This window comes from Danio aesculapii, chromosome 18 (assembly GCF_903798145.1).
Source record: "Danio aesculapii chromosome 18, fDanAes4.1, whole genome shotgun sequence".
Lineage (NCBI taxonomy): Eukaryota > Metazoa > Chordata > Actinopteri > Cypriniformes > Danionidae > Danio > Danio aesculapii.
This window is the reverse complement of record NC_079452.1, coordinates 1,878,400-1,950,488: the sequence shown is the minus strand read 5'-3', so window position 1 is coordinate 1,950,488 and position 72,089 is coordinate 1,878,400. Positions and strand designations below refer to the sequence as shown.

The window sequence follows — 72,089 nt, the reverse complement described above, 5'->3', positions numbered from 1 at the left end:
GAAAAGTTCGGCAAAATTTGGATGAGAAACACAGGAGAAACCATTTTTGCGGCATAAAAGTATATTTTATTATACTATTTTAGCAAAAAAAAATAAATAAATCTGTGAAAGTATGTAAGTAAAATCTTATATTCTTGTGATTATCGTCTTCTAGGCTAAAAGATGGAACCATTTTAAAAGATGTAAAACACATAGCGACTGCTTGCCAGTTTTGAGGAAAACAGGACACAGTGGGGTTAGTTGTAACAAGGTGTTACAAATAAGCTATTGGACACCAATTAAACTAACAAAATTGTTGTATTTTGAGTGTAATGTTGGGACCTTTTTAAATAATGTTTTCTTAATAGAGAATATTTTTATTGAAAAAAATAATTGTATGGCTAATAATGCAAATAAATGCATTGCATAATAATGCAAATAAATCCAAATGTGTTTATCCAATAGATAAATAAGTAAACATGCTGTGCTATGTAGAATTAAAAAAACTGAGTTAAGTACTGAGGAAATATACTAATCAAAGTAAACTAAATTTAAATTACGCCACTGGAAGTGACACCAACTCCTGTGTTTGTTGTTGACGCCTTTCTGACTTGACTGATTCCCCGATTCACACGGGGCTTTAGCATCAAGGTGGCTGAATTTGAGGTGGACGCGATCGTCAGCGTCAGCCAATGATATTAGTCCACATGGCTACTGTCTGATCCACAATTCAGTTCAGCAACGCTTGAATTAATTTATTGAAAGAGTGATGTCAAGCCATGCCCAGCTGAATTGTGGATAGCTTTGCTAGCTGCAGAAATTGGGAATTTCTTAAATTAAGCAGCAACGGAAGCATTGGCCAATTATGTCGCTTTATGCAAATACTCCAGCTCAGACAGTAGCCGATTGCGGACTAATTTCATTGGCTGACACTGCTGTGATTATGGCATCAGCCCTAACTCCAGACACGCCCTCCGTCAAGTGTTGACGCTGAAGCCCCGTGTAAATCAGCGTATAAGGATTCACTGCAGCGCCACATGGGCGGAGCTAGCCTCCAGCTATGCCAATTTGGCTCTGCAGCAGCAACCTCTGAAGCGAGCGGGAAATTAAAAAATAATCAAAGTGCCAAAGTGGTCAAAATATAAAAAAAGTTACAGAAAGGAGTGGGAAAGTAATTCTGATCTCAAACAATGGATAACACCATCCAAATTCAGCAATATGGACATAAGGGCTGACTTAAAGACAACCTAGGTTAGCCCTTTTTTCAGATTTAATATAAGTCTTTTGTGTCCCCAGAATGTGTCTGTAAAGTTTCAGCTTAAAACAACCATCAGAGTATTTGTTATAGCTATCTGAAGTGTCTGTATTATAGGCGGTAAAACTTAGTTGCTGATTTTTTGTACTGGGCCTTTAAGGCTAGTCCTCGTTCCCTCGTTCCCACGTGCCTGTCAACAACATGCCTCAGTCGCCGCCCTCGGCTGCCTCAGGAAGTAGATCTCACGTCGTGTTTGTGAGAAATACTACAGTAAGAACTTTACCAATCAGTATTTGATGCAACCATGAGTCACAAACAAAGTCGTTACAAAGTTCACGCGCACACACAGCGAGGACACGCGCAAACACACCAATAGCGCAGACACCCACACACACACAGAGAGAGAGAGAGCGCGCGTTTAGCGTCGCACTCTGTTTGCATACATATGTGACAGGATACAGGTTAATCCTCACTGCTGTATGAATATCTGTTATGTTAATGTACAAAATAAACCTGATTTAACATCTATTTAACAATTAATGATTTAACAAACTGGGATTGAAGTGTCTTCTTTTATAATTGTTCTGACACGCGGCTGTGCTGATGAAGTAAAGCTAAGCTAAATCGCTGTAATTCATTACACACATGCACTGTTTTAAAACATTTTAAACTTACTCTTGATCACATTTGATGATGATTGATGATCCTAGCGAACTGAACAGACCTTTTATTCCCGGTTGCTTTGCGCACAACTTATCTTGTTGATATGATTATACACGTGAGTACCGGGACATGTTAACACACACAGGTGTCAATCAATTCGGTGGGCGGGGGCACCACACTCCTACATAAGGTTGCGGTCGATCTGAAAACCGCTCCAATTGGTCCACCATTTTTATGTTGTTAAATTTGAAAAAAAAAAAAATACATCTACACTATATCTAAACACATGTCTGTGCAAACAGCTTTAAAAGTAGATTTTTCACCATAGGTGCCCTTTAAACGCGCTGTTTTTGTAATGGCATTCAGTTCACTGGAAGCACTTAACCCAGGTTACTGACAAATTAAAATCCTTTAGCATACTTCTGCATATACCCTATTGTTAAAATGGTCTTCTAGTGAATCAGATAGTCACATTGCTTTGTCTATAATGAATAACCTGTGCTGTAAATTGAGCAGTTTTAGGTTTACTGTCAAATAAACTGCAAATAGCTGTAGCTACAGTATCAAATTAAGGCCCTAAAAGGAATTTAAAAGTCTTAATCACATTTTTACGAGGTCTAAAATTTTATTTAAACGTTGTCCAAAGTGTTTGACTCCAAAAAGGCATAAATATGCAGTTGAAGTCAGAATTATTTGCCCCCCTTAGAATTTTTTTTCTTTTTTAAGTATTTCCCAAATTATGTTTAACAGAGCAAAGAAATTTTCACAGTATGTTTGATAATATTTGTTCTTCTGGAGAAAGTCTTGTTTGTTTTATTTCAGCTAGAATAAAAGCAGTTTTTACTTTTTTAAGACCAATTTAGGGTCAAAATTATTAGCCCCTTTAAGCCATTTTTTTTTTCGCAGACAGTCTACAGAACAAACCATTGTTATACAATAAATTGCCTAATTACCCTAACCTGCCTAGTTAACCTAGTTAAGCTTTTAAATGTCACTTTAAGCTGTATATAAGTGTCTTGAAAAATATCTAGTCAAATATTATTTACTGTCATCATGGCAAAGATAAAATAAATCAGTTATTAGAAATTAGTTATTAAAACTATTAAGTTTACAGATGTGTTGAAAAAAATCTCTCCGTTAAACAGAAATTGGGGGAAAAAAAACGGGGGCTAATAATTCAGAGGGCTAATAATTCTGACTTCAAGTGTATGTATTTTCCTTCTAATATTAACATCGGCGTGCTTGATCCACACAATTGGTTCGGGCTGGGGCGCGTCCAGCCAAGCTCCTTCAGCTGGTGATGTCACATAATTTGTGAAAAATGCGGGAGAGTGATGTGATGCTTTCCACATGTAGAGAAACCATAGAGTTAAACAGATGGCAACATTTGAATGTGTAAGTTTACATACTCCTGGTTGGAGAAAGACGAGTTTAAACAGTGACTGAAGTATGGAGACAGAATAGACGCAAAAGAAATTCATGCAAAAGACACAATGTACACATGCGTAGCCAAATTCACGTGCATAAAACCAAATTCATGTGCGTAAAATATTTATACATATTCATAGAAACAATTCACGTGCACAAAATAAAATACATATTCATAAAATATGTTTCACAAATGCAAAACACCATTTGCAAATGTATGAGTGTAGAAAAACATTTTGAATGTTTAAAACTTGCGAGTTCATCTTGATTGAGAATGTGTAAATCCTCTTTCACATACAGATAGTGTGTGTGTGTGTATTTTTGAAACTGTTCTGGCAGAAGCAGGCAACTCGTACCTTTCAGCCAATCAGGTGAGAGCTGTTTTCGATGTCACCGACTCTGCGCTCCTTTTGCGCAGACTGTTCCTCTCCAGCATGACGAACGGAGAAAAACATGCACAGGCTTCAAGCCAGAACTACTAAGTTCCTAGACTTTCACTGACTAAAAACGTAATTTGCATTAAATCTAAAGAATTGAAACAGGCTGTTGTTGTGCTTTAGTTGCCTAATATATAAAATATACCCTATCATTCGGTAATAAATATAAAAATATACTTTTTAATTATTCTTATGAGTTTATATTTTCTTTATTACACTAGAAACTAAAGAATTGACAATGAAAATATGACAACATAAACTAAGTGTTTATTTGTTTATCACAGGCTGTAGTAAACTTATTTCTCTCCTTTTCCCAGAAGTTGAAAATCGGGCTAAAACCCTTGTAGTCTGAGCTGTAGGCTTTATTTGACTGTATTTGATTGACTGAGACAGCGACTCTGAACAAAAAACTAAAGTGCTGTCCAGCTAAATATTCTGATTTGCTGGTGGTCAAGGACATTATAGCCTAAGTAATAAAATAAATTAGTAGGCTAATGTGAAAGCAGTATGATATGTTAATCTGGTTGATCATTTTTCAGAATTAAATGCAATGTTTTATTGCCTCTGGCCATGCCCCTTTGCGGCGCAGGGTGTGTCCGTGTGACAAATGTGTGTAACCAGACGCCCTTGTGATCTAACTAGCCCAGATGTATTTTTTTGTAGTCCCTAAACTTCATTAACTGTAGGCTTTGCTAAGCTAAAAAAAAACCCTAGTGTCTTACAATCAGAGATGAACTTTGAGTGTCTTACATTCAGAGATGTTATTTATGTTCACACAGCTACATTACACATCAACTAAAGTTTACAATATTATATCATAGTGGACCACCCCTTTAAAGAATATCTGCTTGTGTGTTACAGATGCTGTGAGAAAGAACCATGTCTCCCATGCCGCCACTAATGATTTATCTATTCATTCATTTTCTTTTCGGCTTAGTTCCTTTATTAATCCGGGGTCACCACAGCGGAATGAACTGCCAACTTATCCAGCACATGTTTTACGCAGCGGATGCCCTTTCAGCTGCAACCCATCACTGGGAAACATCCATACAAACTCATACACTACGGACAATTTAGCTTATTCAATTTACCTGTAATGCATGTCTTTGGACTGTGGGGGAAACCAGAGCAGCCGGAGTGAGGTGATAGCACTACCTACTGCGTTGCCGCCACAAATGATGTCATTGTTTAACCTGTGATACGATGGTTCAACCTGGCAGCTGACAGGGAAAGCTCAAGGAGTTGGCCCACTGTCAGTACCTTGACTCAACAGTGAACTCTTTGAAATTGTCATTTAAAATAGTAACATTCTGTTCAGCAAAGTCTATAATTAATTCTGTTTTTAATCTCCTTTTACTCTTTTTCATGTAATATAATGCTTTTATGAATTAAAACAAAGTTAATGGTACAATTTTTTCATTGTGTTTTATTTGTTCTGGTCAGTGTATATATAATACAACTTTGAAAATAGGTAATTACTGACATATTTACCCTATTTAATTAACTATTTTTATCTATTAACTGTTTTTTGTGATTGACTTAAAGGATTTATTTAGATTTAGAAGTTTTGAGTGATTAAGGCAGATATTTTAAATATGCAAGCTTTTATTGTGTAATGTTCTGTAGATTTTAGATATTTCTTTAGGTAGTTTTGCCCAGATTAGTTTTGAATTAGGAAACTCAAGGTATCATGAAGGATAAGCATTTTATTAAGCTTTGTTAGTAAGTACGTAGTAAATATAGACATGAAGGCTTTTGCTTTAAAGAGTTAACTGCTATATTATGAGCACAAAGTATAGAGAGATGTTACCGGATGCTAGCGCATCCTGTTTTTGGGTGGGGGTGATGGAGAGTGACAAGATGTATAAGCTGTGTGTACGTGCTCTGAAACATCTGCCTTAAAAGGTAAACTGTTAAGAGAAGATGCATAGATACTAGGAAGAGGAATATCTGGTTGCTGAATGGTCAAACTCTCAAGACAACACCATATAAGGTTAGAGAGTGTGTGAGAGACAGTATAAAAAGCATGAAGCACAGTATCATGGGCAGAGGCTGATACAAAAGTACATCTCTCCTGCGCAGAAATTGTATTCTCTAACTTCTTGCATTCAAAATAAAACTTCTTAATTTTCAACTCAGATCTCTGTCAATTTTTGAACATGCAATGGACCATTTGAGTCCTACAATCAGCACCAAATTATGTGCTAATGAATGGGTCTGGATCGGATTTGGATAAGCTACTTCATCAATGGGTCAGGGTCCAGATCGGATCCGGGCCGGATAAGCTAGTCTATCAGCGGGTCTGGATTGGATCCTAGCCGGATGAGCTATTCTATCAGCGGATCCGGATAATAATAAGTATTGTAGGAACTCAGCCATATTCTAAGGGAAGTTAAAACCAGCAGTCATGGAAACCTCATTGCGCTCCCTTCGTATCCTTCTTAATTAAGTATCGCCCAGAGCCTAATTCCAATACACACTCTTCTTCCACCTTTTTAAGACAAAGGATGTGTTGTAACCACGTGTTAATAAGTAATGGCCCATCGGGAAAATCCAGCCATTTAGCCCCTCACATGACTACGTTAATTAACTTACACCCAAAGGAAGAAAGACACATGTTTTCTCCATTCCTGTATTTAATATGTTTGCAGAGTTTAATTTTTTCTATTCTTTTTGACGAGTTGTCATTTGGAAATATTCCTTTAATGTAGGCTTTTTTAAACCAGTAGGAATTTTAATGTCATGGCCATGGCATGATTTATGCACTTGATATATGCAATAGTATTATATTAATGTTAATTTATATTTAAATCACATTTAGACATTTAAATCAGTCCCAGAAATAATCTGCATGTGCATTAGGCTACTCTTAACCGCACTGAGAAAAACCAAAAGTAAAACTAAACCTTATATAAAAAGTGCAGTACTTTAAATGTCCAGTAGGTGACAGGCCAGAACCACAAGTGACTATATGCGACTGCACTGTAATGATAGTGATTTAGAAATATATGTTTTGGGGGCCCGAATCTTATTATATTTGTCACCAGTTGCGGCCTGGTGGGAGAAGGGGGGGCGGGGGGCTTAAATGGCCCATGGGCCAACATTTGAGACCCCTGTTCTCTTTACAGATAAGTGGGACATTTTTCTGTAGCTTCTTGCTTAATGTAAACAGGAACTGTCTTATTGGTGAATGGAAGTTTGCTTTGGCCACAGAGACCTATGCAGGGCAGAAGTTCCAGATTTATGTGCACATTTATAGCAGCTTATGATGTTAAACTCTTTTCCATTATTTTTAATGACAATTGAGAATTGTTTCCAGATGTCAGCCACTTTATTGTTTATCCTCAACTTCATGTATTCACTCCATTTCAATTGTATTTCAAATCCCAACGGTCCCCGCAAAATGTTTCTGACAGCAAAGATAGAAAGGCCCCTTCCTATTATATAAAATAATCTTAGTGTAAGGTGTGAAAAAAAATTGTGAGAAAAATATTTTTGTTGAGACTTGTGTATTGTTATTAATAATATCTGCTAATACTAATATAGTTGTTTTTGAATCACAGATGCAAACTGATAGATAATGAGCAGTATAATGGAGATGGACAGATAAGCAGTGGAGTGGACAGATGAGATAATCCCTATGACAAAAACATCAGCCATGATGTATGTCACACGTACTGTATGGCTACAGTTGAACAGAATCTTGGCACAAAAGTATGTGATTGTTTAGATACTTGTGAGCTTTGACACAATAATTTATATTGTGGACTAAGTTGTAAATAAATTAAATACAAATAAAGAAACTCATGTTCTAGGTCTCCACTTTTACTCCGTCACACATATGGCCCATTAGAGGCCCTTTTTTTTGTCTTTAAAAGTTCAAGAATGACAATCAATATTCATGACAAAGGTCCACCTATGCATACTGTCTTTCTAACAAAAAAAGTGTCTTATCAAATGTAAATCCAATATATTGTTTAATTTGAATAAGTAAACGGAGTGATGGCGACGCAGTGGCGCAGTAGGTAGTGCTGTCGCCTTACAGCAAGAAGGTCACTGGTTCGAGCCTCGGCTGGGTCAGTTGGCGTTTCTGTGTGGGGTTTGCATGTGTTCTCCCTGTGTTCACGTGGGTTTCCTCCGGGTGCTCTGGTTTCCCCCACAGTCCAAAGACATGTGGTACAGGTGAATTGGAAAGGCTAAATTGTCCGTAGTGTATGTGTGTGAATGAGTGTGTGTGGATGTTTCCCAGAGATGGGATGCGGCTGGAAGGGCATCTGCTGCGTACAACAAATGCTGGATAAGTTGGCAGTTCATTCCCCTGTGGCGACCCCAGATTAATAAAGGGACTAAGCCGACAAGAAAATGAATGAAAACGGAGTGATTTTCAGATCATTTTGTTTCTAAAGCCTGGGGTTCAGGAATGGGCAATTTCGGTCCTCGAGGACCACTGTCCTGCAGAGTTTATCTTCAACCCAAATCAAACACACCTGACTGCAGCTTTCGAGTGATCTTGAAGACACTGATTAACTTGTTCAGGTCTGTTTGATAAATGTTGGAGCAAAATTCTGCAGGACATCGGCTCTGCTGTCAACAAACCGGAATTGCCCATCCTTGACATATATGATAAATTTCGAAGCTTTAATGGGCTGTAGTGAAGAGTGTGAGGAGCAAGCAATATCTCCAGGTACTCCTTTGAATACCAGACCAAAAAAGTGCACCTCAACTCATGGTTTTAGAATGGAATGGTTTTAGACTAAAATAATTGTTTTGGTTTCAAATCCAAATTTGTGATTACCACAGTCAACCATGGTAAGCACAAAGTATTCATGGTTTTGCTACATTAACCATAGTTTGACCAGTTATAGTTGTGATTATACACATCTGAGGTCTGAGGTTGAGTTGATGAGGAGTAGCAGCTAAATATAGCTGTTGGGACAGAGCAGCAAGTCAGAAATTATGGCAGGCTGACAACAGACCAAGACAAAGCCGGAAGTATGAGGTATCCTGGCAGTGCTGTTGGGATGACAGGCAACAGTGGTGATAAAGCAGGAATGAGCCAACATGGAGCAGATAAATTGGAGAGCTGAGGTGTGAGTGTACAGGCAGGAGGCGGAGATAAAGAGACCACACAACCGGAAGGTGCTTGTGATAGGGAGTCCCACATAATGACATGGGCTGAGGGTGAGCATGGGACAACAGTAACAGGGGACTAAGAATGGCTGCAGAGATGGAAGGAACAGACACCCAAAGCACCTGCACAGACAGCTCAGGAACTGGCTGGTACATGTATGTGCAGCAGAGTAGGGAATGGGTGTTTAATGATGAGGTACTGCATGATATAGACAAGTGGTTGGACAGAACCAATGGGAGCACATGGGAGTAACTGATTGACAGGACCTGCAGGGAATGTGACAGTCCATAAATCTCATAGTTGAAATGGTCTCAGAAGGTGGAGGTTCTATTAAGTCCCTCCTAATCCCCTTAATGGTGCTGTGTGTAAGGTTTTGACTCTTTTAAAGCATAAAAATACCATAATATGTTTGCATATATTTAAGAAACATGCTATGTGAACATTCTTGTTAATCTGAAAAACTGTTGCCGGAACGGCTGTCTTTGTTTTGGTCATTTTAACCTGCCCCGTGCCAGTTTAGCCAATAATGTTTCAGCACCCCTGGTTACCTTGGTAGAAAACTGCTTATTTCATTCATGCTTATTTATTTCATTCATGCCTTCCCCACCACATACCCCCACCTCCCATCTCAGGCCGGGCAGCCGTCCAGCCTGCAGCTCCCCCCCTTCCCCAACCCGGGAGAGGAAGTCCGCTACAACCACCTGCATGTCCGGCCTGTTGGTATCCTTCATGTGGGGGAGATACTAGAGGGTGGCATGATCCAAACAGAGGACGAATTCTCTGCCCACAAGATAATAGTAGAGAGTGAGAATTGCCCACCTAATTCCCAAACACACTTTTTCTATGGTTCTGTACTTAGCCTCCCTGTTGGAGAGTTTGCGGCTAATGTACAGCACTGGCCTTTCCTCACCCTTCACCTCCTGGGCAAGAACTGCCCCCAGACCACGATCGGAAGCATCCGTCTGCAAAATAGATGGGAGAGCAAAATTAGGAGCGTGTAATAGCGGCCCCCCTGCAAAGTGCAGCTTTAACCTTGGTGAAGGCCTGTTGGCACTGCTCCGAACACTTAACAGTATCTGGTTCCCCCTTTTTAGTGAGATCAGTTAGGGGACTGACAGGGGCCGAATATTTAGGAACAAATCGTCTATAATATCCCGCCAGCCCTAAAAACTGTCTCACCTCCTTTTTGGTCTTGGGCCTTGGGCAGGTTGCGATAGCTGCAGTTTTATCAACTTGGGGCTGCACCTGCCCATGACCCAAGATACCAGATACCTCTCCTCCACTCGCCCAATTGAGCACTTTCTCGGGTTGGCCATGAGCCCGGCCCACCTCAGCACCGAAAATACTGCCCGCAAATGCTGCAACTGCCAATCATTACTAAAGACAATGATATCGTCTAAGTAAGCAGTGGCATATGCCGAGTGCCAGGCGAGTATTTTATCCATTAGGTACTGAAACGTGGCCGGAGCCCCAAACAACTCGAACAGAAGCGTCACGAATTGGTGTAATCCAAACGGCATCATGAAGGCCGTTTTCTCTCGGGATATTGGAGTTAAGGGGATCTGCCAATATCCCTTTGTTAAATCCAATGTCGAGTAATAGCGAGCAGCACCTAACTGGTTGAGCAACTTGTCATTCAGCGGCATTGGATTCGCATCAAATTTTGATACAGCATTTAGTTTGCGATAATCTACACAGAACCGGACCGTGCCGTCTGTCTTAAAAAAACCAAGACGATCGGGCTGGCCCAGTCACTGTGTGATTCTTTTACTACCCCCATCTCCAGCATTTTTCTCAATTCATCCTGAATCACTTTTTTTGTGTTCAGGTAGGCGGTACAGGCGGGTCCTAACGACCACGCCCGGTTCGATCTCGATATGGTGCTGAATCATATTAGTACGACCGGGCAGGGGTAAGAACACATCTGCATATTCCTGTTGTAGAAGACGGACATCAGCAAGTTGGGCGGCCAATTCTGGGCACCGCTCTGTGGTCCCAGATCATCCTGGGCTCTTGCCACTTGGCGAGTTATTTAGAGCTGGAAGAAGGCAGCAGTACAAGTACTTTATCTCCCGGTGTAAATGTTCATAGCTTAGTTCCCTTGTCATCGCGCCAGCGTTGTTCACTATGGGCCTATATCCCAATTTTTCGTGTCTTCGTGAACAAATTTACGAATAATTGCTTTAAGTGTGCGATTAAACCGTTCCACCAGTTCATCTGTTTGTGGGTTATAGACACTGGTGCTAATCGATTTAATGCCCAACAATTTATATCCCTACTGAAAAAACAGCTTAAACCAGCCTAGGCTGGTTTGCTGGTTTTAGCTGGTCGACCAACCTGTTTTTGAGGGTTTTTGGCCATTTCCAGGCTGGTTTCCAGTCATTTCCAGCCTGGCCTTAGCTGGTCAGGCTGGAAAATGACCAGCTAAAACCAGCATGATTGGCCTAGCCAGGCTGGGAGCCCAGCCAAAACCAGCTATGTCCAGCTTAAACCAGGCTGGTCAACCTGGTTTTAGCTGGATTTAGCTGGTCATTTTCCAGCCTGACCAGCTAAGACCAGGCCTAGGCTGGTTTAAGCTGGATTTTTCAGCAGGGATAATTAACAAGGTGCCTTGGTCAATAAGGATTTCTTTGGAAATCCACACCTGGGAGATTAGGCGGAAAAGAGCCTCCGCGACACTTTGCTGAGATGTTGCGGAGAGCTACAGCTTCCGGGTACCGGGTTGCATAATCCACTAGAACCAATGCAAACCGGTGCCTGCGTGGGAATCGCTTTAATGGTCCAATGAGATCCATACCAATTCTCTCGAAGGAATCTCCATTTTGGGTGGGCGCAATGGCGCTTTTGGACAGGCCGGTCGATTTACCAGCTCACATTCAGGGCATGCAGCGCACCATCTGCTGTCCCCGTGAATGCCCAGCCAAAAAAACTAATCGGACCATGAGGCGATATAGTGTGGCCACTTGACCTAAATGTCCTGCCATAGAGTTAGCATGAGCTGCCTGGAAAAGCATTTCCCGACGGCTTTTAGGAACCAATTATTGGGTAGTATCTTCTTTTGATTAAGTGTCTTGGATCACTCGATGCATCTTGTTTTAAATGATCGCAAAATAAAGATAGCTGAGATGTCGCTGTCACCCTTAAATAATATTTCACAGTTTTAAAAAAATGATAACCGACAGAAAACTGATAAACAGTTTAAAATTGAAACTACAATTACAGTTCCCTCGTTATTGTAATTTTTTGAGGAGAAACAATAAAAACTCGACGTTTCGAACAATGCGTGTGTGCATGCACGTAAATTCAAACAATATACATGAGTGGCGATGGCAAAAAGAAAATAATCCTGAGGAACATCGAAAGTTTCAAAATGAGTGAGCAGAAACATTTGTTTTTATTGAAAGCTCTGGTGCTCTGCTCTCTGATTTGAACAAAACGCATTTCCTCACAGAAGTTAACCCTTGCTTTTGGGCATCCCTCTTCCGACCTCTTTATGCAGCCCAAAGGACTGAGCAGTCCCGGGAGACACCTGCAAAAACCCAGAGTTGGACCATGGGCCATATGGCCATTTAACGCCGGCACAGACCTGGACAGTCTCGTCCAGCCTGGCACCTCTTTGTGTTGAAAAAGGGATCATTTGTCCCGATGGGCTTTCAACCAAGGCTGAACCTGGATGCTGGTGTCCCACGCGACACTTTTAACACAGGAGACAGGGATCATTTGTCCCAATTGGGACTTAGCCAAGGCTGAACCTGGACACGGCCGTCCCACGCGACACTTTTAACACAGGAGATAGGGATCATTTGTCCCGATTGAAGCTATTTTTTACCGCACAGATAGAGGAATAATAAAGACACTGAACACCATATGACCTTTATTGTTTAATATTTATTCAGGAAGATTCAGAGTCTTCTGTTGCTTCGAGGGGGCGTTTCCCCTTTGAAGGCGGCCATGGCAGCGTCCTCCTGCTAGTTCCCTCCTGAAAAAGAGAAAAGGCCAGTTAGCTAACACCACACGTCCCTCTATTGAGGTCCATGCCAAAAAAGAACTGATTTACCAGGGGTGACCCGGAACTCTGTCCTCTTGCGCCCCTTCCTTGAGTGGCGTTCTCTGCCCGCTGCCTCCTCCTTCTCCTCCTCCACCAAGGCCCTCTCGAAGAGTCTGTGGCGCTCACGTGCTTGGAGAGGGCCGAGGTGAAGCGCGTAGAACTTATCTGAGGTTGAGGTGTCGTGGCGCCAACTTCCTGCGATCCTCGGAAGAATGTGAATTCTTTGCCTGCGTCAGAGACAGACAGACAGAGACTTTTTGGGGTCAAAGCCGCTGGCAGTCATGGGGGTCAGCGGGGGGGCACTGGCATAGATACTCACGTGGGATGCAATGGCAGTTCAGAAGTCAGTGAAGGTGGGCTTGCCGGGAAGCCCCATGCTGGTCCACGCAGATTAAAAATATTTGTTCAGGGTTCGACAGGGACTGGGTCTGGAAGTAGTAAAAAAAAGGAGGCCTGGCTCCCCCCGGGGAGGCTAGCCCGCAGCTGCAAGAACCTCAGGAACCAGCTGTATTCTTCCTTGTTGAGAGGCAACTGGGCCGCGCCGAAGGCTCGGTTTGTCTTATGCGTGGTGATCTGGGAAAAACAGAGAGAAGATGAGTGAGCGCCTACCACTGGTGGCCCCCACCCGCAAAGTTACACTGACGTTAATGACACAGGCGGACTCGTCCGGGCTCCTGGAGGCCTTTTCGACCTCCTGGATGGTCAGGTTCTGGAAGACCCCACAGCGATGGCCCGTGATGCAGGTCAGGTAGCCGGTCAGAAAACCATAGAAACGCCACTGCTGCCTGGTGTCTGGGCTGGACTCAAGGCCGTCTGACGGAAGGAAGTTAGGGGTTAGACTTTTCCAACAAACCTTGTTACACCACCAACGGTTTAAACTTAGCGATAGCCACTGGTGCCCCAAGGCAAAACGATAATCTCTGCTCCGGGGCGCCAGCAGCTCTCGGTCAAACGCTCTCTGCTCCGGGGCGCCAACGGCTCTCGGTCAAACGAGCCACGTCAGCATACCCCCCCCCTTAACCCCCGACACGTCAGCGTACCCCCCCCCTTAACCCCATTCGGGGGTTAAGGGGGGGTACGCTGACGTGGCTCATTTGACCGAGAGCCGCTGGTGCCCCGGAGCAGAAGGGGGAGGAACAGAGAGAAGGTCAGCATTTCCACCAGTGGTGGTGGAAACGCAGACCGGCGGGACCTAACACTCACCTAGAAGGGCATGTACTTTTCTCCCAGCTGTCAGGTGACAGCGTAGCAGGGTGGCTTTAAAGATGAGTCTGATCTCTTTCGTCTGCTTGGTTCTTACCTCGTGTACCACGACGCGGCGGCGTATGCCGCGAATGAGAGCTCGAAGCTCCCTGCGAACCAGAACCAGGGTGGTGCTGGAGAGGCGGCAGGAGGCCGGCGGGGTTTCGGAGAGATAATCTAGGACGTTCTTCAGGTAGTGCTGCCTCGTGGGCTCAGCCATGCCCGTTTGGCCTAGCAGGGCAGACCAGGCTCGGATGCGGGCCGGTTGGTTGAGGAAGGACAAGGTTTCTGGGTCCGCGTGGCCTTTCGCCATGAAGCCTAGGAAGGCCTTGACCCTCGCCAGTTTGGAGGCGACGTTGTTCCGCAGATGGGCGGTGGGCTCGCTCCCCAATTGGAAACCCTCAAACTCTTCCAAAAGCAAGTCTGCAGAACAGGGGCGAAAGTCAAAAGTCAGCCTAGATGACATACCCCCACCACCAGCCCAACAGAAAAGTGCCATAACCATACTCAATTCAAGGCGCGGGCGTGGTCCTGGTATGGGTACTTTGTTGGATCGTAGGCTACCACAGGTCCGGAGGCCGTCCGGAGGCCGTCCGGAGACCTCGGGCCGCTCCTCGCCCAGGGGCGGGGTCGGGGTCTGGGGATGGTGCTGGCGGGGCAGGACACGACCTTGCCCGTCTGCTCTTCCTCCCCTCTTCCCCCCTCCTCAACTCTCGATAGTGGCGGGTGAATTCGAGCTGAGTGGACCTCACCTTGTCCACCTGCTTGCGGAACTTTGAGAGCTGGGCCTGTATGCGCTCCGTTGCGATCCTGCAGCGGGGGTCCACGCACGGACGCTCGGCTTTCGGGCCGTCTGGTTCCCGTTCCTCCCGTTCGTCTGGTTCCCAGCCGAGTCACCACGGGTACCGTCGGTTGAGTGGACTGCAACCACCGAAACTCTCGAGCCACATTCCGATGCTTCGCACATTCATGCTGCTTCAGGTGTCTGTCTAGGCGGGCCGGCGTCCTCCGACAGCCGGGCACGCCGTCTTCCGCCTGTCCACTTGGCCAGCGCCAGCAAAAGCTTCTTCTCGTCCGCGTTTGACATCTTGTGGACCGCGGACAGGTGCGGCGAGAGGCGGCTGTACACATTTAAGCATAGCGCACATTCGGCCATGACCATCCAAGACCAAGGCTGGAGGGAGAGAGACCCACACGCCGCATGGAGCGGTTTAAAAGATAGCGGATGAGGCGTTCACTTCCGCGGCATTGACGCTAGTCACCTCTCCCCCTCTTAAAGGGGAAGGCCGATACCTACGAGATCTCTTTAGTCCAAGGTATATTTGGAAGCAGTTGTTACGACTTTTGGTGGATTTTTGTCTCGAGAACAACGCACCGTTTCAGGCAGCCTTACCTTGCCAGCAGCAGGGACTTTTTGATTATTCCCTTTTCCCACACAAAGGGATGGGCATGAGCCCCGCCGAACACACACCGTTTTGGGCAGCTTGGACTGCGCCAGCCGCAGGGGCTTTTTGCATAAGCTTTTTATAGTTCCCTTCTCTACCCCCACAAAGGGATGGCATGAGCCCCGCCAAACACGCATCGTTTTGGGCAGCTTAGACTGCGCCAGCCACGGGGGCTTTATACACGGCTTTTTCCCACTTTCAAAGTGGTTTCGTAGAACCCCATCGAACACGCACGTTTTCTGGGGCTCACCGCATCATGAACTGCAACAATCAAAAAGGGGGGGCCAGACCGTAAGCCCGGACACCACTGACCCCGGCTTGTTTCACCTCGCCAGAGACTACTAGTGGCCACTCTCCACCACCACCACCCACCCCCACACACCTCCGGGGGGGGGGGGGGGGATGGGGGGTAGGGGGCTGGTGGGGCAGGGGGGACCACAGAGGGCCAGCAAGGATAAACCCGAAGGAGTGGGCGGGCTTGCGGACGGGCGGGAGACGCAGCACGCACACACAGGGGCTGGAGCCGGCACCAGCCCGTATCCCACGCGGCCCCTGGGCTCGATTCACCACGCTGGAGACTCTACTGAGCCCACCAACCACCCCCAGCCCTTGTCCAGGGCGAGGGGGGCGCGGACTGAGAATCAGCAGGGGGGGGACAAAGAGGGTCAGGCGGGCTGGCGGGCAGAGCGGCGGACATGCTCTTGGTCAAAACCAGACGGGCCATTTGAGTTTTTTCGCCCACACATAGAGGCGGGAAAGGGGGGGTTGTGTGCGGAGGGACACCCCCCCACGCCTCCCTCAAAGCACGCCCGAGGCAGGGAGGAACCAACCACACCCATAGGGGCCGACCCACCAATGTTGGGGGGGGGGGTGCTGGGCGGGGGCCTAACCCATGGGACGTCAAACAAGCTCCTATCGATCAGCGTACTCGGTCCAGGTGCGAAACGGTCAAAACCTAAGTCCACATTTCTTTGCCTTCCCTGAATTCTTGATAGGAGGTCAGAGACAATCAGCGCCGGACACGCACCTCCAGGCGTGGGACATCCCGGAAAAGGGGTCTCCCATCGGGCATGACTTGGCGGGCTGGGGCCTGGGTCTAATCAACTACACTACATCCCAAATGCTGATGCTGACCTCCAGGGCCACCACTGCCACCCCCTGTCCCCGAGGGCCCACACCCTGCCCCGGGGGCAGGTGCCCACGTTAGAGGGGCTGGAGCCCCTAACTTCCAGGGTCACCACTGCCACCCGAGGGCCCACACCCTGTCCCGGGGGCAGGCACCCACGTTAGAGGAGCTGGAGCCCTTAACTTTCAGGGCCACCACTGCCACCCCCTGTCTCCGAGGGCCCACACCCTGTCCCGGGGGCAGGTGCCTACGTTAGAGGGGCTGGAGCCCCTATATTCCAGGGCCCCCACTGCCACCTCCTGTCCCCGAGGGCCCACACCCTGTCCCGGGGGCAGGCGCCCACGTTAGAGGGGCTGGAGCCCCTAACTTCCAGGGCCACCACTGCCACTTCCTGTCCCGAGGGCCCACACCCTGTCCCGGGGGCAGGCGCCCACGTTAGAGGGGCTGGAGCCCCTAACTTCCAGGGCCACCACTGCCACCTCCTGTCCCAGAGGGCCCACACCCTGTCCCGGGGGCAGGCGCCCACGTTAGAGGGGCTGGAGCTCCTGACATCCAGGGCCACCACTGCCACCTCCTTTCCCCGAGGGCCCACACTCTGTCCCGGGGGCAGGCGCCCACGTTAGAGGGGCTGGAGCCCCTGACATCCAGGGCCACCACTGCCACCCCCTGTCCCCGAGGGCCCACACCCTGTCCGGGGGGTAGGCGCCCACGTTAAAGGGGCTGGAGCCCCTGACATCCAGGGCCACCACTGCCACCCCCTGTCCCCGAGGGCCCACACCCTTTCCGGGGCAAGCACCAGGCCCAAAGGGTCTTCTAGTTTGACACCTGCTCACCAGCAGTTCCCGGGCACCCCACACTTTAGCCAGGAGCATTGATTTAGTTAGTGGCAATCGCTAGGCAGACGTGCCGTTGGTGACCCCCTTTCCTGTGGGGCACGACACTGTCGTACTGTGGTACAGATATCTCGGGTGCACCAGCCACTCGGGGCAGTGCTCAATTTGTTGAGGTGGCTGGAGTGCACCAGCGGCACATAGTTCTAGGGGCATTCAACATGGGGGTTCTGTGTTTGACTTCCTTCAGTACCGGAGACCGCCAAAACCTAAGTCCACATTTCTTCGCCTTCCCCGAATTCTTGTTGGCAGGTCAGAGACAATCAGCTCCGGACACGCACCTCCAGGCGCGGGACGTCCCGGAAAAGAGGTTTCCCGTCGGGCATGGCTTGGCGGGCTGGGGCCTGGGTCTAATCAAGTACACCGGTGAGCGTCGACACCACCAGCCACGCTAATTCTCACTTACCCAACTGTGGCACTGGTGCCCCTGGGACCCCCACGACCCCAATGCCAACGGTGCTGGCCGGGATCAGGGCACTGTCTTTGGGCAAGCCTTCAATGTCTGAACCGCTTGGTTGAGGCGCGACCCCCACCCCCCAAGGCCAACAGCGCTGGCCTGGATCGGGGCACTGTCTTTGGGCAAGCCTTCAATGTCTGAACCGCTTGGTTGAGGCGGGACCCCCACCCCCCAAGGCCAACAGCGCTGGCCTGGATCGGGGCACTGTCTTTGGGCAAGCCTTTTATGACTGAACCGCTTGGTTGAGGCGGGACCCCCAGGCCACAGCTCGCCTGGGATCGGGGCACTATCTCGGGGCAAGCCTTTAATGACTGAAGCGCTTGGCGCAGAGGCAGAACAGGAGTTTGGACAGGGGCATCTTGGAGTTTGAATGCTGCGAGCTCTGCTTGCCTCACTTGAGAGGAAACCTTTCACAGATGGTGAATAAGTCTTGTATGTTAAGCATGGCAAATGTACTGTTCGTGGCAGTGCTTAATTTGAGCTGGATCTTGCTCCAGGAATTTTTGTTTAGCATTTCGATATTTATTTTAATTGATCCAGCATTAACCGGCATAGTGCCTGTTGAATACCTGCATGTTTGTGTGTGTATGTGAGAGAGAGAGAATGTGAATGAGTCCGAGTGAAAAACAGCAACCAAAGCTGTGTTGAGTGTGTGTGTGTGCGCACACACATAAAGGTAGTCACTTTTGACCAATCAGCTTTCTTACATTTACAATCACTCTCATTGGTTGGTGATTATTGTTTCGCACGCAGTGAGCAGAGAAAATAAATATCATAGTGGCCTACCTAAATAACTGTGTTTTCAAAATGCCAGAGGCAGTCAAGCATATATATATTTTAAAGAGCCCATATTATACATGAAATAGGGTCATATTTAGGTTTTAAGGGTCTCCAACAACAGTCTAATATGCATGCAAGGTCAAAAAACACTTTGATGGTCTTATAATCTGCATTTATTTTTACCTAATTATCCCAGCGACTCCCATATGAATCGTTCAGCGATTCATTTGTACCCAAACCCATCCTCAGTGCGAAGCTAATCTGCGCTGATTGGACCGATGACAGGCTGTTGTGATTGGTCGAAACTGACAGCCTTCAGCGCGAGACAGAGTGAAATGCCCAGCAGCTAATCAACAATATAAAAGTAGTCACAGTGCATACACGCTTCATAGTGTAAGGTGTGGATTTTGGCTGCCAGTGGGTGAATGTAAATACAGACGATGGACTTAAAAAAACAGACGACAAACTATTTTATTGAGCAAAAACTCCAAGAACTGGCGAGGAGCCCTTCACCTGCTCTTTTTTACACAGACACACACACACGCACACACACACACACACACACACACACACGCAAACACCTCCTCCTCCTCCTTAGAAGACACAACACCAATAGAGAGGGAGACGTCCGCGACACCTCCCTCACCACCCGCGTCCTCGGTTATATCTGCGACACCCCCCGGTCCTCACGTTGCTAACGGGTCACTTTCGTTTTCACTTTCGGGTTGAGGGGAGCGTGATCGTCCTTAACCTAGAGCACAACACACACACTCACCGTTCGCCTAGACTAGAGCGCCAGTTCAGCTTGCTGGGTGCAATTTAGACAGCTCCCTTGAATCTGAGCTGAACTATTTTGAAACTTGACCTTTGCATATGTGTAGGAATAGCTGGCGATCCGTAAACAAATCGGCACGCGTCGCGTTTTCAACGTGGCTTTACATGCGATTTGAGAAAATAAAGAGTTAACCTGATACAGTACACGCGGTAACAAGTAACAAAACACAACTAAATACATAATTTGCAAGCTAGAGTAAACGAGGCAACAGTTTTAATCGCACGTACTTACACTTGTGAAATGGGGGAAGAAACTGATCCATGATGCACTGATCCACATTCTGACAGTCTTTACTGATCCTTCCTTTAACAAACCGATGAAGTCTTCTTTTTAAGCATGTAATTTCCAGAAGCACTCGGTCTGCTCAAGGCTGGGCTATATTGCTGAGGTTTCATCTTTAATTAGACTGTCAATAATATCCATCTGCACAGCGTGACTTCATTCGACCAGTGTCTTTGTGTGTCTCTGTGTGTGTGTGTGTGTGTGTGGGGGGGGGCTTTTTTTTGTTAGTGGGCGGGGCCGCAGGTTTCAAATCTCCCGGGTTTGCTTGTGTTTCGTAGTCACGTCATCACAAAACACCTAATGACTCGTTATCAAGACAACTCGTTTGAAGCACTATGAGTCGACTCTTTTATAGATGAATCAATAGTTTTAAACACTGTACACTTTCAGATTTAAGCCTTAGCTGGATATTTCACTTCACTTAGAGCTATGTTACACACTACATGGAAGGGCATTTTCAAAAACCCATAATATGGGCTCTTTAAACACGAGTAAATCTGATTATGAGCCTGATCAAAAGAAGATGAAACTGTGTGAATGGATCAGGAGACAGAAGCAAAGCGATCTCAAGTAATCCTGAAAATGATGGAAGAGGTAACTGTGGGCTCATCTTGAAGATTAGACAGAGTGAGTCATTTTCGCTTGGCACATAATACTATTATGATAATAGTGAAATGAATTTAATGTCGGTAGTGTTGGTAAACTGAATAGTGATATTTCATGTTTTTTTTTTTACTGTAATCGCTAAGTAACATCATGTACCGGTGACCTGACAATTTATCCTACCCATCAGATAATGCTACCAACATATATATATATATATATATATATATATATATATATATATATATATATATATATATATATATATATATATATATATATAGATATGTCACGTGGCTTTTTTAAGAAAACGCATTTGCCAAAAAAACAGAAATCACTCTTTGCTGAAAAAAGGTTTCTGACCCTAGTCTTAGCGTGTCATCACGCGACTGCTCTAGAGGGAAGTCTTTACACCGGAAGATTTCCAGCCCTCCCTCTGAGTCAGCATGTGACTATATCGCCAGGGATTCCCCCAGCTGAGCGGTCACCCCCTAGCCGTCGATCCTTTTTTTCAAGAAGCACCCACTGTCAAAACTCCTAATAGTTTATTAAAATCAGGCCAATTGGTTCCCAAAATTAGTGGGTGCTTGAGGTGCGGGTTAACCGCTACCTCCATGCAGTTTTTTTCCCCAAAATTGGATTTCTACAGCCTTTGGCGAGTAGTGAATTACAAACTCGTGCACACACCTCACCCTAACTGTGCGAAATTTATCCAATGCCGTGTCTTGCACCAGGCATTGGTGGATTTAGGTTTGGTTACTTCCTGAATCCACCAAGGTCTGATATTTATCCCCCTTTATACTCACCGGTATCTGACCGGGGGCAACAACCAGGGAGTCGGGCACTCGGATCAAATCCCCCTCCTCCATTGCGGTGCAATTCTCAGGCGTATGATCCTTGCCCCCGCACCGCCAACAAGTCAGCCCAGACCTCACCACTTCACCGCCGGGACCAGTTGGTCCAATCGATTGGGCCGGAGAGAGTAAAAGTAGGGCGAGAGAGAGGAGAGAGGGATGTTTAATCGCCGACCCTGGATCTTGCTACTATGTGATCCTCCGCCAGCTTTCCGTTTCAAGATCAGTGGGCCGGTGGCACTTGTCCCACTCTGATGTTCGGGAACTGCTTCAGCACCACAGCATCCACCACCTGATCAATGTCCTGGCCATCCTGGATCAGCCATCTGCGGCAGGCATCCCAGAGCTGCTGGGCGAACACAAAGGGCCCGCTGGAGCATGGCTTGCTTCAGGTTAGCGTACTCCAGAAGTTTCTGGGCTGGTAGTTGCTGCGCGGCGATCTGGGCTTCCGACAGCAGCGGGGTGACTCTTACCGGCCACTCGGCTCGCAGCCAGCCACACGCCTCCGCCATCTTTTCGAAGAGGTCCAGGAACAATTCCGTGTCATCCTGAGGCCCCATTTTCTGAATGGAGATGGGGTGGTGCGCGGCAGGTGTTGATGCGGGCCAGATCCCCTGGTCTAGCAGTCTCTGGATGAGCACCACTGTAGTAAAGTTCGTTTGGTGGGAAGAAGAAGATAGGGTCGGCGATATCAGTTAGGCACAAATATTTATTAGAGTTTCTGTGCTGGCTTTCGTGCGTACGTGAGTGTGTGTTAAGTCTCTGATGTCAGGCTCTTCTCTGACTTGGCTGCTTTTCCTCCTCCTCTTATGAGGGTGTCTCTCGGGCCCAATCACTAGAAAATCCAGGTGTTACTGATTATTTATGATTGGCCACTGACCAGCCGCCGGTGTCTCCCCTTGCTCTCCCCCCTTTTTGGGTGTTCGATCATGTCTTCCCTAACACAGTGTTTAGTTCTAAAGATCAATTTCAAACTGTTTATTTTATTTTCAAGATCTGAGGTGAACTATCTGCTGTTGCTTTCATGTCACGTAAAATGGCATTCAAACTCAAATTGTTAGCATTAACATTGAATAAAGCATATGAGGTTTACCTGAGTTGATCATTGTCGTAGTTTTAAGTTGTCCACCTGTGAGAAATAAAAGCCATTTCTAAAATATCAATTCGAGGTGTTGGTTAGGACAAAAACTCCTTTTAATATGGAAAATATTCCTTCTATTGTGTGCCGTTGCTTTTATTTAGAACACAGTTTAAATCACTTGCTCCTGTCTTCAATCTGGCAAACTGCACTTGCGTCTGTTTTGATCCAATAATGCAATTCCTAGTTCAACCATTGGGTTTCAAACTTACATACTGCACATTTAAACTCCCTTAATGACTATTGTTGTCAGGTCAAACACCTGGTCATCAAATGAACTGCAGAGTTCCAGTGCAATGACCAACTCTATCTCTTCAGTTGATGATATATTGTGACAGGCAGCTTTCTGTCTGCGGTGGGCTCTGGTTGATGTTCTGAGAAGTGGGGTATTGGCTGGTTGTCCGCTAGTTCAGAAATGGGGCTAGTACCATCAAAAACAAAGAACCACAGAAACGATCCTGGGAAACCTCCTGCAGTCTGAATGCAGTTAATGCATGTGTAGTAGTACAAGTGGAGTGTAGGATCTGGGTGTCAAGGAAGAGATCGGATTCAATTGCAGGCAACAGTTAGTTTTATTTATACAGGTGAGAAATGAGCGGTGCGAGCAGTAAGGGGACGGTCCAGCAGGTGGCGGTGGTGAGCAGTGGGTAGTTCAAACCAGTGAGGATCAGTCAGACAAAGGAGATGCCCGCCGGCGAAAGTTTGGATCAACACAGCCGCGAGCTGCGATCGCTGGCGGCGGTCGCTTTCTAGATCAGCTGACAGAGAAAGTTGGAGACTGGAAACCATCCAGAGCGCAGGAGCCGTAGAAAGTGAGCACAGAGATGATCACTGTAAGCAGGGCACTCTAACATACAGGGGAGAGACAAAGGAAAAAATAAAAACTAAAAGAGATAAGGCGAAAACAGCACTGGAGCTTCCAAACAAGACGAGACAAGACTAGATATAATCAAACTAAACAAGAGCGGTAAGCTGGCTTAATTAGACAAAAGATGCAAGCTGGATCGTGTGTGATCAAGCAGCGAACACAACGATCTGGCACAAGACAGAGGACACGAGGAAAATATAAAAGGGATACTGATTACTGGGTGAATGAAAACAGGTGAGGAATTAGTGGTAATGGGTGAACGAGAGGGTGGGGAAACAAGTGACAATGGAGCACATGTGAGCTGTCAAAACAAAGCTCACAAGCTCTGACACAAAACAACAACAACACGTAGACAAGAGTGGGACAGATCAGACCACAGTTATGACAGTACCCCCCTCCCCAGGGACGCCACCTGGCGACCTAGGGAGGGTTCACCTTGTCGCCGGCGGAAGTCCTCAATCAAGGTCTGATCCAAGATGTCCCGGGCAGGAACCCAGCTCCTCTCTTCTGGACCATATTCCTCCCAATCCACAAGGTACTGGAAACCCCTGCCACGACGTCTGACATCTAGTAAACTCCTGACAGAATAAACAGGAAAGCCATCCACTAGATGGGGGGGTGTCAGGGGGGGGGTAACAGGGTTAAGGGTAGAGGTAAACACAGGTTTAACCCTGGACACATGAAAAACAGGATGAACCTGACCAAGAGCAGGAGGGAGCTTGAGCCGAATCGCCAGTGTTGAGCTCAACACTTTTGTGATCCTGTATGGGCCAATGAACCTGGGTGCCAACTTACGAGAGGTCACCCTGAGAGGCAGGTCCTTGGTAGACAACCATACTCTTTGACCACAGACATAATGAGGAGGGGGAACCCGGAGGCGATCAGCCGCTGATTTGGTTCGTCTAGAGGTCTTTCCTCCAGGTGCGGCGGCACTGCTGGACAATGGCCAAGGCTGACAAGGTTGAAAGCATCGGTTTCTTGTGAGGGAAACAGAGGTGGTTGGTAACCAACCGCACACTGAAATGGTGACATATTCATTCATGGTGGGCATATTCAATCCAGGTCAACTGTGTACACCAAGAACTAGGATTTTGGGAGGCCAGGCAGCGCAGGGCTCTCTCGAGATCCTGGTTTGCTCGCTCACACTGTCCATTGGTCTGGGGATGGAATCCTTGACGACAAACTCGTAGAGGCCCTGATCTGTCGGCTGAACTCCTTCCAAAACAGGGAAACAAACTGGGGACCCCTATCAGAATCTATATCTACTGGCAGACCATGAATGCGGAAGACATTGTCAATCACCAGTTGGGCAGTTTCCTTGGCTGAGGAAAGTTTAGCCAAGGGTATAAAATGGGCCTCTTTGGAGAAGCGCTCCACCACCATGAGTATGATGCTGTTACCTCTTGAGGGGGGAAGCCCAGTGACGCTGGCTGAAGCAGACCGACAGGAGGACGGTTAGAGGTCTTGTTCTGAGCACAATTGAGCAAGCCAACGCAAACTGCCTGACATCCGTGGCCATAGAGGGCCACCAAAATCGCTGACGCATGGCAGCCAGCGACCTCCTAATTCCTGGGTGGCAGGTTAATCTGGACGAGTGTCCCCACTGGAGGATCTCTGGACGCAACGCAGCAGGAACAAATAAAAGATCCCTGGGACACTCTCTTGGCATCTCACTCTCACCACCGGCCTCCCTCACCTGCCGCTCAATGTCCCAGGAAAGAGACCCCACTATTACTTCCCTGGGGAGGATGGTCTCTGGTGGAGCCTCCTCAGGGGACACAAATATGCAGGAGAGAGCATCCGGTTTGACATTTTTATTTCCAGGCCGGTATGAGAGAGTGAAATTAAGTTGTCCAAAGAAGAGTGCCCAGCGAGCCTGGCGAGAACTCAACCTCTTGGCTGAACGTATGTACTCAAGGTTTTCGTAATCCGTCCAGACTAAAAAGGGCTGCATTGATCCCTCCAACCAGTGGCGCCACTCCCCAAAGGCCAACCTGACTGCCAGCAGTTCATTGTTGCCAATATCGTAGTTACGCTCTGCTGGGCTCAGCCGATGGGAGAAAAAGGCATAGGGATGCACCTTCCCATCCTTGAGAAAACGCTGAGACAGGACCGCGCCTACCCCGACATCGGAGTCATCCCTCAACAATGAACTGCCATTCAGGATCTGGAATGGAGAGAACATGGGCAGAGATGAAACGGGACTTTAAGTCATCAAAGGCCGCCTGAGGCTTCAAATTCCAACAGAACGGTACCTTGGTGGAGGTTAGAGCCGTTAAGGGTGCAGCAATCAAACTAAAATTCCTGATGAATCGCCTATAGAAGTTGGCGAAGCCCAGGAATCGCTGCAGTGCCTTGCAGGTGTCAGGGACTGGCCACTCTGCCACGGCCCTTACCTTAGCAGGATCGGCTTTAATCCCATTAGTTGAAATGACATACCCCAGGAACATAACTGACGAGGAGTGGAACTCGCACTTTTACATAGAGTTGGTTCTCCAGTTATCTTATTAACCATGTCTCTCAGCAGGTCGTTGACCAGGGCCTGGAAGACAGCGGGGAGTTGGTCAGACCAAAAGGAAGGACCAGGTATTCCTAGTGTCCCGTGGGTGTGTTAAAGGCTGTCGTCCACTCATCCCCCTCACGGATTCGTACCAGATGGTAGGCATTGCGGGGGTCTAGCTTGGTAAAGACCTTGGCTCCCTGCAATAATTCAAAGAAAGATGACATGAGAGGTAAGGGGTTCCTGTTCTTGACTGTGATCCCTCGTAAAGGCCCCTGTAGTCAATACAGGGACGCAGGGAGCCATCCTTCTTTTTAACAAAAAAGAATCCAGTGCCAGCAGGAGATGAAGAGGGGCGGATGAGGCCAGCATGGAGGGACTCCTGAACGTACTTGTCGATGGCCTCTCTTTCAAGACCAGAGAGGGAATAAAGGCGACCCTTGGGCGGAGAAGTGCCTGGAAGGAGATCATTGGTACAGTCATAAGGACCACAGTTATGACACTGGATACTTTGTCATATGGGATGCTTCCAAAAATATTGTTCTCAATTTTTATTGTTACCTGAAAAAACAAACAAACTACAAAACACTCAACAGTCTGGGGTCTTCTGTCGCTGCAAGTAGGATGTGAGGCAATAAAGGTACACAGATGAAAGAATATGAAGACTCTAACTTTGTTATATTCACTATATAGCAAAACATAAACCACACATAACTGAGAGATGATTTACTGGACCAAGATGGCGACATTGCGAGGCTCAGCGTCTCTCCAGTTTCTGAAGTTTTGCAGTATTTTTCCTGCTTATTTCAGGTCTGTTCGTGCAGAACAGTAGTCCGGACTGGAGTACAGTTTTAATTGGAGTCCAGTCGAGTCCACATCATTCACAACACAAATTAAAAGATTAATAAATAACAGTATGAAACTATAACACAAATTTAGCGAACTATCTTGCTGCCAGTGCCAGCATTTATTTCCGCCACCGCACCTCACCGGCAGGCAGCAGCAGCATGTCTTTACCTTAAACGTGTAACGAGATATAGCCATATCACACAATGGGTGGTTAGATCTAGGACATTATTGTCTTCAAAATCAGCAACAATTTGTCTTCTACCGACGTGTTGAAAGAAAACAAAGAAAGGTAAGAGCTTTACTTGAATTTTATATTCATATCGAAGGGACGATGTTTATACATACTAAAGATATTGTTTTGTTGTTTATATTGGTGTCAATACATCCGCAAATAACTGCCAGATTCAAAGTTTTGCGCTTTGGCTCTGAGCCAGAGAAAGATGCATTCAGCGCTTGATTCAGGCCAGTGCTTCTCAAATCCAGACTCCATAATATTCAAAGTTTTCCTGTAATGACTATCATCTCGTTTCATTTTCCAATACTTCCCCCTTATGTTTAATCTTTCTATGCAAAGTGAAAATACCGTCAGCACAGCTAATCTTAAAAGTGATAGAACTGCAAGAGCTGTTTAAAAGAATTGTGTTTTTGCTTTATTTTGGTTTGAATATAATATAAAAACATCTGCATTCCCTTTTTTTCCATTAAAAGCTGTGCATCGTCATAATTTCTGAATGTGTAGCCTGCTTGCTGACTGACGCACGTGTTCTGTATAATAAACTCTCCAAGATTATTGTTACGGGGGATTTCTTAAACTTAAGGCAGTGCTTTCCGAATTTCATCAAAACATTTTCTGTTATACAAGGGGAAACAAAACTTTGGACCATGTATACTCACACAATGGCTGAAGCCTATGCTGTGACCCCTCTCCCCCATCAGATCACCTATTTTTGTTCCTTACCCCCAAGTATTCACCACTCATCAACCGTGTGAAGCCATCAGTGGGGACCATCAAAGTGTGGCCAATGGGGGTAGACGCCGCACTTCTGGACAGGTTCCAACGCACAGACTGGAGTATGTTTGCTTCCCAGGCCACCTGTGGCTCTCACTCGACATAGACAGTTACACTTCCTCTGTTATGGAATACATCAACACCACCATAGACAGTGTTACAACCCAAAAGCAGATCACCACATACTCAAATCAAAAGCCATGGATGAACAAGGAGGTGCGCCTCCTACTGAAGGCAAGCAACACTGAGTTCAGATCAGGTGATGCACAGGCCTACAGCACTTCCAGGGCTAATCTTGAGATGCGCATCAAAAAGACCATGCACTGTTGTTACAAGCTAAAGCTAGAGGAGCAGTTTTCCAACACTGATCCTTGGCGCATGTAACAGGGCATCCAGGCCATTAGCAACTACAAACCCAGCCATTCCACAGCCACAAGTGTGTCCTTAAACGAGCTTAATGACTTTTATGCTCGTTTTGAAAGAGACAATAAAGAACCCACTACCAGGATCACTTTCTCAACAGACCACTAACCTATCATACTCATGTCTTCAGAAGTTTACACCACACTGAGTCGGATCAATAAACGCAAGGTTGCTGGACAAGACGGTAACCCTGAGCACGTCCTTAAGGCATGTGCAAATCAGCTTGTTGGGGTATTCATAGCCTCTATTGGGGTATTCACACCTCTATTGTGCCAGTGCTGAAACACTCTAGCCCAACATGCCTGAATGACTACCGCCCTGTAGCATTCACACACATCATTATGAAGTGCTCCGAGTAGTTGGTCCTGGCACATCTGAAAGAGTCTCTCCCATCTACACAGGACCCACACCAGTTTGCCTACCGTGGCAACAAGAACACATAATATACAGTCTCCATTGTACTGCACTCTGTATTCACACACTTGCACAATAAAACACTAATGCATGAATGCGGTTTGTTGACATCAGCTTAGCATTTAACACTGTCATACTCTCTAAGTCAATTAAACCTGGACATTAACATCGCTCTCTGCAACTCGGTTATGGACTTTTTGACTAACAGACCTCAGAATGTTAGATCAGGCCACAGCTGCTCCACCATTGTCACACTCTACACTGGTATAGCATGGGGCTGTGTGCTGAGCCCCTTCCTCTACTCCCTTTTAACCCACGACTGCAGGCCCATCGATAGATCCAACACCTTCATCAAATTTGCAGATGATACTAGTGATTGGTCTAGTCAGCAACAATGATGAGACTGCCTACAGAGAGGAGATAGGCATAAAGCCACTTGATGCACAAATAATAATCTGCTCCTTAACACCACCAAGACCTTATTGTGGACTTCAGAAAGGGACGAATAGGCTCACATGATCCCATTCACATCAATGGGATGGCCGTTGAACTGGTCTAATCCTTCAAGTACTTGTAGACCCACATCTCAACAGACCTGTCCTGGACTATCAACACCTCGAGCCTGGTCAAGAAGGCTCACCAGTGATTTTTTTCCTTAAGGCAACTTCAAAAGTTCCAGCAACTTCCAGCTGTCTTCAGCCGTCTTGGTGAATTTCTATCGCTGCTCAATAGAGAGCATCCTGACCAACTGCGTCACAGTCTGGTATGGAAGCTGCTCTGTTGCTGAGGATAAGGCACTGCAGCTAGTGGTGAAAACTGCCAAACACATTACAGGGACCCCACTTCCAGCCGTTGAGGACATCCAGAAAAAAACATTGTGCCAAGCACATAGTATTCTTAAGGACTCCTCTCACCCTGCTTACAGACCATTTCCTATCCTGCCTTCCTGCAGTCGTTTCAGGCTCCCTTGGACAAAAACCAGGAGACTGAGGAATAGCTTTTTCCCCAGAGCTGTCTACCTTCTGAACTCTGCCCCCCACTGACTATTTTGCCCCCCTCAAACACCCCCACACTCTCATAACTTACACTCTCCATGAACACTGCATTATTTAATATTTGCACTATTAAATTTCCACATATTAGTCACACTACGTTGCACTAATTCATCTCGAATTGTACATAGCCACTGTACATTTGTAATTATGTTCATTTCTATCTGCATACTTCTATTTATTAATAGCAACCTGTACATATATTTATCTATTGTAAACCTTTGTTCAAAGTTAATACAACCTGTATATAATGTTTATAGTACATCCATCTGTAAATATCACCTGTATTCTTTTTATAATTGCACTTTAACTTATACCTATATCTTGCACTTGCTGCTATTGCACTCATGTTTAAGCCTAAACTGCATTTCGTTGCCCTGTACTTGTACATGTGTAATGACAATAAAGTTGAATCTAATCTAATGTAATTAATGGTAAAGAGGTTATGTAAATTCAATCATGGTGTCGATGAAAAAAAAAATTAACAAAAGAGGGAACAATTTAAAAATGATAATTTTCTACCTCTATGTCTCACTTCACATTTGTGATTTCCATAATTAAACATGAGTGCAAAAAGCCAACCAGAGAAAGTGGTTCGTAATCCCAGACCCAAAGGACATTTGAAGATGCAATAAAAGGCAGCACCATCACTGTTGTGCTTCAGAGGTTTCTGCTCTTCATAGATATTGGCATGGCAAAGAAGACTGTGTCACTGCCAGTACTGCTGCTAATAGTGTGTGGCAACTGTGTGTCAGCTTTGGCACAAGTGTGCAGACTGCTCAGTCAGCCTGCACTCCCTCTACTTTCTGCAGAAAGAGACATCAACATTGGGGCAATATTCTCAATCCACATTAGTGCTCTGCTAAAGATGCATTCTTTTAGTTTCAAGCCAGAGCCAACTGCATGCATCAGGTTTGTAATGTGATAAAATATTATAAAATGATTGATTTATTGAATCGTTGTACAGTTTAATACAAATAATGCTTTATTTTTACAGTTTAAGTTTGCGTGAGTTTAAATTTGCTCAGACACTGATTTTTGCCATTGAAGAGATTAATAACAACACACAGCTTTTGCCAGGTGTGTCTTTGGGCTATAAGATATATGATTCATGTGGCTCAATAGCTCAGGCTATATTCTCAGGCATGGCTTTGATGAATGGTTATGAAAAGACTTTGAGTGATACATCCTGCTCCAGACCACCGGCTGTTAATGCCATTGTAGGAGAGTCCAACTCCTCTCCCACTATAGCCTTGGCTTCTATAGCTGGTCCATTCAGTTTACCTGTTGTAAGAACTCTTGCTTATTAGCTTGTTATCTTGTTGAATTAAGAAATGACAAGTGTTTTTTAATTAGTTGCACACTCTTTAATACAATTATGAATATTGAATTTACGGTATAATTTTATACTGTATAAATAACTTATGAATAAATATGTGAATAAAATATTGTTTCCCCTCTTGCAGATCAGTCATTTTGCCACATGTGCATGCTTGAGTAACAGAAAAAGGTTTGCATCCTTCTTCAGAACAATCCCCAGTGATTATTACCAAAGCAGAGCACTGGCTCAGCTTGTTAAGCACTTTGGCTGGACCTGGGTTGGGACAGTCAGGAGTCGCAGTGATTATGGCAATAATGGAATCGCAACATTCGAGGAAGCAGCAAAAAAAGAGGGGATTTGTATTGAATATTCAGAGGCCATATTAAGAACTGATCCACAAGATCAATTTCTTAAGACAGTAGAAGTGATAAAGAAGGGCACTGCCAGGGTTGTGCTAGCTTTTGTTGCATTAAGAGATTTTTACCCCCTTTTAAAAGAAATTGCACAACATAACATTACAGGGCTGCAGTGGGTTGGCAGTGAATCTTGGATAACATCTCGAACTGTTGCAGAAACAAAGGAATATGGTTTCCTGTCTGGAGCTGTGGGTTTTTCTATAGCAAATGTCAAACTTGTAGGCCTACAAGATTTTCTAGTGAATGTGCACCCTGATCATGAACCAAAAAATACACTTTTAAAAGAATTCTGGGAAACAACATTTCAATGCTCTTTTAGTAACAGTGGAAGTGTTGGGTGTACTGGCTCAGAGAAACTAGCAGACTTACAAAATGAATATACTGATGCCTCAGAGCTAAGGATCGCCAATAAAGTGTACACGGCAGTGTATGCTGTTGCACATACACTACACAATGTATTTCAAGACTTCAAATCCTCCAACAGTAGCAAATTAAAACAACCCACACCTCAAACGGTGGGTGAAATAATAGATGGATGCAGGGATGAATGAACGAATTTGTAATAATAATCCTAATATTTCCCCTCAGGTACTGAACTATATGAAAAATGTAAGATTCACTGTCAAAACAGGTGAAGAAATATTTTTTGATGCAAGTGGTGATCCAGTGGCAAGATATGATCTTGTGAACTGGCAACTTTCTGGGGATAGAAGTCTGCAATTTAAACATGTGGGCATCTATGACAGCTCACTTCCTTCAGAGAAATGTCTTCAGGTCAATCAGGAACATGTGCTATGGGCAGATAACAGTAGACAGGTATTAGTTTCTACTGTATCAAAATAAAATATTGAGGTAATGGGAAAATTCTCAAAACAATGATTTTGGCATATTTGTTTTAAAATATATGAAAGCAGAGAGTCATAAAGTTCCAGAAAATACAAAAATGTCAATATATTAAATGTAAATATTTAATTTTGGGCCTTTTATATGACAGCTTATTTTTTCATAGTTGCCTGTATCCGTGTGCAGTGAGAGCTGCCCCCATGGAACTAGGAAGGCTGTGCAAAAAGGAAGACCTGTCTGCTGTTATGACTGTATTCCATGTGCAGATGGCGAAATCAGTAACAACACTGGTAGAACACTTCATGCTGCTTAACTCTCAAAATAGTACTATGAAGTGAACTTAATTGTTTATTCCTCACACTGTTCCTTTTTTTCCCCTTACAGACTCTAGTGACTGCTCTCCGTGTGATGTGGAATACTGGTCAAACGAAAGAAAAGAAAAATGTGTATTAAAAGTTATCGAATTCCTTTCTTATACTGAAATCATGGGGATGGTGCTTTGTATATTCTCCTTCATTGGGTTGTTATTAACAGCAATGGTCTCTTTTCTGTTCTATCTTCATAAAGAAACACCCATTGTCAGAGCCAACAACTCAGAGTTGAGCTTCTTGCTGCTCTTCTCACTCTCACTGTGTTTTCTCTGTTCACTCACTTTCATTGGCCGCCCCACTGTGTGGTCCTGTATGTTGCGTCACACAGCATTTGGGATCACTTTTGTCCTCTGTATTTCCTGTGTTCTAGGGAAAACAATAGTAGTGTTAATGGCCTTCAGGGCTACACTTCCGGGAAGTAATGTAATGAAATGGTTTGGGCCTACACAACAACGACTCAGTGTTGTTTTCTTAACATTAATACAGGTGATTATCTGTGTTGTTTGGTTAACTGTATCTCCTCCTTTCCCATATAAAAATTTGAGTTATTACAGAGAAAAGACCATCCTAGAATGTAACTTGGGTTCAGCTTTGGGGTTCTGGGCCGTTCTGGGTTATACTGGCCTGCTATCTGTCTTGTGTTTTATTTTAGCTTTTCTTGCTCGTAAACTCCCTGATAACTTCAATGAAGCCAAGTTCATCACATTTAGTATGCTCATATTCTGTGCTGTCTGGCTCACATTCATTCCAGCTTATGTCAGCTCTCCTGGAAAATTCACAGTAGCAGTGGAGATATTTGCTATCTTATCTTCAAGTTTTGGTTTACTATTTTGCATATTTGCTCCAAAATGTTACATAATTTTACTTAAACCAGAAAAGAACACAAAGAAACAAATGATGGGAAAGTCATCTTCTAAAACTCTTTAATATCACATAAGTATGTAACTGAACAACATATCACTTTAAAGAAACATGCAACCAGTCCAAATTAAACAATATAAACACATCTGTAAACTAAAAAAAAAAAAAAACTTAAAAAAAAAAAGTACAAGTGCATTGCAGTTGTATTTTGGTTATTGTTTCTGTATGCATGATTAGATTATCATCATTACAAATTAAAAAGAAAACCTTCAAACAAACACTGTTACCATTAGACTGTAATTTTCTCTGTCTTGTGGTTAGCATTCTCAAGTTAGTTAGTATTTTCAACACATAATATTTGTTTGTTGTTTTTTTTCCTTTAATTAAACTAATGTTTCCTGCCGAGGGCACTTTGAAACCATGTAGACATGTCATAACACAAGAGATTTAGTATGATTTGATATACATTCAACCAACCTTTCCATTTGAAGATTTGTTTTTAATAATCCTTATTGAAAAGTTTTTTAAAATACATAATGTAATTTTACAAATCAAACAGGGAAGTTTTATATATATATATATATATATATATATATATATATATATATATATATATATATATATATATACATATATATATATATATATATATATATATATATATATATATATATATATATATACACACACACACACATACATACACAGTTGAAGTCAGAATTATTAGCCCCCGTTTATTTTTTCCCCAATTTCTGTTTACAGAGAGCAGATTTTTTTTTCCCCAACACATGTCGAAACAATAGTTTTAATAACTTATTTCTATTAACTGAATTATTTTATCTTTGCCATGCTGAGAGTACATAATATTTTACTAGATATTTTTCAAGACACTTCTATACAGCTTAAAGTGACACTTAAAGGCTTAACTAGGTTAATTAGGTTAACTAGGCAGGTTAGGGTAATTAGGCAAGTTATTGTATAATGATGGTTTGTTCTGTAGACCAGTGTTTCCCAACCCTATTCCTGAAGGCAAACCAACAGTACACATTTTCAACTTCCCCTAATCAAACACACCTGAATGAACTTATCATACCATCAGAAGAGACTCCAAAACCTGAAGTTAATGGGTCAGAAAAGGGAGACATCCAAAATATGTACTGTTGGTGTGCCTCCAGGAACAGGGTTGGGAAACACTGCTGTAGACTATCGAAAAAAGGCTAATAATTAGCCTAAAGGGGCTAATAATTTTGACCCCAAAAAAAGTTTTTATTCTAGCCGAAATAAAACAAATAAAACTTTCTCCAGAAGGAAAAAATATTATTAGACATACTGTGAAAATTTCCTTGCTCTGTTAAACATAATTTGGGAAAATGAAAAATCAAAGGGGGTGGGGGCTAATAATTCTGACGTCAACTGTATATAGTATTCAGTGCCCCTTAAATTTTTACTCTTTGTTATATTGCATCTCATTTCATTTTATTGCAGCCATCATTTAAATAATTTTTTTTCCTTATTAAATGTACACACAACAGCCCATATCAACAGAAAAACACAATTGTTGCCATTTTTGCAGATTTATTTTAAAAAATTACATATTACATTGTCCAAAGTATTCAGACCCTTTAGTCAGTCCCTTTTAATCTAATACAGCTATGAGTTTTTTAGGGGAAAGATGCAACAAGTTTTTCTGGATTTGGGGAATCCTCTGCCATTTCTTTTTGCAGATCCTCTTCAGTTCTGTCAGGTTGGATGGTTAATGTTAATGGACAGCCCTTTTTAGATCTCTCCAGAGATGCGCAATTGTGTTAAAGTCATGGCTCTGTCTGGCCCATTTACTCACAGAGTTGTTGTGAAGTCACTCCATTATTTTAGCTGCTTCGGCCCAGTCTGAGGTACTGAGCACTCTGGAGAATGATTTCATCCAGGATATCCCTGAACTTGACAGCGTTCATCTTTCTCTCAATTGCAACCAATCATCCTTTCCCTGCAGCTAGAAAACACCCCCACAGCATGATGCTGCCACCACCATGCTTCACAATTGGGACTGTATTGGACAGGTGATGAGCAGTGCCTAGTTTTCTCCACACATACTGCAGCGCTTTAAGGCCAAAAAAGTAATATCTTAATCTCAAAGGACCAGATAATCTTATTTCTCACCATCTTGGAGTGCTTCAGGTGTTTTTTAACAAACTTTCTACACCTTTCTCCCTATCTCACAACTATATCTCTGCAGCTTCTCCCCGATAGCTCAGTCTGGCTGGACAGCCAGCTCAAAGAAAAGTTCTGGTCATCCCAACCATCCTCCATTTTAGGATTATTGAGGCCAATGTGCTCTTAAGAACCTTAAGTGCAGCAGAATTCTTTTGTAAACTAGGTCTGTGCCTTACCACAATTCTGTCTCTGAGCTCTTCAGGCGGTTCCTTTGACAGCATAATTCTCATTTGCTCTGATGTGCATTATGAGCTGTAAGGTATTATATAGACCAGTGTGTGGCTTTCCTAATCAATCAGTATAATCAAACAGCTAAACTCAAATGAAGGTGTAAAACCATCTCAATGATGATCTGAAGAAATGGATAGCACCTGCGTTAAATATGAATGTCACAGCTAATGGATAAATAATTAGGACCAATCTGTGATTTTTCAGTTTTTCTTTTTTAATAAATCAAATACATGTCCACAAGTCTGTGTTTTTTGTGAATATGGGATGCTGTGTGAACATGAATCAAGGAAAAAAATGAACATGAAAGATTTTAGCAAATGACTGCAATATAACAAAGGGTTAAAAAAATTAAGGGGGTCTGAATACTTTCTGTACCCACTCTATCTATCTATCTATCTATCTATCTATCTATCTATCTATCTATCTATCTATCTATCTATCTATCTATTTTTTTTTTTTTGGTGCAGACCTGCCAGTGTGGCATCAACATCGCCATAAAAACGACTGCCTCACCTTAATCAAAACTCCTCACGTGCTGAGCAGGAAGAGTTGCTGCTCGTTGAGAGAGGAGAATTTAACAGACGCCGTCATAGGAGATTGGATGACAACTGGAAACACGCCGAGTCCTCCTCTCTCACTGGGCACCCTGACCGGCATTACCCTCAGCGAGGACACCAGACCCTTTAGCACTGAACTCACTACCCTGCACATCACAAACCATTTTTTTCTTGCTCCACTCCCAAATAAATAGCCCTGTTGGGATTTAAACTGATAATCTGTGTTCGTGTGATCGCTCACCTGCGCCAATATATAGGGCTTGGACAATTACACTGAAATGCCTGGTTTAGACCACAATAACTCATCAGTATACTGGAGGGCCTCCTTTTGCAAGCAATATAGCATCAGTTCGTCTTGAGTATGACAGATAGCCAGCAGCTCTCTGCAACTCTCACATGGTCGCCCACTGAAGCTAAGCAGGGCTGTGCCTGGTCATTACCGGGATGGGAGACCACATGGGAAAGCTAGCTGGAAGTGGTGTTAGTAAGACCAGCAGGGGGCGCCCAAGCTGTGGTTTGTGTGGGTCCTAATGCCCCAGTATAGTGACAGGGACTCTATACTGCTCAGTGAGTGCTGTCTTTCGCATGAGACGTTAAACTGGGGCCCCGTTAAAAGGATGTCCTTTGGAAAAGAGAAGGGGTTTAAACACGGCATCCTGGCCAAATCTGCCTTCTGGCCTCCTAACCATCTCCATATCATAATTGGCTTCATTACTCTTTCTTCTCATCACCAATCAGCTGGTGTGTGGTGTGCGGTCTGGTGCAATATGGCTGCTGTCGTGTCATCCAGGTGGATGCTGCACACTGGTGATGGATGAGGAATGTGTAAAGCACTTTGAGTGTCTAGAAAAGCGCTATATAAATGTAAGGAATTATTATTGTTATTATTAGATACAAGTCCTGCTCAGGGGCCAGAGGGACTTTGAGGCATTCTTCTTGCAGAATAGTGACCAGATCACTAAGTGAGGCTGGTTGAGGCAAACGGTTTCTGGCTTGCTCCTCCAACAACCAAAAAGTAACTCAGTAATATTTAGATCTAGTGACTGTGCAGGGCTTAAGTGATGTGAACTTCACTTTCATGTACATCAAACCACACTGTCAGTAGTCGTGCTGTGTGTAATTGGTGCATTATCATGCTGATCAACAGCACCGCCTTCAGGATACAATGTTTGAACCATTAAGAACGCATGGTCCACCAGAATGGTTCAGTAGTCCTTGGCAGATATGCACCCATCTAGCAAAAGTATTGGGTCTAGAGAATGCCATGCAGCCCAACCCGAGCAAAAATCAGTTCACCAATGATGATGACAACATACTTCCTAAAGGTTAGTAGAAGGCTAATATTATTTGCAAAATGCACATGTATTATTATTCCGGCTGGTATGTTTTTGAAGTGTTTCAGTCAGGTTTCAGGGCTCATCACAGTACAGAAACTGCATTAGTGAAAATAATCAATTATCTACTTTTAGCTGCTGACCAAGGGTGCATCTCGCTATTAGTTTTACTCGATCTTAGTGCGGCATTTGACACTACTGACCACAATATCCTCATAAATCGCTTAAACTCTACAGGTGTCCAGGGATAGGCTCTTCAATGGTTTAAGTCATACTTAGCTGAACGTTACCAGTTTATGAATATTAATGGACAGCCTTCACAAGTCAGCCCAGTAAAGTATGGGATGCCTCAAGGATCAGTTTTAGGCCCTTTGCTGTTTACAATATACATGCTACCCCTGGGAGACATTATTAGAAGACATGGGATCAGTTTTCACTGCTATGCAGATGATCCTCAATTGTATATTTCATCTAAACCTGATGAGATGTCTGAACTGTCTAAGCTAACTGAGTGTATTAAAGATGTTAAAGACTGGATGACCAACAATTTTCTTCTCTTAAACTCAGACAAAACAGAATTATTACTAATTGGGCCTAAATTCTGTACACAGCAGATCTCACAGCTCGACCTACAATTGGAGGGATACAAAGTTAGCGTTAACTTTACTATAAAAGATCTGGGTGTCACACTAGACAGCAATTTAACTTTTGAAAATCATATATCCCATGTCACAAAAACTGCCTTCTTTCATCTGAGAAATATCGCTAAGTTACGAAGTATGCTATCCATCTCAGATGCAGAAAAGCTAGTCCATGCTTTTATGACTTCAAGGCTGGATTACTGTAATGCTCTGTTTGCTGGCTGCCCACCATCCTCTATTAATAAACTGAACTAGTACAAAATGCAGCAGCCAGAGTTCTTACCAGGTCTAGAAAATATCATATCACCCCAATTTTATCCTCCTTACAGTGGCTGCCTGTTAAGTTTCGTATTGAATTTAAAATATTGCTTCTTACCTATAAAGCTTTAAATAATCTAGCTCCTGTTTATCTAAACAACCTTTTGTCCCGCTACAATCCATCCTGCTCTTTAAGATCTCATAAGTCAGGGCTTCTGGTAGTACCTACAATAGCAAAGTCGAGCCTTCTCATTTATGGTTCCTAAACTCTGGAATAGCCTTCCTGATAATGTCCGAGGCTCAGACACACTCTCGCAGTTCAGATTAAAGACCTATCTCTTTAGTAAAGCATACACTCATTGCATCACTTAGTGGTATGATACATGAATGTGCTCCACACAGGTTTCTTCATCTCATTTATATACACTATGAATATCAGCTACCACCTGGGGATAGTCATCCCGAGACCCTCAGACCACGCAGCGCCACTGATTTGATCCAAGACCAGCGACGAGATCATCCCAAGGTTTCCATATCCTGGACCAGGCCATATCCTGTGCAGCTACTGTGGTGGTCATGGAGGAGTGGAGAGCATGAGACTGATTCCTGTGACGCTCCAGGATATAATACTTATATACTTATACTTTATACTTATACTACTTTATACTTTGGCATTAATTACACCCTCAAGTCTTTTTGAATGTGATGCCACACCTGTCTGTGGCAATTTTAGCCCATTCCTCTTTGCAATACCTCTCAAGCTCTTTCAGGTTGGATGGGAAGCGACGGTGTACAGCCATTTATAGATCTCTCCAGAGATGTTCAATAGGAACTCTGGGCTCTAGCTGGGCCACTCAAGGACATTCACCAAGTTGTTGTGAAGCCACTCCATTGATATTTTGGCGGTGTGCTTTGTCCTGCTTGAAGATGAACCATCGCCCCAGTCTGTGGTCAACACTCTGAAGCAGGTTTTCATCCAGGATGTCTCTGTACATCGCTGCATTTATCTTTTCCTCTATCCTGACTAGTCTTCCAGTTACTGCTGCTGAAAAACATCTCCACAGCATGATGCTGCCACCACCATGCTTCACTGTAGGGATGGTATTAACCTGGTGATGAGCATAACGCCTGGCATTCATTCCAAAATGTTCAATTTTAGTCTCATCAGACCAGAGAATTTTGTTTCTTATGGTCTGAGAGTCTTTCAGAGGTCTTTGGCGAATTCCAGGTGAAGAGTGGCTTCTGTCTGGCCAATCTACCATACTGGCCTGATTGGGGCATTGCTGCACAGATGGTTGTCCCTCTGTAAGGTTCTCCTCTCTCCACAGAAAAACGCTAGAGCTCAGACAGAGTGACCATTGTGTTATTGATTACCTCTCTGACTTAGGTTCTTCTCCCCTGATCACTCAGCTTAGATGGCCGGCCAGGTCTAGGAAGAGTCCTGGTGGTTTCAAACATCTTCCACTTACAGATGATGGAGGCCACTGTGCTCCTTGGAATTTTCAGAGCAGCAGAATTTTTTTCTGTAACTTTCCCCAGGCTTGTGCCTTGAGACAATCCTGTCTCGGAGATCTACAGAAAATTCCTTTGTCTTCATGCTTGGTTTGTGCTTTGACATGCACCTGGGACCTGGGACCTTATATAGACAGGTACAGACTCAATTTAGAGCTTCACGGCAAAGGCTGAAATAAATACTCATGTACATGTGATTTTTAAGTTATTTTATTTTTAATAAATTTGCAACAATTAATTTTTTTTTTTACATTGTCATTATGGGGTATTGTGTATAGAATTTTTAGGAAATAAATTAAATTAAGCCATTTTGGAATAAGGCTGTAACATAAAAAAATTTGGAAAAAGTAAAGCGCTATGAATAATTTCCGGATGTGCTTTATATCTATTTGTCTGTGTGTCTGCCTAGACAGAGAGAGAGAGAGAGAGAGAGAGAGAGAGAGATAGACTCACTTCAGCATGTCACTTCAGCATGTCAGGGTGCAATACCTCCTTAAAAGTCCAAATTCGTCACTGCCCATAGAGGTTTAGTACCTCACATCACTATATATAACAGAAAGCATTGTCAGTTCAACTTACTGCATTCGTCCCTGATACAGCTCTGAGCAGTATCTATTGGGTGTATGGAGCCATTTTTTGCACTCATACATGTGGTTATGACCATCATTACTTTTACCAAGGCTAATGAAACGGCCTGTACTCTGCAAGGACAGCCTGTATACCCACAGTTATGGAAAGATGGAGACATCATAATTGGAGGTGTTTTCTCCTTCCATAGCAGCTGGGAGATCAGACAACTTACATATTCTGTTACACCACCACCGCTGAAGTGCATCAGGTATATCAAACAAATTGGTTAATTTTTGAGTATAACTGTTTTAGACATATGTATATATATATATATATATATATATATATATATATATTAGGGCTGCACAATATATCGTGTGAGCTTCAATATCACAATGTGTGCATCCGCAATAGTCGCATTGCAGGATAGGACATGTTAAGTTGGGTTTGTAGTTGATTAGAAACCACAGGTCAAAGCTGCAGGAGTACTGCAGAATTTAACCGACATAGAGTTAAGGTTTGTCATCTGTGTTCTAAGACCTGTGACAGTGTTAGCATGTTAAGAGACTTTAAAGCATTTTAATAGTTTATAAAAAAAAGTTTAATACAGATAAATAATAAAAAATAATTTATATGTTGAAGACAATGCACTGTTATTTAAATTTGATTAAAATTCTGCAATCAAATACTGTTAAACTCTCTCCAGAAAAACATAAACCACTGTTTAATTCACTTATTTATTTATTTGCTTAAATGTGTTTATTTATGACTGTAGTTTGTTTATTTTATGTATATAATAAATGACATAAAAATATATTTATATTTAAGTTCCCTAAAAATCATCCGAATCAACACAAATTAATGAAATCTTTTATAAATAGTGATATTTAAGTCATCTGGTGAAGTTGTATTTATAATTGCAAAGAAAAAAATATAATCGCAATGTCAAATTTTTCCAATATCGTGCAGCCCTAATATATATATATATATATATATATTAAGATTATTTATAGGTCATATGTTTGAACGCTTATCTAACTATCTTTCTATTTATTTAATTATTCATTCATTTATCCATTTATACAAGCCTAAATTATAGAGACTTTCAGTATGTTCAGTCCATGCTTTTTGCTGTGGAGGAAATCAATAACAGTTCCACTCTGATACCTGGGGTCTCATTAGGCTACAGGATATATGATACATGTGGTTCAATGGCAATGGCTGTCAGAGTGACTATGGCTCTTGTTAATGCACATGAGAACACAACGTCCGATGGACCCTGCACAAAGCAGGCATATGTACAAACCATACTAGGAGACACAACCTCATCGGCATGCATGGCGATGGCAAAAACTATTGGACCATTCAACTTTCCCATGGTATAATTTCTTCTTATATAACATTAAAATTGTAACATCTATATACTAGGGAGTTTCAGAAAATGTAACAACTTATGATAACGTGACAATATGTTAAACTTATTTATACTAGTAAAAATTTTAATTCTCTCTTAGATCAGTCACTATGCCACCTGTGAATGTCTCAGTGACAAAGTCAAATACCCCTCATTTCTTCGAACTATTACAAGCGATTACTACCAGAGCAGAGCACTGGCAGAACTAGTAAGACACTTTGGCTGGACCTGGGTGGGAGCTATAAGAACAGATGATGATTATGGTAATAATGGGATGGCCACTTTCACCAAAGTGGCTGAACAGATGGGAATTTGTTTGGAATATTCTCTCCCGTTTTTCAGAACATATGCTGAAGATAAAGTAATGAGGATAATTGAACAGATAAAAAGTTCAACCTCACGAGTGATTGTGGCATTTCTTGTGCACTGGGACTTGGAAATTCTGCTACATAAATTTGTTGAATATAATATCACTGGATACCAGTGGGTAGGTACAGAGGGATGGATCTCTGATTCAGTCATTGCCACTATGGACACACATCACATTTTACAAGGAGCTGTTGGTCTAGCAATACCCAAAACAGAAGTGACAGGTCTAAAGGAATATATTTTAAACATTAAAAAACTGAAATCCTCAGGAAGAGCCATATTTTCAGAGCTCTGGGAATCACTGTATCAGTGTAAATACTCCAACAAGGATGATTCAGTGTCTATGAATGCATGCACAGGCAATGAAGAACTGTCCCAGATGCAAAACAGTTTTACCGATATGTCACTCATGCCTATATTCAGCAATGTGTACAAAGGAGTGTATGCTATTGCTCATACTCTTCACAAACTTTTGGGCTGCAAGGAAAAATGTGCCTCAAAGAAACAGCTTGATCCTATAACTGTGTGTATATCTAGACTAAGATTGATAAATAAAATACAGGATGTTTTAGGTTGACTGCTACTATTAATATTAATTTTACCCCACCCAACAGTTTCTGAAGCACCTGCGAAAGGTACATTTCAAAACCAAAGATGGTGAGGATATATACTTTGATGAGAATGGTGAGGCAGTTGCACGATATGAGGTAATAAATTGGCAACCGAGTAACGAAAAACACGATCAATTTGTCACTGTTGGGCTTTACGATGCTTCTCTTCCTGTGAAAGATCGTTTGGCAGTTAATGTGGATTCAATAGTATGGTCAAATAATGCAACAAAGGTGAGGATAAAACAATGAAAAAACTTGTGTGTGATGATGAAGAATCTTAGAAGTTTATGCAATAGACAAAAACATGCTAATAATGTGCAAGCTGAAATTTCTGTTGCAGGTCCCAAAATCTGTGTGCAGTGAGAGCTGCTCACCTGGCACTAGAAAAGCAATTAAAAAAGGAAAGTTTATATGTTGTTACGACTGCATATCTTGTGCAGATGGAGAGATCAGTAACACTACAGGTAAAATAATAAAATGGAAAATGAAATAAATAATTATTATTGTTAGGTCAGAACTAAATCTAATACTAGTACATTTTATGCATTACATCTAATTTAGATTCAGTAGCATGTCTGCGGTGCCATCAAGAATTTTGGTCAAATCTGCAAAAGGATGTATGTGTTGAGAAGGAGACTGAATTTTTGTCTTTTAAAGAGATCATGGGAATCTTGCTTACAACGATTTCCATTGTTGGTGCATTTGTAACAATGATAATTGCAATCATATTCTTCAGGTATAAAAATACCCCAATAGTGAAAGCCAACAATTCTGAATTGAGCTTCTTGCTCCTGTTTTCGCTTATGTGTTGTTTTCTCTGTTCACTCACTTTCATTGGTCAGCCTACTGAGTGGTCCTGTATGTTGCGTCACACAGCGTTTGGGATCACTTTTGTCCTCTGTATCTCCTGTGTTCTGGGGAAAACAATAGTGGTGTTAATGGCCTTCAAAGCTACACTTCCAGCAAGTAATGTCATGAAATGGTTTGGACCTCCTCAACAGCGACTCAGTGTTCTTGGGTTCACATTCATACAAGTGCTTATTTGTGTGCTTTGGTTAACAATTTCTCCACCATTTCCCTTTAAAAATTTTAATTACTTTAAGGAAAAGATCATTTTAGAATGTCATGTAGGTTCATCAATAGGGTTCTGGGCTGTTCTGGGTTACATAGGATTTCTAGCTCTTTTGTGTTTCATTTTGGCTTTTCTGGCACGTAAATTGCCGGATAAATTTAATGAGGCCAAATTCATTACATTCAGTATGCTCATATTCTGTGCTGTATGGATTGGTTTTATTCCAGCTTATGTAAGCCCGCCTGGGAAGTTTACTGTGGCAGTAGAGATATTTGCGATTTTAGCTTCAAGTTTTGGTTTACTATTCTGCATTTTTCTCCCAAAATGCTATGTGATTTTATTTAAACCGGAAAAGAATTCCAAAAAGCACTTAATGGGCAAATTAACTTAATAAACTGAATGACTGATGTCCTCAGAAATTAATTTAATAAAAAGTTCTTATTATTGTTATTCATTCATTTTATTTTCGGCATAGTCCCTTTATTTATCTGGGGTCGCGACAGTGGAATGAACTTCCAACTTATCCAGCATATTTTTTATGCAGGGGATGCCCTTCCAGCTGCAACCCATCACTGGAAAACATTCATACACACTCATTTACACACATACACTATAGCCAATTTAGCTTACCCAATTCACCTAATACCATATGTTTTTGGACTTGAGGAGGAAACCGGAGTACCTGGAGGAAACCCACGTGAACACGGGTATTATTATTTTTATTATCAATTAAGCTCAGTTAAAATACATTTGTTCAGGTAAGGGTAATTTTTCAGAGCCCTGTTTAACATGAAATAACAAAATACACTTAGGTGTTTAACAATATTGTATATTAACATCCTGGGATGAAAACGATTGGTACCTCTGTGTGTGTGTGTGTGTCTGTGTGTCTGTGTATGAGTTTTACTCTATTATAAAAAACAATACATATGTAAATAAATAATAATTTTTTTTACTAAAAAAAAGGCAAGGACAATTTAGTGACCATAAAAAAATAAGGGGACATATAGCTTTTCATTTCCATCAACGTTACTGGCTGCTAATAAAATGTTGCTTAGAGAAGAATTAACTATGATTGGTGCTGTCCGTCTCCTGAGAGAACTGATGCCCTGGCTTCACCCTGTATAAATATAGTGTTCAACAACAAACAGAAACTTGACCTGCCATGCTGATTCTTCAGCTGCTTTTGAAGGTCCTCTTAACTCAGGCAGCACAGCCTGACTGCACACCACTGGGCCACAGGGTGCTGCCTGAACTGGAGAAAGATGGAGACTTAATAATTGGAGGTATATTTTCTTTCCGCACTGGACAAGATGGCTATCCCGATTCCTTTACAAAAATGCCACAAATACGCCCTTGCAAAGAGTATGTATGTACTAGCAGTTTCCACCTGATTTTTATTGTAATCAATATGTATAAAAACATAACAAATAATTAAAAAAAAAAAAACATTTTAAGATGATATTGAGTGAAAAAAAAACAGTATGCCTGACAAAACACGCTTTTATAAGTTTCAGTTTTAGGGAATTCAAGTTTGCTCACACATTAATGTTTGCAATAGATGAGATAAATAGAGATACATATATTCTGCCTGGAATTAAAATGGGATACAGAATTTTCAATGACTGTGGATCCAGCAACATACTAGGAGCTGCAATGACATTAGTAAATGGTCTAGAGCAGTCAGAAACAGGAGCAAACTGCTTTAAATCTCAAACCGTGAAAGCCATCATTGGACATTCTGGATCAACACCAACCATGAGCTTTGCAAAAATAGTTGGACAATTTCATATACCTGTGGTAAGCTGTGTTTTCTCATTGTTAAACTTGATGTATACTTTCACTTGTAAACATTTCAAATACATATATAATTTTCTCCTTGATAGATCAGTCATTTTGCTACATGTGCTTGCTTGAGCAACAGAAAGGAATATCCCACCTTTTTCAGAACTATTCCCAATGATTACTATCAAAGCCGCGCACTGGCCCAGCTGGTCAGACATTTTGGCTGGACATGGGTGGGGGCGTTAAGCAATAAAAATGATTATGGTATAGATGGAATAACCACTTTTATTAAGGCTGCTAATGAGGAAGGAGTTTGCATTGAATACTTTGAAGCCATTGAAAGTACAAGTCAATACAATGAAATACTAAGAATTGTGAGCATCATAAGAAGCTCTACATCTAAGGTAATAATGGCCTTCATGTCACACAGAGAGATCAAATTATTAGTGGATGAGCTCTACAAGCAGAACATCACAGGACTGCAGTGGATTGGAAGTGATGCCTGGATCACAGATGACTCTCTAGCAGATATCTATGGTCACACTTTACTTACTGGCTCTATTGGATTTGCTGTACGCAATGCGCAAATACCTGGACTGGGCCCTTTTCTACAGAAAGTTAATCCCTCTCAATTTCCAAGCAGCATATTTGTAAAAGATTTTTGGGAGCATGTCTTTGACTGTTCATTTAATCCAAGTGAACTAAGAAAAAGGTGTAATGGATCTGAAAACTTGAGAGATGTGCAGAACTCTTTCACAGATTTGACTGACTTAAGGTTCTCAAACAATATATATAAAGCTGTTTATGCGGTAGCTCATGCAATTAATAATCTTCTTTTATGTGAGGAAAACCAAAGCTCCAGTCCTAATGTATGTCTGAAACTTACAGAAATAAAGCCTTGGCAGGTAAGACCAGAAAATTATGTCAGAATTGTATAAAATATACTGTGTTCGTTTAGCTTGCACAATTGAACTTTTTATTTAATTTGCATACCTAAGCTTTTAAACTCCTTGCAAAGTGTAAATTTCACTACACCTGGAGGAGAAAGTGTCTTCTTTGATAGCAACGGGGATTCACCAGCAAGATATGAGCTGATAAATCTTCAAAGTGTTAACAGAGGCAAAATAGATGTGGAAACTATTGGCTACTATGATGCCTCTTTGCCTAAAGATCAACGGTTCTCCATGAATAATGTTAAGGTAGTCTGGAGAGACGGGGGAGATCAGGTACAGCTTTTTTCTTTTCTTCCTTTTTTTTGTACTCACATGTGAGAAAATACCGTAATAATGCATATAATATTATTTGAATGTGTTGCAGGTGCCTGTATCTGTGTGCAGTATGAGCTGTCCCTCAGGCACCAGGAAAGCAATGCAGAAAGGAAGACCTGTCTGTTGCTATGACTGTATACTGTGCCCACCAGGAGAGATTAGTAACAAAACCGGTACAATATTAGAAAGCCTTGCATTTTGTCAATACTCAATTACTGTTTTAGATTAATAAGTATCTGATTTTCTTCTTTCTAGATTCAGTTGATTGCCTCAAATGCCCTGTGACACAGTGGTCAAATACGAGGGGAGATGCCTGTATCCCAAAAGAAATTGAATTCTTGTCATATGATGAAATGATGGGGATACTTTTGGGATTGTTTTCTTTAATTGGGGCATTTTTTACAATAGTAGTCACGCTTATTTTCTATATTTACAGAAGCACACCTATAGTAAGAGCTAACAATTCAGAGCTGAGCTTCCTGCTGCTCTTTTCACTCACTATGTGTTTCCTATGTTCACTTACTTTCATTGGTCGCCCCACTGAGTGGTCTTGTATGTTGCGTCACACAGCATTTGGAATCACTTTTGTCCTATGTATCTCATGTGTTCTGGGGAAAACAATAGTGGTGTTAATGGCTTTCAAAGCAACACTTCCAGGAAGCAATGTCATGAAATGGTTTGGTCCTCTTCAACAAAGACTCAGTGTTGTTAGCTTTACTCTTATACAGGTCCTTATATGTGCATTTTGGTTAATATTATCACCACCATTTCCAAATATGAACATGAAGCATTACCAAGAAAAAGTTATTTTAGAATGCAATTTAGGTTCAGCTACTGGTTTCTGTGCTGTATTGGGTTATATTGGTCTCCTGGCTGTCCTTTGCTTTGTTTTGGCTTTTCTCGGAAGGAAACTGCCTGACAATTTCAACGAGGCTAAATTCATCACATTCAGTATGCTCATATTTTGTGCTGTATGGATCACATTTATCCCAGCTTATATCAGTTCTCCTGGAAAATTTATCGTAGCTGTGGAAATATTTGCTATTTTGGTGTCATCCTTTGGATTACTTTTCTGTATTTTCTTGCCAAAGTGCTATGTAATTTTACTGAGACCAGAAATGAACACTAAAAAGCATGTCATGGCAAAGATAAATAGTCATTAATAATATGTAAAGAGAACAATTAAATTCAAAGAACACAAGGAGAAAACAAAACTGAAATACAATATGTAAAACTGAACTTACTGAAATAATACATTGCAATTTGTATATTATAAAAGGAAAATAACTAAGATATAATTAAACATGTTTTGTGCTAAAAATTTAATTAATTAATCAGACATTACACTAAAATTAAATATATCTGAATATACATTACAAAAAGCTGTTTAGCATAGAGCTGATTTGAGAGCAATTTGATATTTAACCAGATGTTTGTTACATTTTCATACTCACAAAAAAATAACAACAGACTCAATTATTACAACACACAATAAAAAAAATAAAAAAATCTTCTTTAACAGAGAAAACTGCATCATTGTAACACTGATTGAAAAAAATAGTTGATATCTTATACAACTTTAAAAAATAAATAATTAAAATATATTTATATACATGTACCCCTAATTCTTCAATTTTATGAATCTTGCTTATATATATTGCCATTTTTGATTGACCTACAATAAAATTTTTAAATCTGACATTTCATCTCATGTTTTTGTGTATAATAATACCCAACAATGCCCAATAAAACTCTCAACTATAAAGATTTCATTAAACTTACTGAACAACAAAGATAAAAAAATAATAATTTACAGACTCATACTCTCCATATTTTTTTTTTTTCACAAAAAAGACATAAATTGCATACATTTTGGTTAATCACATTCTCACAAGAATTAACAGCAACTGTACCATGTAAAATTCTACAGTGAAGATCGCCCACCTTTTTTTTTTTTCCAAAGGTGGTTTATAAAACTCTCCGTACAGTTTGTATGTCCTGACCCAACCCTAGTTTGTCTCTAGAAACAGCATTAATTGTTTCTATAAATTTTTTGCATTTAAAACTTTTGTAAAAAAAAGTTTTACTGCTAGCCATATTACTTGTTAAAAGTTCTGAACTCAGTAAATCTCCATCTGCATCCTTAAAATCTGGATAAAATATGAACTTTAGGAATGTGGTCTTGGTTGTTGGGAACTAATCAATAAATTATTATTTTTTTAATGCTACATATTCTTAAGACTCCTCTATAAAAAAGGAGTCAATTCAGTTGAATGTTCCTAGACTCCGTTAAAAACAAATTAGTCTTACCCCAGGCCAGCAGTTTGTCTCAATACAAAGTTAGCAACATTCCTCCTGACAAAATATTCTAGTCGTTAAAAATCATTTTATAGCCTGTAAAAGAAAAGTTGCACCTCTGCTGGCCAGATGTATTAATCTTTGTCCCCTTCCCCTCTGGAGAGATAATACACTCTGCAGCACCCAATGAAACATAATTCAGAAAAAGTTTACTGTAAGAGCTTGCTATTTTGCCCCTACTTGGATAACTGCTAAAGTGCTTGAGCCTGACTAGCTTGGCAGATAGCTAACAGATTCCGCCAAGAAAGACTTGGACACCAGATGTCCCATGAATGTACTTTACTTGAAAGAAGCACTGTTAAACTAAACATACAAAAAGAATGTCAAATAGTAATTTTTATAGATACAATTTAGCTATTAGATGCAGATTTAACATATAGCTTTGCATACAGATGAACAAACAAATAATCTTGTAGTTTTATTCTTTAGGAAATGCATATTCTATCCATGAATTCTATCCATATTTATTTAAATAACACTTCACTCTATAAATAAAGAAAAATTATAAACAAAATACTCAGACTTATATTTTCAAGACTTTAACCCACATGACAGCAAAATAGAGCTCTGTTGAATTTCCGCCATTGCAACACTAACTACAGCAAATTTAGAGGTACAAACTTAATACAACTAAATTTTTCTTTGGCCACTAGATGTCATTCTTAAGGCTTGTACACACCGTGATGCTTTTCGTTTGGGTTTTTCATAAGCGTTTTGAGAGACGTTTTTCTGGATTCAAACCCAAGCAATTTTCACTGGCGTCGAGCAGAAGAATACATTAAGCTTCTGACACCCGTTTGTAACACAGAAAAAGACAGAAAGTTGACACGCTTGTTGTTATGGATGGTTTAAGTAGCAGCTCCAGCTCTAGCGATGAAGAAATGATTATTGTTCACCAGTGCAATAAGCAGCTCCACGTTCATATTGCCTGTGGGCATCTTCTTCAATGTGCACTCGACAGTTTTGCGCTTGAGCGCCTCCAAGTGCTGTTTACTGTTACTTCAGCAGCTCCGTGCATGTGAACAAAAGTGCCAATCTGATTGGTGGCGAAGGTTTTTACGCAGCGCATCAAAACAAAAAAATAAGCATGAGGCGTTTCTTTAAACATGCCACTTTTACGCCTGCCGTTTTGTGCGTTGGTGTGCATGATCACATTGGTGCCCTTTATTTAGTCACTCACGAGGCATTAAACGTCGATGGAAAACGCGAGCAAAAAGCATCCCGGTGCTTTTTAGACTGTTTTTTGCTTTTTGCTTCAAAACAAGCCAAGCATTGCCACAAAGTTGAAACAAACAAATTATTGATGACTATGTCTTCTACAGCAGTGGTCCTCAACCTTTCTATCACAGCAGACCGGTCAACGCTTGACAATTTTAGGAATTTGGGGGGTGGGGGCTTTGCTAGCCGACCATCAACCGTTTTCTCAGAAGAAAACAAGCTGACAAAAAACATCGCTGTCACTCTGATACAAGTTTTATTTATGGAGAAAATTACAAAGCACTGCAGTGTTTGGGTGTTTTGTGTTTGTCTGGGATAGTTAGTCTTACCGAAATGTGTATATTCCATACAAGCAGAAGCTTGATTGGTCAATTCTTGTCACGCATTTCATGTTCGAACTTACCTTGCCCCTTAATTGGATCCCGATCTCAATATAGTTGGGGTAAAACTGTTTGAATGTCTACATAAAATTTACCATCATTACACTGAAAATGATATGACGTTTTTAAAAATGCTGTATTTTGAAAGCATGAAGACTGCTAAAGCCTGCAACAAACTTCTGGTGAGGTAAAGAGAGTTAGGATGTGTCGCAAAAGTGCAATAACACGAAACAAGACATTTAAAACTAATAACAGTGTGGGTGTTACAATGTGCAACTGGTAATTAGGCCTAGAGTATCTATACGTTTGTGTACAATTATTTAAAACCGCATCATGTTTTTCTGACGGTAGTAATACTTGTTTTCACTGACTATTTTATAAACTTAATGTAACCTAGGTAAGCCTTTAAATGTCATTTTAAGCTGTATAGAAGTGTCTTAAATATCTAGTTAAATATTATTTACTGTCATCATGGCAAAGATAAAAAAAACAGTTATTAGAAATGAGTTATTAAAACTATTATGTTTAGCTTCTATACAGCTTAAAGTGACATTTAAAGGCTTAACTAGGTTAATTAGGTTAACTAGGCAGGTTAGGGTAATTAGGCAAATTATTGTATAACTATGGTTTGTTCTGTTAACTATCGGGGAAAAAAAATAGCTTAAAGCTTAATTTTGACCTTAAAATGGTTTGTTAAAAAAAAATTAACTGCTTTTATTCTAGCTGAAATAAAACAAATAAGACTTTCTCCAGAAGAAAAAATATTATCAGACATACTGTGAAAATTTCCTTGCTCTGTTAAATGTCTTTTGGGAAATATTCAAAGAAGAAAAAAAATATAAAGGGGGGCTAATAATTCTGACTTCAACTGTATATACATGGTTATGTCATAATAGGTTAAATGGCTTATTTATTCAGCATTACCAATAACTACTGCAATTTTCAACACCTACTGTAATATTCTTGCATGTGTGTCTTTTATCTGTGGTTTAATTCACCCAATTTTGGTTTGGATAAATCTATTCAGTTGTTTGATTTTATCCAGTGAAACTATGTTTAGTATAAAGTAAATGTTTTGTTTGTTTTAAAATAAATTATAGTCAAGTCAATATCATGTATAACCATATATCTGTTTTTGTACTGTAATTCAGGATTAGTTTAACTGCATGTTCAACCCAGTCTCACGGCAGTTCGTGAAATAGTCTCGAAATTTAATCTATTGATTCGTGTTCATGGGCACGAATGTCCCTCTTTTTTCGTGTCACCTTGCACGAATTTCCATCCAATGTATTTCAATAGGAAATCATTTTCGTGTCTCTAGCACGATTTATTTTGCCATAGGGTACCCGATGCTGCGCTTTTTAAAAAATATTTTTATTAAATATTATTATAGCCACAGGGTACCAGACGCAGTATTTTGATTATTATTATAGCCACAGGGTACCAGACGCAGTATTTTAATTATTATTGTTGACACAGGGTACCAGACGCAGTATTCTTCTTATTATTATTATTGACATAGTGTACCAGACGCAGTTTTTTATTCATTTATATTTTATTTCATTTTTCCATAGAATAGCAGACGCTGTATTGTTTGTTTATTTTATTTTGCCACAGGGTATGCAGTATTTTATTTATTTATGTTTATTTATTTATTCTATTGCCATGGGGTACCAGACGTTGTGTCTTTTCATAATTTATTATAATAATTGTTACTTTTCTTCAAGCACTATTTTCTATACCGACGTAAAAGGAATTCCATTGCTTTTAATGGGTTGCCTCCGGCGTCATATGGAGACGTTCAAAGCCTCGTATAATTACCAAAAGATGTCAACGCAATATTTTAAACCTGGTTTACGCCTATTATCGCAGATTTTTTATTTAAAAATATGTGATTTTTGTTTTGTTCATGAAAAGAGTCTGTAAAGAGGGTTGAGAAAACTGTAAATGGGAATATACATCGGTCAACGTGACTTCCATTCAACAGCGAGTTTAACATCGCTCAGCTATTGGTCAAAATGCCAGAGTTCACCGATGAGTTCAACTGTGCAGCAATATGTGGTAGGTTAATGCTGCATAATGTTGATTTAGATTAGGGGTTTGTTTAGAACCTTTATAAAAGCAGGGTAGTTATCTCCTGATGCAGTAAATGACTGCAGACTTGATATAAATAAAGCATGTACTGCAAACTAGAGATGTTATCTAATTACATCCAAGTTCATTTATTAAAAAAATATATTTTCCCCACATATAGTCATGCATAGCTCAGAACAATATAGTTCTACATTTGAAGATGAGGAACAGTGTTACCAGATTGTTGTTTTCCACAATAGTATTCGTCCAAAATCTAAATAAATTCTGCAATATGCAATAAATATTACCTCTAATAATACAATTGTATTCATAACTGCATCAAAATTAAAGCAAATCAAGTGTTCCTCAAAAGTTTAAAGGCTACATTGTAATTGGAATTATTTATCATGCCTTAAAAGAAACAAAAAAGGCAGATATAACTGAAATTCTGCCTGTCTGAGCACATTTTATTCATTTTAGACCACAAAACTAACCAAAAACTGATTAATCTACCATATATTAATTTTTAAACATTTCCCAAATGATGTTGAAAAAATAAACGGGGGCTAATAATTCAGGGGGGCTAATAATTCTGACTTCAACTGTATATATATATATATATATATATATATATATATATATATATATATATATATATATATATATATATATATAGTTGAAGTCAGAATTATTAGCCCCCCTTTTAATTTTTTTTTTCTTTTTTAAATATTTCCCAAATGATGTTTAACAGAGCAAGGAAATTTTCACAGTATGTCTGATAGTATTTTTTCTTCTGGAGAAAGTATTATATGTTTTATCTGGCTAGAATAAAAGCAGTTTCTAATTTTTGTAAGTCAATATTATTAGCCTCTTTAAGCTATATATGTTTTCGATAATCTACAGAACAAACCATCATTTTACAATAACTTGCCTAATTACCCTAACCTGCCTAGTTAACCTAATTAACCTAGTTAAGCCTTTAAATGTCCCTTTAAGCTGTATAAAAGAAAAATATCTAGTCAAATATTATTTACTGTCATCGTGGCAAAGATCAAAAAAATCAGTTACTATAAATGAGTTATTAAAACTATTATGTTTAGAAATGGGTTGAAAAAAAAATCTTCTCTCAGTTAAACAGAAATTGGGAGAAAAATAAACAGAAGGGGGCTAATAATTCTGACTTCAATTATATATATATATATATATATATATATATATATATATATATATATATATATATATATATATAAAATTATATTATATAAATTATTATATATATTATAAGGTGTTCAGATATGAATATTTTGTTTTCAGGTTTTTCAAATTACTTTAAATCCAATTTCCCAATTTTCTAATAAGCAAAAGGTAAAGGCACTTTTAGAATCCATGTTTATATTGTTAAATTGCACTTGTCCCACTCTCTATCTCTGTTAACACATTTGTAATTGTTTGTTTAATCCTTGTGTCTTTCAGTCTGTTTCTGCCTATAACAATGAGTGATTCATAACTCCAAGAGCAACTTTTGAACCTTGATACTCAGATTGATCAAGATTTCAATTATAAGCCCAAGTCTTGATGACAACTTGGTGATCTGCAGGAAGCAACTCCAGTAAAGACAACTGAAGCAAGGGTATGGTGGAGAAAGAGACAGACACATTGTGTAAGGAAGGCCAAGACCAATCTGGAATCAATAAAGGGTTAGATTTTCATTCCATGTATATTAAATATCTACAATGTTTAGGCATAAATGATTGTATGAGATAAAATTTACATGCATTTATTCTTCCACTACTATTGGATTAACAGAAAGAGACGCATTAGTTTTACTCTTACTGTTGTTTATGAAAAACATTAAACTACAGTATAAGCTCACTAAATATTGTGGCTTAACTGTTTAAAACAATTTGTTTTATGTGTTGATTAGTGGCCAACTAACCTAACCTTTTTCTTTTTCAGAAAGTATTTTGTTTTGTCTGATTTGTAATGACACCTTATAGACCATAAACTGATTCGACTGTCCACATTGGAGTCCAGGAAATTAGAAGTCTGCTTATGCTGCTTGTCTACTAGTCTTGGGATAAGTTGAAATGTTATTAATGTTAATTTTCTGTTGTTTTAATCTTGTACAGCTCATAGGAACTCCAATCGTCCCAACTGTGAGAGGGCCTTGCTCCAGTGACTGTTGGTGTGTACTTCATTGTTTCCATTAGTCCCTGTATCTGTAGAGGTGACAGTGGGCTAGAGTCAAATTTTGGTTTTATTTAAACTAAGGCATAATGATGGCCTTTTTATTTTAGATTTGGTCATGCAACTAATTAATTGATATCATAAAATATTTTTATATTCTTTCCATTGTAGGTGGAAAAGATGTTGGTATAATTATTTTTAATAGACTGCCAAGATCTCAGCAGACATTTTTCTTAGATATTCTTGAGTGGGAGTCTGTGCAATACAAGGTGGATAGTATTTGCAAGAAGGAGGTACTAGGTACTTTAAACTGTATGTGTTGAAACTAAATTAACAAGAAAACAGCTCTTTGATGTTCACCTAGTAAAATTAGATTAGAAGATATAAACTGTCATGTACTTGTTCTTGACAGGAAGATTTGTGGACTACATTAACTAATGACACTACCTCCGAAGAGTTGCAAAAAGCTGTCCAAAGTTCCAGCACTCTCTTTAAGTCCTTCATTTTGGTGTTCCATGCCAAAGCACATGAGTTTTAATGTGAGATATGTGAACTATATGAGCATCTTAAACTGATGCCAAATTTTTTTTATTGCTTTCCTTATTTGTTTGTTTGTATATGTTAACCAGGTGAAATGGAGTGAGGCATACCAGGATAGGTGTGGTTTAACTGTTGGGAAGGAGGTTGGAACAGTGCAATGTTTCCTCTCTAGGATTGCAGTGACCAGTCATGCTACTGTAACTCTCATGGTCATGTGCTGGAATTAGCAGATGTTCAACTATTTGTCCATCTCGCTGACCTGTTGATATCAGAAGGTAAAGACATCCAGTAGAATTTGTTTTAGATGTTCAGTAGCCAATTTGAATAGTATTATGATTTTTGATTTCTTATCACTGTAGACCACAACAGCTCTGCAAAGCAAGTTGCAAAACAGAATCCATGAAACTGGCAGTGACCGGAAACCAATTTGAAGACTTTGGTCTATGATGTAGAGAAGTGGGCAGACAGTGAGGAAATTATTATTAATATTACATGTTGTCATGAATAATTGTAGGTGTTACTATTATTGTTTTGAATTTTCACTTGCAGAAGCAAAGACAACAAAAAACAGGAGAGATGTGGATGCCTTCGCCTTATAGCATGGTATGTACACTAGACTTCAGTCAGTTTTGATTCTTTAAAAGTTGATGTATAATCCATGTGATACAACTTTTTTTTTATGAATACATTTCAGACACTGTCGATCTAACAACATCGAGAAGGGCGTTCGACGTCATCCTGCTAGTAAGGATTCTTTAAGAGAAGCAGAGTATTCTTGTGGCAGAGATGGTGTAGGACTCAAATGGTCCATTACATGTTCAAAAATTGACGGAGATCTGAGTTAAAAATTAAGAAGTTTTATTTTGAATGCAAGAAGTTAGAGAATACAAGTTCTGCGCAGGAGAGGTATCAGTTCAGCCCCCTCACCTATTATGCCCTCCTTCAGGCTTTTTATACTGTCTCTCACACTCTCTCTAACCCTAAACTCTATTGACTTATATGGTGTTGTCTTCACAGGTTGACCATTCAGCAACCAGATATTCTTCTTCCTGGTATCTGTTATGAGCAGCAGGCCTCCACCCTGCCAGTAGCAGGATGTTGGGTTCCTCTTTCTTGTACACACATTATCACAGTTAACCCTTTAAAAGAAGAAACCATTTATGTCTGCATTTATTAGTAAATGTTTAGCAAAATCTAACAATAAAAAATGCTATGCTTCAATGGCCAACCATTATAAATACCTTTCAACTCATCCTGGTTCCTTCAGAGAACTGTCCTGATTGTGTGCTACTGAAAAGTATGTTTTTTTTTTTTAACAAGTGTTTTTATTAGTTTTACATTTTCCAATAATTACCAAAGAACACAACAATAAAAAATACAAGAAATAAGCATTATAATACAAATAAAATAATGGTGATAATTAAAATAAAGAAAAATAGATAATAAAAATAAAGAATTATAGAATAAAAAAGTTATTATTAAAAAAAAACAATTAGGGCATATAAATGGTTTCAATGAAAATACAAAGAGACAGTCAATAGGGGTAGTGAGCATTTTAAGCATCAGAATCCACATTATATTGGTCCAGGTGGTCAAGAAATGGTTGCCATATATTGTAAAACTTAGCAAGATTATCAATAATTCCATAACGGACTCGTTTCCATGTGCAATATTTGAGTAAGATAAGTTAACCATGTCTTAAATTGAGGAACAGAATCTGATTTCCACAGTTTTAGAATGACACTCTTAGCAATAATCATCCCATAAATTATGGTGCTTTGTATAGACACATTTCGAATGTATTCTATGAGCTTTAAATGCCCAAATAAAAGGAAGAATTACGGAATCTAGTGTTTTAAAAAAGGACTTGGGCAAATAAATAGGTAAATTTTGAAAGAGGTATAAAAATCTAGGTAACGTAACCATCTTAATTGCATTAATACGGCCTATCATGGAAAGAGGGAGTGTCCTCCATTTACTAATGTCCATCTTTAGGTTTTCTAATTTCTCAATAAAATTCAGTTTGAAAATGAGTTTGGGGTTCTTAGGCAGAACAACTCCGAGGTACTTAGGCCTGTCTGTAAATTTAAAAGGAAGGTTATGTAAGAAATCCATATCAAGATCTGCACCTAAAGACATTAATTCACTCTTTTGCCAATTAATTGTATATCCAGAAACTGTACCAAATGATTTGGTAACACTTTATAATAACTACACACTATAAATCATTTATTAAGCATTAGCAAATAGTGAATTCATTATCTGTTAAGCATTAACTCTACATTAATAAGCGTTAGTAAGCAGTTTATAACTGCAGCTACAAATGCTGTATTATTGACTTACAAACATATTTATAATGTGCTTAATACTTGTACTTTCATACTTTGTCAATGATTTATTTTTCATTACTAAATTAAGTCTTGCATTATTTACAAACCATTTGTATTTAAGAGTAGTTGAAGGTTTATAGGATCATTCAGAATGAGTTAGTAAATGATTAATAAACTATTGAAATCAACGTTTATATATCTTATTATTCAGGCATATACTAATAGTTAACTAATATGTTAATAAAAGCTTTATTAACTCAACTTCATGCAATTTTGTGACCTAATCTAAAGTGAGGACTATTTATGCTTTATAAATCCCTTATAAATGACAAATAAAGGCTAATTTCTAAACAGGAAAATTGACATTATTCATTCCTTTTCATTTAAAGACACACAAATAAAACTGTACTTCAAATGAAAAATAAATCTTTGCAACCTTATCTAAAATAAAATTACTGTACAGTTTAAAAATTGCATCTTATTATATTGTTAAATTAGTATATTGTTGTTGTTGTTGTTTTATCCAGCTTTATGTCGTATTTTGACACTCCTGTTATTTGGCAATGTTTAAAATTTACAGTAATTTTATTTTTTAGAAAAGATTGTAAAGATTATTGTTCATTTGATTCTGAGCCTTTAATTGTCATTTATAAGGGATTTATAAAGCATTAATAGTCCTCACTTTAGATTAGGTCACAAAACTGCATGAAGTTGAGTTAATAAAGCATTTATTAACATATTAGTTAACTATTAGTATATGCCTGAATAATAAGATATGTAAATGTTGATTTTAATAGTTTATTAATCATTTACTAACTCATTCTGAATGATCATAAAAACCCTCAACTACTCTTAAATACAAATGGTTTGTAAATAATGCAATACTTAATTTAGTAATGAAAAATAAATCATTAACAATGTATGAAAATACAATTATTAACCACAGTATATAGGTGCTTATAAGTCAAGACTACAGCAGTTGTAGCTACAGTTATAAACTGCTTACTAACGCATATTAATGAAGAGTTAATGCTTAACAGATAATGAATTAACTATTTGCTAATGCTTAATAAATGATTTATAGTGTGTAGTTATTATAAAGTGTTACCAATGATTTTATTAGATCTAACAGTATAGGGACAGACTGTTCAGGATCAGACAAAAACAAAGCAATGTCGTCTGCATATAAAGAAATGTAAGGATTCACATTTCCAAGGCATACAGGTTTGATAGATGAGTGATTTCTAATACTGATCGCAAGGGGCTCAATTGCAACCGCAAAAAGCAAAGGACTGAGGGCACATCCCTGACGTGTCCCACGATGTAATGAAAATGGCTTTGACTTTTCTTGATTTGTACATACAGAAGAGGTTGGGCGAGCATATAATGTTGTAATCCAGGATACAAAATGACTACCAAACCCACATTCTTCTAAAACTTTCATCATATAAGGCCATTCCACCTGATCGAATGCCTTTTCTGCATATAAACACAGGGCTGCCACCTTGGAGCCTTTTTTAAATTTATTATACATTATGTTAATTAATCTTCTAACATTAAAAAATGAAAATCTATTAGGAACAAAACCAGTTTGATCCGTATGTACAATGGATGAAATATATTTATTTAATCTATCAGCTAATATTTTGGTAAATATTTTCATGTCTGAGTTTAGTAATGCAATAGGCCTATAAGATGAAGGTTCAATCTCGTCCCTACCCTCTTTTAATATTAATGAGATATTAGCATTGTATAATGTGTCAAGGAATTTTTGCGTTTCAAGAGAATGAGTAAACATTCTAAGCAAAAGAGGAGCCAACATCCCAGAGAATTTTTTATATAGTTCAATGCCAAAACCATCTGGCCCTGCTGCCTTGCCACTAGGAAAAGATTTTATAGCATCAGCAATCTCTTGGATAGTGATGTTAGCGTTTAAGGCCTCACGAGCTTCATCACTTAGTTTAGAAAGATTCAAGGGCCCCAGCCATTCAGAGATGTCCCCTTTTGCTCTTGATGTATATAATTGTTCATAATATTCTCTGAAACAATCATTTATACCTTTTGGGTCCACAATAATATCCCCAGTTTTTGATTTAATTTTATGTATGGCATTATGTATGTTTATTTGCTTGTAGATTCCTTAGCTGTCGAGCCAGCAGTTTATGGGGTTTATCACCTAACTCAAAATATCTTTGGCTTATCCTCAACAACTGATCCCAAACCTGTCCAGATAAAACAGTATTGTATTCATATTTTAGTTTAAGTATATTCTGCAATGTGGATGTGCTAGCAGAAATTCTATAAGATGGTTCTAATTTAGATAATTCTTCTTCTATTTCTGAAAGGCGTTTACGCTAGTTTTTCCTGGCTGATGACTCAAAAGAAATAATATGTCCCCTGCAAACAGCTTTAAATGATTCCCATAAGATAGAGTCTGTGACTTCAGAGTTCCCCTTCGGATGGGGAACTCCAATGCTATGTGGAAACTTCCACTATGGGGATTTCGTCAGAATCCAATCATCTGAAAGAGTATAAAAACGGGCCAATGAAATGCCAATGAGTTGGCAGCGTCAGCGTGCACAGCTGGCGTCAATGACAATCAGTCATGCTATAAAGACGCAGCCAGTGCCATGCTCGACATCCTTTTGCTTTCAGAGCCTTTCACGAAGCTTCTGAGAGAGTCTTTGAGGGTATCTCCAACCTGTGTCTACAGAGAGAGATCGAGAAGCAGCTTCTCCCGGTCCAGAGCGCGTATACGCAGTGGCAGATGGTCGAGCTGGGTATTTCTCCCTTGCCTGGCGTCCTTTGGGTCCGGTCCTCCAAGAGCGGTTTGTATATAGGAAAAAAGCTTTCCTAAAAGAGCAACACGGTCGTGCAGCGCGTCTTTTTCAAGACGTCACTCCGACCGTGCGTTTCTGGATGCGGTGGTTTCCTATCCCCGGATGATGGACACGAGCACAGCGTTTCATGTCTGGGGGCCCAGCATGTTAATGCGGTGCTCGCGGGCAGTGCATGCCATCACTGATGTCATGTCTGTTGCGCAGTTAAGATCGCGGCTCGCTCTTGCAAAAGAGCCACCCACCCCAGTTGTCCCCCGCACTGCGGTTGGCACTCGGGTAGATCTGAGGGTTTCAGTGAGAGTAAATCCGCCGCCCCCGGGCCGCGGACCTCTCGCTCCTCCACGCGCTCCATCCAAGCTTCAGGTGAAGAGAAGCGTTCCGTCCTTGGATGGTCGCTCTCTCACCTGATGACACCGGGGGTCAGATGTCCATCGCTGCATCGGAGGATGGGCTGTCATTGTCTGATGAGGATGCGAGCCCGCTCGCTCCCTCCCTCCGGGGTGGAGAGCGCGGCGTTAGCATCTAAAAAGCAGACGTGATGGCCGTGCTTTCTCGGGCTGCTTCGTGCTTTCTCCCCCAGCCCCGCGGCCGGACCGACTAGATGGGTGTATGTGGAGGATATAAGGAGGCAAGACCTTCAAAGCCTCCCGTCCCCTTCTTCCCGGAAGTGCACAGTAAACTCACGCGGTCCTGAGGGCACTTTTTTCTGCCCGATCTGCGTGCGCTTCCATCCTCACCATCCTTGGAGGTTGGGCTGTCAAGGTCTGACGAGGATTCGAACCCGCTCGCTCCCTCCGGGACTTTGAGCGCGGCGTCGAATCCAGAAGCAGACTTTGCGGCTGTGCTTCCCCAGGCTGCTTCGGCCGTGGCTCTGGAGATGGTTTATCCCCCAGCCCCGCGGCCGGACCGATTAGAGGGGTGTGATGTGGAGGATGAAGGCGAGACCTTCTAAGCCTCCCCATCCCCTTCTTCCTGGATGGGCACAGTAGGCTCACGCAGTGTGCTGCGTGCGCCTTCCCCCTTACCATGCACGCTATGGCCACCTACCAGCGCTACCAAGCGCAGGCGCTGGCCCGGCTGCGCGAGGATGGTTCTGACCCAGGACTGAGCATGCGCTCCGCACCGCAACCGACTATGATCTTACAAAAGAAAAAAAAAAAGGTCGGCTGTGTGTGCCCTGGGAAGGACGATGATCACATCCGTGATCCAGGAATGCCACCTCAGGCTAAACCTGGTGATGTGCGTGACGTTGACAAAGTTCGCTTTCTTAACTCACCCATATCCCAGGCTGGCCTGTTCGGCGACACTGGCGGTGAATTCGCCCAGGAATTCACGCCGGTGATAGAGCAGTCGGAGGCGATGGGCGAGGTCTCTATTGGCAGGATTGTATGACCGCTCCCCCCCGCCGAGCCATCCACATCCACTGCTTTTTCGCCGAGGACGCCCGCCCGCAGCTTTGCTTCGCCGCCCCCGCCTGCGCCTCCGGCCACGCGGCTGCGCCGAGCATCGCGCCGGCAACCAGCGTCCCCCGCCCAGGGCGCCGCTAAGTTCGGTAAAACGGACCGCGAAGCGTCCCTGAGGCGGGCCATCTGGGGAGGAGGGAATTTGCTCTTTCCCCGCTGGAGGGCGGGGCATGTTATTTAAAGGCGTTTTAAAAAAAAAAAAAAAACGCCATCAAAATCCTCAGTGAAAGAGCACTTTTCCCCTCCTCCGGATGTGACAGCCCGAACACTGCCAGTCTGGGACGCTATGCCTTCCAGCTCGCAGGATCGGTGCATTTCGCCAATGGCTCATGGAGCACGAGAGAACGGTCTCCTTTCTCTCCACTCCCAGCCCCTCTCCTGGAGTTTGAGTGCGAGACGAGAACATCTCCTCTCCTGCTCTCCTGTGGGACCCCAGCGCTCCCCGGATGAGCCCACTCACTCCACGCTGCCCCGCCGCTGGCACGTCAGCGATCGTGCGGGTGGGACCATTTGCGGGGGCTCTGCCTGCCTGGTTAGCGCGGGCCAGCCCATCGCAATGGCTCATCCATACGACCAGACTCGGCTATGCGTTTCAGTTCGCGAAACGGCCTCCCAGGTTAACGGGCGACCAGGGTCAGTCCTGCGTCCGCCCCTGTCTTGCGAGAGGAGATTGCTGTCCTCCTGGCGAAGGATGCAATCGAGCCGGCCCTCCAGCCGAAATGGAGCGCGGGTTTTACAGCCCGCACTTCATCATGCCCCAAAAAAAAAAAAAAAAAAGCGGTGGGCTATGGCCAATCCTATATCTGCACATTTTGAACCGCTGCCTTCACAGGCTGCACTTCGGAATGCTTACGCAGATGCGCATCACGCGATGCGTTCGTCCTCAGGATTGGTTTGCAGCAATAGATCTGAAGGACGCGTATTTTCATATCTCCACACTTCCACGCCACCGGCAGTTTCTGCGGTTTGCGTTTGAAGGTTAAGCGTGGCAATACAAGGTCCTCCCCTTCGGGCTCTCTCTGTCTCCGCGAGTTTTCACCAAGCTCGCGGAGGGTGCCCTCGCGCCCCTTCGGCTCGCCGGCATCCACACGCTCAATTATTTCGATGACTGGCTGATTTTTAGCCCACTCTTGGGAGCAATTGATTATGCACAGAGACAAGGTGCTCCGGCACCTCCGCCCGTTGGGGTTTCAGGTCAACCGAGAAAAGAGCAAGCTCGCCCCCGTGCAGAGCATCTCCTTTCTCGGGTTAGAGCTGGACTCGATCACTATGGAGGCGCGCCTCTCACGAGAGCGCGCCGAGGTAATGCTGAACTGTCTGAGAGAGTTCGACAGGAAAAAAAGTGGTCCCCCTGAAATTATTTCAGAGGCTCCTGGGGCATATGGCATCCGTAGCCGCGGCCACGCCGCTCGGATTGCTCCATATGAGACCACTACAGCATTGGCTTCACGATCGGGTCCCCAGACGCGCATGGCACGCGGGCCCACACCGAGTGACTGTCACTGCGCTGTGTCACCGCACCCGCACCCCCTGGAAAGGACCCCTCCTTCCTACGGGCCAGTGTGCCCCTAGGTCAGGCGTCCAGGCAGGCTGTCGTTTCGGCAGATGCCTCCAGTATGGGGTGGGGGGGCCGTGTGTAGCGGGCATGCTGCTGCGGACCTGTGGAGGGGAACCCAGCTGTATTGGCATATCAACTGCCTAGAGCTGTTGGCAGTGTTTCTCGCTCTGCGCCGCTTTTTACCGGTGCTGAGGGGGCAACACGTGCTGGTCAGGACGGACAGCACAGCCGCGGTAGCGTATTCCATCCGGATGGGGGGTATACGCTCCCGCTGCATGTCTCAGCTCGCTCGCCGTCTGCTCCTCTGGAGTCATACGCAGCTGAAGTCGCTGCTTGCTATTCACACCCCGGATGGGCTCAACCGTGCGACCAACAGGCTCTCACGGCAGCTCCTTCCCCGGGAGCATGGCGACTCCACCCCGAGTCATGCGTAAGTATGCACTCCCCCCAGTGAGCCTACTCGCGCAGTTTCTGTGCAAGGTCAGGGAGGACGAGGGGCAGGTCTTGCTAGTTGCGCCCCTGGCCCAACCGGACCTGGATATCAGAACTCTCCCTCCTCGCGACGCCCCCCCTGGCGAGTCCCTTTGAGAGAGGACCTACTCTCTCAGTGACAGGGCACCATCTGGCACCCTCGCTTAGTTCCATGGAACCTCCACGTGGGGTCCATAAGACGCGACGAGGAAGACTTAGGTAACCTACCGGTGGCGGTGGTTAATACCATCACTCAGGCTAGTGCACCCTCTACGAGGCATGCCTACGCCCTGGAGTGGAGTCTATTCACTGAGTGGTGCGCTTCTCGCCGAGAAGACCCCCGATCTTGCCAGATCAGTGTTGTGCTTTCTTTCCTTCAGGACAGGTGGAGCGAAGGCTGTCGCGCTCCACACTGAGGGTTTACGTGGCCACCATCTCCGCTCATCATGATGCGTGGATGGCGGCACCGTGGGGAGGCATAACCTCATCATCCAGTTCCTCAGAGGTGCGAGGCGGATGTTTTCCCCTGCCCCCCTCTCATACCCTCTTGAGATCTCGCGGTAGTGCTACGAGCCTACGTGGGGATCCCTTCGAACCACTCGACTCAGTATCCTTGAGATTTCTGTCCTTGAAGACAGCTCTGCTGGTCGTGTTGGCATCGGTTAAGAGGGTTAGGTACCTGGAGGCATTTTCGGTCAGTGACTCGTGCCTAGAATTCGGGCCGGCCTACTCTCACGTTGTCCTGAGACCCTGGCCCGGCTATGTGCCCAAGGTTCCTACCACGCCGTTTAACAATCAGGTAGTGAGCCTGCAAGCGCTGCCCGCGGAGGAGGCAGACCCAGCCCTTTCATTGTTGTGTCCTGTTCGCGCTTTGCGAATATATGTGGACCACACTCAGAGCCTTAGATCCTCTGACCAGCTCTTTGTCCATTACAGTGGTCGGCAGATGGGAAGTGCCATATCTAAACAGAGGTTGGCCCACTGGATAGTGGATGCCATCTCCCTCGCCTTTGGGCCAGGGTGAGCCGTGTCCCCCGGGGGTGAGAGCGCACTCCACTACGGAGCATCGCATCCTCCTGGGCGTTAGCACGCGGCGCCTCTCTGACAGACATTTGTAGAGCTACGGGTTGGGTGACACCCAATACATTTGCAAGGTTACAATCTGCGAGTGGAGCCGGTTTCCTCAAGGGTATCAGGCAACCCTTGGTGATTGAGGAAACAATTCGGTTGAGGTGTCGAAACACGCTTGCTGCGCCACTCTCCCTAACCCGGAGATACGTGCGCTTTTTCAGCTTTGTCAGTTTAGTTCCCCATTTCTTTGGCGAACCCTGCAGAGTTCCTCCGAGGCCCCCAGCACCTGACTCAGCGGTGGAGTCAGGTGTTGGCCCGTTACGTTGTCGGCATGCCCGCTGGTCAGCCCGCGTTCTGGGTATAGGTGCCTGCTATGTGTGATCCCCGCTGGCGATCCCATACGTTCACACAGCCACGGTATAGTCCCCCCTTCTAGGGCAGGCTCGTGTCTTCCCTCCCCGCTAACCATCCTTATGCTAGGACCCCCCCATCTCTGGGCTGGTCCATAGATTGTCACCAGGTCTCCCCTCTGGGTAGCAGGTGAGCTCCGCAGCGTCCTCCCTATCGGGACTGAACGCTTTCCCAGCGTACTGTCGTATCAAAACCTTTTTACTGGGTTATTGCGACTCCCCGAAAAATATAACCGTTTCTGAACAGGTAAGTGAGGGCCAGGGGACACGTTGGAAGACTGTGTCTCGGGGCGTTGTAGGTGCGCTCGCTCTACTGCGTGGCACACCCTTCGCCAGGGGCGCAGTAAGGTTCTTTCGTTGTGGCGTTTTCCATAGATTTCCCCATAGTGGAAGTTTCCACATAGCATTGGAGTTCCCCATCCGAAGGGGAACGCTACGGTTACTAAAGTAACCCTTCGTTCCCCGAGGGGGGGAACGGAAATGCTATGTTCCTTCGCCACAACGATTGTCCCTTAGCTGTTGAGCGTGAAAGTCTCTTCAGCTAGAAAAGGATGTCGAGCATGGCACTGGCTGCGTCTTTATAGCATGACTGATTGTCATTGACGCCAGCTGTGCACGCTGACGCTGCCAACTCATTGGCATTTCATTGGCCCGTTTTTATACTCTTTCAGATGATTGGATTCTGACGAAATCCCCATAGTGGAAGTTTCCACATAGCATTTCCGTTCCCCCCCTCGGGGAACGAAGGGTTACTTTAGTAACCGTAGCGTTATCGTTTATCTCTAAAAATTCAGAAATCTTTCCAGATATAAATTGACAAAATGACGCATCAGAGAGTAGAGAGGGGCGGAAGTGCCAGCAATGTGATTTAAACTTATGGCCAAGATCAAGAACCATCAAAGTCGGAGAGTGATGAGAAATTAAGATGTTATGGTAGTCTGTGGTAATAACATTAGATATAAGTTTGGAGTCTAGTAAAAAATAATCTATTCTAGAGAAAGTCTTATGCCTTTGTGAAAAAAACGAATAATCTCTTCCTGTGGGGTGTGTAAGTCTCCGTATATCAACCAGATTCATGGAAGACTTTAGATTATTTAAAACTATTGAGGGAGAGGGCAACTGGGCTGTTTGGGCTGACCTGTCCAAAAAATGATCAAACACACAATTAAAGTCACCACCCACAATCACATTTGAATCAGTAGAATCCAACAATAAATTAAATATTTTAGTAAAAAAATCAGGGTCATCAAAATTTGGTGCATATACATTAAGAAGTGTAGCATGGAATGAGTAAATAAAACCAGTTACCAAGATATAACGACCATTAGGATCACACAAAGTCGAAATATGTCTGAAAGGAACTGTTTTACAGATTAGGATTGCCACACCTCTAGCCTTGCTGGAAAAGGTAGACTGAAAGATATGGCTAACCCAGCTGCATTTAAGCATCTTCTCTTTCGTTGGCCTAATATGTGTCTCCTGTAGGTATATAACATCGGCAGACAATGATTTCAAGTGTGAGAATACTTTAGCTCGTTTGAGAATATGACCCAGGCCACACACGTTCCAGCTGGTAAACGTAATGCCACTGACCCTTGAAGGCAAACTAGGGTTCATGCAAAAAACAAAAATAAATAGTGCACGCCCTTTTCAAATAATCATGGAAAGAAAAGTAAAAAAACAACTCGTACAAAAATAAAAATAGGAACTTTATCCCCCCACCCCCCTCCCACTTTCCCAAACAAAGCGAGAGCACAAGTCCCCGAAAATTACAGAGGGGTTGCCAGGGCATCGGAACAGTAAACCACAGCTTTTGCTGAAAAGTCCCGCAGTTCTCTCTCTAATGGCATGAACAAATACTAGAGAAACGGTCATATCAGTCATATCAACAGTGCTGAATAAATGTCACATACCAGAAGCTGCATGGATATTTTCAAGACAGCGTCCCAATGAAAACTTCCGTCTCCTCAGGTGAGGAAAACACCTTGTCAGTTAAGCCTTGGGTGACGCGCAGTTTTGCCGGATAAATAAATCCACTCCTTACACCAGCATTCCGGAGAAGCTTCCTTACGTCACTGAATGCCTGTCGCTGCTTCATTATTTCAGCAGGGAGGTCAGGAAAGATGTGTATCTGCCTACCCTTGTAGCGCAAAGGAAATTGTTGATGAGCCAGTTGAAGAATTTTTTCCTTCGTTTAAAAGTGATGAATCCTGGCTATCATCACACGCGCCTTCTCTGGAGAGCTGCTGACCCAGCCTATGAGCGGTCCACTTCCAACGGCTTAGAAAAGTTACTTGCGCCCAGTAGGTCGGGGTAAACTTTGTCAGAAATTCCGTGGGTCGCCCATTCTCGATCTTCTCAGGTAAGCCAACGATTTTAATGTTTTGCCGCCTGGAACGAGCCTCAAAGTCGATCACTTTACTTTGTAGGGCTTCATTTTCTGACTCCATTTTCGTGCAATTCTGCTCCACCAGAGTGAGGCGGCGATCATAATCTATGGTAGCATCTTCAACCTCTTTGATTCTGTCTCCGAGAGTCACAAAAGATGCTTGTGTAGATGCCAAAGACGCTTCCAGGAGATCAAATCGATTAGTCATTGTTTTGCTCATATTTTGTATTGCCAGAAGAATGCTGTTAGATTCCGCCTCAGACTCTACACTTAACTCAGAGGTGGATGCGGCCTGGTCGGCCATCCCCGGTGGTGACTGAGGATGAAGATCATCCGAAGATTTGTCCATCTTATTTCCTTTTTCAGCTTTAGGCTTAGTCATTATGCTGATATTTACACAACATAAATATAAAATATTGGCAAAGAAACCCAGTAATCAAAATAATGACCGAATAATGTCAAAAATAGAGAGGAGGACCACAGAAACACGACTACTTCATTCGGAACTCGCTAGCGCCCCCGAAAAGTATGTTTTTGTATTATTTAGCACAAACATAAGCATAAGGTTACCCAGTCCAAATGATGTAAATACATTTTACTGTGGTTGTGTTCTTGTTTTAAGATATGACATGTGGCCTCAACGAAGAGGGGTTGAAAGGTCTGTGGATCATCATTCTCAGAAAGCAACAAAATAACTGAGAAAAAAAAAAAAAACGATACGAGGGTGCAAGCTAGAGACCTGCAAGGTACCTGCAAGTTTTGGCCGGAGCAGAGAACATACATCTTTTAAATAAAGCTCCAACTGATGAGTATGACATTGACTACAGATTTTCTGTTACTGTAAAGAAAGAAGACGATGACCTTAACCCTGAATCTAAAGCATGTAATAAAATCTGAATTTCATCATCTATAACCAAATTGTTGTCTATTTTTTTTTTTCAAATACATGGACATGTACAGTATGTATGCATGCCTCTTAAATCAATCAGTGGTGTAAATTTTGAGCATTATTGTACGCCTAACTGCTTACAACATGTATAGATTTGAGGTACTCTGTATAAAAATAAAATAATTGCATTAACTGACATTGAGCTTTTAAAATATTAATTTTATGATAAAGAATGTGTATTCAATTTTTGCATAAACTTGGCCAAAAAATGTTTATTATTATTATTATTATTATTATTATTATTATTATGGTCAACTGCTCAGATACCTCCAGTCAATATGTGAGTCAGGCAACCAGACTTCTACCACTCGAAAAATTTACCTATGATTTACATCAAAGATCTGATGTGTTCTGGCGCATTTGGTCCTCCTTCTGGATTTTTCTTGCGGGTACTCCATGACTATTTCATCACCTTGGAATTATAAGGTTCCATCTGCGTTCTGAATGATTTTGAGATATTGAGCTTCAAAGTTTTTGCATTTCATAGCAAACAGTATGTGTGTAACATTTGTTTAAATAAAAAGTCTTAAAATTTAAACAACTTATACAAAAAACTTCCCATAAAGTAAATAAGTTGTCATTTAATAAGAATATGTCAATAACACAATTTTGACAAACATGTCAGATAGAACCTTATAACTTTAAGGTGACGATATGTCTTTCTAAATTTGTTTTATCTCCTTTTATTTTTGTCTTTACTTTGTTTCATTTGTATGCATTTGTTAGAATGTCCAACAAAAACTGCTGTACATATTGTTACAAGATACCAGTACCACTGTTGTTCTATTGAAAATTAAAATAATAATAATAAAATAAAAAACTATTTGTACAATGTTCTATTGAATGCAAAAAAAAAAAAAAAAAAAAAAAAAAATCAAATGATGCCAATTAAAACATTTTTCAAAACTAACCAAAAAATATATAAATTATGATTATTTGGTAGACATAAAACATCTCAATAGCTTATACTTACATATAAGAACAGCACAACATTATTTTACTTTTAGTTTAGATAATCTGAAGGTTTGCATTTTTATTTTGTTGGTTAATGGCTATGTTTTTAATCATTTGGAGGTTTGAACCATTCACAGCATTTGTAAAGATATATTTTCGTCATTGTAACCTCATTTCTTACTATTTTCATGATTTTTACAATGCAGCAATTCTTACAAATCATTTGATTAATAAAGAAAATAATTAGCAAATTAACCCATGATGAAAACAATAATTAAATGCAGTGTCTACAAAATTATCTAGATTGAGTTTCACCCCAAGACACAATAAGTTGCATGGTGTAATACTACTTTAAATAAATATGATATGCTAAAGGAGAAATTTTTATTTTAGACTTCAGTCCTTTCCTGAAGAAAGATAACAAAGGCCATGTTTGTCAGTATCATAGTGTAGTATGCTGTAATGACTGAAAACTTTTTAAAGATTATTATTATAGGGACACATGCAGGACAAAGACATTATGTGGAATCATTATCTCCTAGATTAAATACATAAGTTCATCCATTGTCATCAAAACATACTGTTACACAAACAAGTTGAAGATTTAGAAAGTAAAAATATTCAGATAAAGAGTTTTTTTTTTTCAAAACAAATACAAGTATTTACAAGGTTACATTTATAAACATTTACATATTTTAATATAACTTATACATATTTCAAATAAAGTAGAAACAATTAAACATCAGATGATGACCATTAATGAAACTTCTTTTCCAGAATTAATCCAGTGTCATAAAATTCACACATATTATTCTGAACATTTCAGTGAATTAACCAATTACTCATATAATTTGCATTGAACATAGATCACTATTGCTAATAACTAGTGATTTAAGAGTATACTGATGTTGTACAGCTTTTTTTATAACACAACTGTACATGTGGCAATAAGAATGTCTTGTTCATGTTGAAGATGATACATCTACATAGGTTTTACTGCCTTTCTACTCCCAGGGGATGTGTAGAGCCCCATGGAAAAAGAAAAATTATTCACATTTCAAACGTCTCTAACTCAAAGTCAAATTAGAATATATAAGGGCAAAAACACAAGACTATTACTTATGCTATGTTCATTAAATAATGTTGGACATAGTTTTCTGATATATACTGAAAGTGAATAAAAGCTTTTTAAAAAAACACTCATTGTAAAACAACAAATTTATGCCTGGCTTTCACATATGTCATAAATATATACACAATGACCTTGTATAGATAGTCCTATGTTCATTAAAGATAGAATTTATTCCATTTTATTACTAAAATATTTTAAACTACATTACCCACAAGTCTTTGTCACTCTATAGATGGGACGGGAACAGCATGGCGCTGCAAATTGTAGTTCATTGAAATGTGTAATTAGGGTTAGGTTTAGGGTTACGATCTTGGTTAATCGGTAACTATTTGAAACATGGCGATACCTCATTGATAAAGGACAGTTAGTACAGTGGCAAAGTTAGCAAAACATAGTTAGCAACACAAAGCATC

At 41.7% G+C, this 72,089-nt stretch overlaps 3 protein-coding genes across 3 annotated transcripts; all 3 read left to right on the top strand.

The window, feature by feature from the left end:
- Positions 1–30,399: 30,399 nt before the first annotated feature.
- LOC130245616 (extracellular calcium-sensing receptor) lies at positions 30,400–33,586 on the top strand. Its single transcript, XM_056478369.1, has 6 exons — positions 30,400–30,620; positions 30,706–30,997; positions 31,175–31,960; positions 32,034–32,261; positions 32,455–32,578; positions 32,673–33,586. Exons 1-6 carry the CDS (start codon positions 30,400–30,402, stop codon positions 33,584–33,586), a joined length of 2,565 nt encoding a protein of 854 aa, XP_056334344.1.
- A 7,301-nt stretch (positions 33,587–40,887) lies between these two features.
- On the top strand, positions 40,888–44,691 carry LOC130245598 (extracellular calcium-sensing receptor). Its single transcript, XM_056478350.1, has 6 exons — positions 40,888–41,102; positions 41,922–42,213; positions 42,349–43,140; positions 43,232–43,459; positions 43,569–43,692; positions 43,790–44,691. Exons 1-6 carry the CDS (start codon positions 40,888–40,890, stop codon positions 44,689–44,691), a joined length of 2,553 nt encoding a protein of 850 aa, XP_056334325.1.
- Positions 44,692–45,465: 774 nt separating this feature from the next.
- LOC130245569 (extracellular calcium-sensing receptor) lies at positions 45,466–48,516 on the top strand. Its single transcript, XM_056478307.1, has 6 exons — positions 45,466–45,665; positions 45,812–46,100; positions 46,187–46,990; positions 47,084–47,311; positions 47,403–47,526; positions 47,609–48,516. Exons 1-6 carry the CDS (start codon positions 45,466–45,468, stop codon positions 48,514–48,516), a joined length of 2,553 nt encoding a protein of 850 aa, XP_056334282.1.
- The last annotated feature ends 23,573 nt before the right edge of the window (positions 48,517–72,089 follow it).

Coding starts and splice junctions, on each gene's coding strand:
- LOC130245616 (XM_056478369.1), top strand. CDS start 30,400: ATGGCAAAGAAGACTGTGTCACTGCCAGTACTGCTGCTAATAGTGTGT. Junction 31,961..32,033: donor AACAACCCACACCTCAAACG/GTGGGTGAAATA, acceptor ATTTCCCCTCAG/GTACTGAACTATATGAAAAA. Junction 32,579..32,672: donor CGAAATCAGTAACAACACTG/GTAGAACACTTC, acceptor TTCCCCTTACAG/ACTCTAGTGACTGCTCTCCG.
- LOC130245598 (XM_056478350.1), top strand. CDS start 40,888: ATGGAGCCATTTTTTGCACTCATACATGTGGTTATGACCATCATTACT. Junction 41,103..41,921: donor CCACCGCTGAAGTGCATCAG/GTATATCAAACA, acceptor CATTTATACAAG/CCTAAATTATAGAGACTTTC. Junction 42,214..42,348: donor GACCATTCAACTTTCCCATG/GTATAATTTCTT, acceptor ATTCTCTCTTAG/ATCAGTCACTATGCCACCTG.
- LOC130245569 (XM_056478307.1), top strand. CDS start 45,466: ATGCTGATTCTTCAGCTGCTTTTGAAGGTCCTCTTAACTCAGGCAGCA. Junction 46,101..46,186: donor GACAATTTCATATACCTGTG/GTAAGCTGTGTT, acceptor TCTCCTTGATAG/ATCAGTCATTTTGCTACATG. Junction 47,527..47,608: donor AGAGATTAGTAACAAAACCG/GTACAATATTAG, acceptor TCTTCTTTCTAG/ATTCAGTTGATTGCCTCAAA.